This window comes from Lissotriton vulgaris, chromosome 12 (assembly GCF_964263255.1).
Source record: "Lissotriton vulgaris chromosome 12, aLisVul1.2, whole genome shotgun sequence".
NCBI classification, from domain to species: domain Eukaryota; kingdom Metazoa; phylum Chordata; class Amphibia; order Caudata; family Salamandridae; genus Lissotriton; species Lissotriton vulgaris.
The window spans coordinates 541,334,739-541,406,827 of NC_141700.1; positions in this window are offsets into that span (position 1 = coordinate 541,334,739).

The window sequence follows — 72,089 nt, forward strand, 5'->3', positions numbered from 1 at the left end:
TGATGAACCTCTTCACACCCTAATATAACCTTCGATACACCCACTCTAAAATACAGACTACCATTTCAAAACCATAGACACACCAATGCCAGTTACTATATACGCACTCACTGATTCCTATGTCTACACACACACATCCACTCATTCACCTATACAGTCACTCATACATGCAGTTACTCATCAATACAACACTATCATTTGCACTCATACATCTGTACAAACACTCACACACCGCCCTTACCTGTTTGCTGCTGTCCGTGGTCATCACCCACCAGCCCTAATCACCTGTTGCCGCCCCTGAGCGCGGAGCGCAGGACTGCCCGGGACTTCCCTTCCCAGGAGGCAGTGCGCTCTCACAGGAGCTGCAGCGTCAACGTACTCGGCTGGACTTTAAAACCTTGTCGGGGCTCCCGCGGCGCTGGACGCCCTTACCTGCTTGCTGCTGTCTCTTTCTGCCACGCCACGCTGCCCTGGGCCTGAGCCAAGCCCGTGGTCATCACCTGCCAGCCCTAATCACCTGTTACCGCCCCTGAGCATGGAGCGCAGGACTGCCCCGGACTTCACTTCCCAGGAGGCAGTACGCTCTTGTGGGAGCTGCAGCATCAATGCACTCGGTTGGACTTTAAAACCTCGTAGGGGCACCCGCGGCGCGGGACGCGCGCGGGCTCGCCCGGGCTGGCGGGCCCGTCTTTGCCCATCTGTGCCTGGATGAAGCTGGGATGGGCCCAGTCTCTTAGCCCTTACATGGACCAAGTGGACACAGATTGTCAGTAAGGAACTGAACTCTTTGATTAAGTGATTATATCTACTATTAATCTAGATTCTTTTTGTATCCTGCTTGTGTTGTGCTGAGCAGGGTCTTGTACTTATACTATTGTTATACCACTTGAGTTGGCTGTGGGTTCTGTTATTAGCTTGCAGGGAAAAAGAAGTAGAACGTGGAGCACCTTAAGATTGTATATATTGCACCCAGTGAAGAGTAGCCAGGTCTGGCCTAAATTGTTTCATTCTATAACTAGCAATGGGTAAAAGAAAAATGCCAAGCCCCAAGCCCTGCACAGTAAAATGAGCTCCCAGTGACACAAAGCAAACTTTATTGAGCTACCTCAAAGGGGCAATGGGGGCTTTGGACAAACAGATATCCTCCGTAGAAGAGTGGCTAGAGGCAGGAACATCTCGCAGTATTTCTGAACAAGACTAATCTGATACATTGGACTCTTCGAGGTTCGGTTTAAAGTCCAACGTACTTCCAAATGGTTGCATCCAGCACATTTCTGAGGAGATTCTATTGAGTGATTCCGATTTCTCCTTACAACCTCCCCAGAAAAAAACAAAAGAATCCAGCTCCTGGAGACAAATCAAGCGTTGAACTAGTTGTGGGCGACGGTTGTAAAAAAACATCGAAGGCCACTGTTCCCACTGTGATAAAACAGGGCAACCGAGGGAAAAAAGAGCAGGGTCCAGAAAAGGTCCTTGTAAAGGTAAAGATGAGGCCAGTAGAAGGTCTGACTCGTGCAACAACGATCTAAAGAGCCTAACAACTTTGGTCGAAAGGTTAGACCTCTATGTGAGAGTCACATTAGATAAAATGGGTGCTAGACTGACCCTCATCAAAGCTTTTATGACTAGTGATACTAACCAAGGCATCCACATGAAATTGACATTTGTCGAACCAGGAAAGGAGAATAGGGCTAAAAATGTGCAAAGTAGGCAACCAAGTGCGCTAGAATTTGTAAAAATTTTTAATTATTTATTATACCTAGAGGATGACATTTTAATCATTGTTAGTGTATTTTTTAAAAATTTTACTTTTATGGTTTTTGTATTTTCATGAAAACCGAATAAAGGAATTGAATTGAATTGAATGTATGATGTTACAACGCATACATTTACAATGCATGCCTTACCTAGGAATTTTAATTGTTGACGAGTGTACATGGAGACAAGCAATAGAGGTCAGATAACTGCTGTTCATGAGGGCTAACACTGCGTTAGTTAATTTTGCGCAGAGACTAGGTAAAAGGCCACCGGTGGAGATGCTCCAAATAAACCAAGCCAAATGTATCAGCACAGCGATTTATGGAGCTGGAGTTTGGTGTTATTGAAGAGTAGATGCCCTCCAAAAAGTTGAAAATAGCTTTCTGAGGTTTCTATTGGCAGTTCCGCGAGGCACTTCGACCTTCAACTGTCACGTAGAATTAGGTCTGCCATATATCATTGATATAGTGAAATTACAATCGATTCTGCTATGGCATCGTATATAGTCATCCCCCAAAACACTTCTCAACCAGGAGCTCCTGAATGACTGTCTTGGCCTTGAAAGTGTACACAAGTTTTGTTGGCTTTCATATGTGAAAAACCTTTTGTACGATTTGAGATTGGTAAGGTATTATTACAATCCATCACAGATATCAGAGATCCCCAGAAAAAGTCTCAAAAATTGTGCTTGACTCATTTGGAAGGCCTTAGATTAGCTATGGAGGCAACACAAGCTCAGTTCCAACATATCCTAACAATTTAGACCACTTTAACTATACAGCCTTACCTGACGTTCAACTTGAGTGGTTTCGATAGGTTTGTTTTGGTACGATTTAGGATGAGCATATTCCACCATTTGATAACCTTTCCCAAAACGAATGATTGGTCAAAAACGTTACCAACCTGCCCCTGTGATGAAGTATCAATGCAATCATCAATGCATGTGGTTTTGTTTTGTAAATTTTATAAGGAACTGAGGAAACAATGGGTAACACCTATATTAAAAATGTTGGGCTTGCGACAATGTTGCCCAGCTTACCTTGCAATGCAATTTCTGGAAGCAGAGTGCTTTGCCAAAAATATAGCCCAATTTTCGAAGCTCTGTGTTAGACACAGGATTAATTTAGAATAGGATTGGTGCTGCATATTCTGTGTAAGAATACAGTTGTTTTCCTCTTTGTACTTTTATGATGTATTTGAGGTCCTCTAATATTGAGCTGGTATTCTGGCACTTTATATTGTTGGTATGTATTGTCATTGATTGAATTTGTAAAGTTTTTTAATTCTTTATTTTACCTAGAGGATATTTTAATCATTTTTAGAGTATTTTTTTTTAATTTTACTTTTATGGTTTTTGTATTTTCATGAAAACCGAATAAAGGAATTGAATAGAATTGAATGTATGACGTTACAACGCATACATTTACAATGCATGCCTTACCTAGGAATTTTAATCGATGACAAGTGTACATGGCGACAAGCAATAGAGGTCAGATAACTGCTGTACAAGAGGGCTACCACTGCGTTAGTTAATTTTGCGCAGAGGCTAGGTAAAAGACCACTGGTGGAGATGCTCCAAATATACCAAGCCAAATGTATCAGCACGGCGATTTATGGAGCTGGGGTGTTTGGTTATGGAAGAGGAGATGCCCTCCAAAAAGTTGAGAATAGCTTTCTGAGGTTTCTACTGGCAGTTCCGCGAGGTACTTCGACCTTCAACTGTCACGTAGAATTAGGTCTGCCATATATCATTGACATAGTGAAATTACAACCGATTCTGCTATGGCATCATATATGGTCGTCCCCCAAAACACTTCTCAACCAGGAGCTCCTGAATGACAGTCTTGGTCTTGAAAACGTACACAAGATTGGTTGGCTTTCATATGTGAAAAACATTTGTACGTTTTGGGATTGGTAAGGTATTATTACATTCCCTCACAGATATCAGAGATCCCATAAAAAGGCTCAAACAATTGTGCTTGACTCATTTGGAAGGCCTTAGATTCGCTATGGAGGCAAACAAAAGCTCAGTCCAACATATCCTAACAATTCAGACCACTTTAACTATACAGCCTTACCTAACGTTCAACTTGAGTGGTTTCGATAGGCTTGTTTTGGTACGATTTAGGATGAACATATTCCACCATCTGATAACCTTTCCCAAAACGAATGATTAGTCAAAAACTTTACCAACCTGTCCCTGTGATGAAGTATCAATGCAATCATCAATTCATGTGGTTTTGTTTTGTAAATTTTATAAGAAACTGAGGAAACAATGGGTAACAACTATATTAAAAATTTTGGGCTTGAGACAGTGTCGCCCAGCTTCCATTGCGATGCAATTTCGGGAAGCAGAGTGCTTTGCAAATAATATAGCCCAATTTTTGAATCTCTTTGTTAGACACAGGATACATTTAGAATAGGATCGGTGCTGAATAATCTGTGTAAGAATACAGTTGTTTTCCTCTTTGTACTTTAATGATGTATTTGAGGTCCTCTAATATTGAGCTAGTATTCTGGCACTTTATATTGTTGGTATCTATTGTCATTGATTGAATTTGTAAAGTTTTTTTATTATTTATTATAACTAGAGGATAACATTTTAATCATTTTTAGTGTATTTTTTTAAAATTGTACTTTTATGGTTTTTGTATTTTAATGAAAACCAAATAAAGGAATTGAATTGAATTGAATTAAATGTATGACGTTACAACACATACATTTACAATGCATGCCTTTACAACGCACTGTTTACATGGCAACATCCTTTACAACGCATTCTTTTACATAGCATGCCATTACATCGCATGTTCAGAAACTACCTTTACAACGTCTTCCATTACATCCCATTATACTTTTACAACACATACCATTACATTGCATTTAAGGTAAGTGTTGGATAGTATAGGGGTAATAATTACTATTCTAACTCCAGTGAGTGCAACAGTAGGGTAAGTGTTGGATAGTCTAGGTGTAAACATTACTTTTCTAACGCCAGTGAGTGCAAAAGTAGGCTAAGTGTCGGATAGTGTAAGGGTACTATGAATTGTAATGGTATGTGTTGTAATGACTTGCGATGTAATGGCTGCATTGTAATGACATGCGATGTAAAGTATGTTGCGATGTAATGACTGCATTGTAAAGGTTGTTTCCCCTCAAATTACATCACTGATGACATCATCCATGTGAAAATCTGATGTACCTCCTCACACCCTAATATAACCTTTGATACACCCACTCTAAAATACAGACTACCATTTTGGAAACCATAGACACGCCAATGCCTGGTACTATATACGCACTCACTGATTCCTAGGTCTACACACACACATCCACTCATTCACACATACAGTCACTCATACATGCAGTTACTCATCAATACAACACTATCATTTGCACTCATACACCTGTACAGACACTCACACACCGCCACTCATCCAGAGTTACTCACACACCTAGTCACTCATGCAAAGAATCAATCACACTTCCATTTACTCACCTATACAGTTATACACACACCCCCTCACTTATTCATACAGATACTAATGCATACTTACTCTCATATACATTCACTGATACAAGTACACACTCATCCATACAGCCAATCTCACAATCACTGACTCTACCGTATATTCATTTAGATACTCTACCTCTCACATACTCTGCCTTTTACACATGTAGTAACTTGGACATGTACCACTGACACATCCATTCACTCACTGACACACCCATACACACAGTCACCAACCCATACAGCTGTTTCCACATGCACTCTTGAACCCATACACCCAGTGAATTAACCACTCACACATCTATGCACAGAATCACACACCTCCCACCCACACACCCACACACTCAGGCACCCACACAAATACTCAGGCAACCAATCAATAACCCATATAGACACTCATGTAGCTACTCTCCAACCCATGCAGCAGCTTACACAACAACAGACAGACTGATACAGACATTCACACAGTTTAGTTACTAACCCATGCATTCAGTAAGACACATTTAATCACTACTTATACAGTCAGTCACGCACCTACTAAATCCTCCAACCAGACACTTACACACCCACTAATTCTTCAATACAGCTTGGCATATATATAAAACATATTTAAACTTTATAGAAACACACAGTCACTAGATGATGTCATCAGTGATGTGATTTGAGATGTCATCAGTGATGTCACTGACCATTTCATGAATGATGTAATATGTGATGTCATCAGCAGTGCATTGTGGGGGTGCAAGGTATAGTTAGCTGAACTAACTATAGCGGCTAAATTTCTCTGGTTTTGTACGAGTAAAATGTCCAACAAACTATAACGCCCCTGAAACCAATTTTTTTGTCAGTGAATATGTAGATATATATATATATATAAAAACACATACAAATACAAATATATATTCATCCAGCTTATCGCGCCGAGTGCTGCTGGCATGAATTCTGGTGCCTCTATTGGGGTGGATGGACCCTCCGGTCTCCAATACTTTGGAAACGTCTGGATTAGATATTTAGTGAATCCACATTGCATCCTTGATTATATGTAAAGCAACATATATTCAACCAAGTTGCTATATAGGATGTGTCGGCTATGATGCGTTAATATAACTTACCACCTTGAATTCAAGACGGAATAGTGAACAAGCAGGATCATTTCTGACCTCATCTTTCGCTTCTTGCCCTGAAGAAGTCTAGTGGTCTGGACGAAACGTGTTGGCTGTTATCTGTTGGATTTTTGGATTTACCTTTTATACATGAACTTTGCAAAAATATAAGAAATAAAAATGAAAAAGATGATCTGTACACACTTTTAAATGACATTGGACTTTCTGCTTGTCTGTTATGAACATGATAAAATTGTTGTATGGTGCACCTTTGGCTTTATTTCAGTATATATATATATATATATATATATATATATATATATATATATATATATATATATATATATATATATATATATATATATATATATATATATATATATATATATATATATATATATATATATATATATATTCACAGAAAAAACCATAGGTTATAGTCGATATATAGTTAGGAATTTGCATTTACAAAACCTTGAAAATTCAATGAAAAAACCATTGGTTTTAGGCCATATATAGTTAGGGATTTGCATTTAGAAAACCTTATTTTACTCGCATAAAACCATTGAAATTCCATATATAGTTAGATGCGCTAACTATATATCGCGCACCCGCAATCCACTGCTGATGATGTCACATATTACATCATTCATGACATGGTTAGTGACATCACTGATGACATCACTGATGACATCTCAAATGACATCACTGATGACATCACTGATTACAACATCCAGTGACTGTATGTTTCTGTAAAGTTAAAATATGTTTTACATATTGAAGAATGAGTGGATATATAAGTGTCTGGATGAAGGATTTACTAGGTGCATGACTGACTGATTGAGTGAGTGATTAAATGTGTCTCACTGAGTGCATGGGTTAGTGACTAAACTGTTTTAATTTGTGCATCATTATATCTGTTGTTCTACAAACTGCTGCATATGTTGATCAGTAGCTATATGAGTAACTGTATGGGTTATTGATTGGTTGTCCAAGTATTTGTATGGGAAACTGAGTGTGTGTGTATGGGTGGCTGGGAGGTGTGTGACTCTGTACATAGATGTGTGAGTAGTTGATTCACTATATGTATGGATTCAAAAGTGCATGTGGAAACAGCTGTATGGGCGGTTGACTGTGCATGAGTGTATTAGTGAGTGAATGGATATCTCAGTGCTACATGTCAAAGTAAGTACATATGTAAAACACAGTACATGTGAGAGTTGACATCTATAAATAACTGTGCATAAGAGCCAGTGAATGTGTGAGTGGCTGTATGGATCATTGTGAACATGTATCAGAGATTGTATAAGAGAGTAAAGTAAATATGTGTTAGTATATGTTTGAATAAGTAAGGTGTGTATAACTGTATAGTTGAGAAAATGGAGGTGTGATTGATTTTTGGCATAACTGACTAGGTGTGTGAGTAACTCCATGGATGAGTGACAGTCTGTGACTGTTTACACTGATTGTATCTAAGGTTATATTAGAGTCTGAAGAGGTTCATGGTATTATCACATGAATGATATCATCAGTGATGTGATCAGTCATGTCAAATGAGATGTTATCAGTGATTTTATCAGTGATGTCATTTGAGATGTCATCAGTGATGTCATCAGTGATGTCACTAACCATGTCATGAATGATGTAATATGTGACATCATCAGCAGTGGATTGCGGGTGCGCGATATATAGTTAGCGCATTTAACTATATATGGAATTTCAATGGTTTTATGCGAGTAAAATAAGGTTTTCTACATGCAAATCCCTAACTATATATGGCCTAAAACCAATGTTTTTTTCATTGAATTTTCAAGGTTTTGTAAATGCAAATTCCTAACTATATATCGACTATAACCTATGTTTTTTTCTGTGAATTTCAATGGTTTTTTAATAGCAAATATCAAAAGCTGTCAAATGTCAAGTACGTGATAGGTAAAAACGTTTTCGTGTTTATGCACGCTGATGTGCTTTGAACGCTGCCCCCCCACTCCCCTCTTTTCTCTTAGTAGTACTCTCTCTTTGCAGATAGTGAACAGTAGTTAACGCAGACCTTTACCCCTGTTGTAATCTGTCGTACCTGCTTGTCTCTCCATTTGATTGATTATTATCCAAGCATTTACTGTTTTAGAATTGGTTCTCTTTGGATCCTTCTCTATTTACAAACAAGCACAAAGTCGCAATACTCTGTTTAGTCTTTGCAGATAGTGAAAAATCGTGTAAAAAAATAAAAGTAATCGAGCAAAATCAGTAGACCACTAATTCGATCTCTTTTTGACCTCGGTAAAATACAAACATTAGGAACAACCCTTCATGAGAAATACGAAAATAGTGAAATGAACTGAGCTCCACACCATGAGGGCTGCAAGACAGCTCGACTCCGCCACCCACCCCGCCCAAAATAACGACAAACCCTATGCAAATATTATAAATATAGACAACACACCAGCAAAGAAACAGGGTAAAACATTTTATTAAATAACTATTTACATAACTATTTTATACTTTTTATTGCCCGATCCGGCTAGCTCAATCGATCGAGCATGAAACTCATGCACTGATAGCAAGCGTTGAGAGTTTGTAGAACGATGGCTTCAGATTTTCCACATACGGTGTAGTGGCGCGAACTGGGAGGGGGCGTTTGGATTCTACCCCTTCCCCAAATAAGATTTTCATACGTGAATGTTCGTTCATGCTTTTTGTCCCTGAGTTGCTTCCATGTCACTGCCTTACACAAATGGCATAAGTCCTGGTTGTTGAGTGCCATACTTCAGAGTTCTAAGCAGCTCTTGTAACACTGTTTAAACCTTATTTGCACCTGCTGCAGCTTCACTATTCAAAGTAAGTGGGGTCCATTTGTGGACCTGACTGCATTGGAAAACAATGTGATACAGTGCCTCCCTAAACCGCTTGACGGAGGCCCCCGAGGGGCGGTGAGATGGCGCGGACTGAGAGGGGGCGCTTGGCTCCTGCCCCCTCCCCAAGTCGTGTTGCCCTGGTGTGGCCTGAGATCGCCCCCGGCATAGGCGGCCGGCTCCCGGGGTCCGGCGGAATTTTTTCCCTTTTGATGACTCTTCCATTCTGGACCTTGTCCCACAATCCGTTTGACCTGAAGACACGCTGTCGTGGGGCGCCCCTTTACCATTTTAGTTGCCATTCCGCCCGCTTTTGGTACTCTGTGCCTCTTCCGCCATTCAGCTGTTTACCGCCCGCTCTTGCGACTACAACGTCTCGCTCACCATGTAGTTGAGTTGCTCCCGCTCTTAAGATTTAACCGAACTTTTTGGACTGCTGAAAGCGGTTGTATTCCGACCGCTGGTTGGTGGAGACATTTTGACTATATTCTGGACCTGCATTGTCGCGTAATGCGTCAAGGCGCAGCTTCCCGGAAACGATCCAGAGCGCGCCGCGCAGCGCGTAACGTAAGCATAACAGGTCATGTGACTTGTTAATAAAACTTTTCATTGGTTCATTTTACTTTTGTTTTCCTAATGATGTAAGACTAGGTCATGTGACCTAAAAATAACACTTTTCATTGGATTAAAACATTTTTTTTCACAAACGATGAAAGCCCCACCTTGTTTCTGGATGTTTCAGACTGAAGCTGGCGTCACCATGAGAGCACCACCATCTCGTAGCTCCGTCGTGGCCATTCCGCAAGCAATCATGGCAGCCGCTCCCCACCGGAAGCCTGCGGGAGTCGACGGCCCCCAAGACTTTTGTACAATCTTCAAGGCTGAGGGGACGCTTTCGAGAATGGAACCCAAGCCCTGGCAGACAAGCGTCCGAGTTCCAAGGTGTCCCAGGGCCATTTTACTGGACCAGGCCCAAATCCGAAGAGCCGGCCGCCATTTTAAGAGTCCTGTGGAAGCCGCCTATCGCTGCACTGCAAGAGTGGGAGCAACTCAACTACATGGTGAGCGAGACGCTGTAGCCGTAAGAGCGGGCGCTAAACAGCTGAATGGCGGAAAAGGCACAGTGTAGCAAAAGCGGGCGGAATGGCGACTGAAACGATAAAGGGGCGCCCCACTACAGCAGACAAGCCTCCGCCATGTGCTTCAAAACTGCATATGTATCTCGTGATATCAAGGTTGGGCAACCAGTACACAACAAGCAGTTACGAGTCCCATTTACACCGGCACCATTTTGGGCGCGGCCGGGCAGGTCCAGGATCTAGTCAAACATAACATATGAGGCTGACGTCTCTGAAGCAGTTGACGAACAGCAGGACATAGCAAATAAACATGAAGTCTCTAAAGCTGTTAACTCACTGCAGGACAAAACAAGTAAACCTGAAACCTCTGGAATAATTGTCGCTCAAAAGAACAACACACAAAACTCTGTAGAGCCTGAAGAAAAAAAAACAGAAGGGCACTGTAGTTTCAGACACACTTAACACTAATTACTAAACAAAGATATCGTCTGTTTATGAAGCAGTTATCATCTTCACAGAATTGACAAAGAAGTGTGCAGACACCAATGCTATTAAGAAACACAAGGAAATCCTAACGCATCAGCATTCTCGGAAGAGGTTGACACAGATAACATCTTAAGGAACAAAGAAAGACCTGTTCACTCTTGACACCCCAGGTGCTGTGTATGTTGCACTATAGTGCTGCATCGAGAAAACGGACAACCCTATTGATGTGGATTTTTCATTATTGATTATTGTAAAGAAATGGCGACTCCCCCCTTTAGCAGATTAGCTAAATGTTTGCGTAATTTAGGCATAAAAGTTATATTATTGTTGTTGTTGTTGTTATCGTTATAGTTCTGGTTAATTTCAAAAATGGTTAAATATATTTACAGTTTTTGTTGCGTTCGTTATATTTAAAAGTTAATAAAGTTTTAAAATCTAACTTTGTTGGAGTGCTATATATGTTTAAAAAATCGGGTGAATGGGGCCTTGAATCGGGTTATTGTCATGTGTGGGCTTTGCAAGTGTACTGCTACAAGATCGGACATTTCAAACTCAAATGCACGTTCTTTTTCTTACCTTTCCGAAGCATGGAGCGCAATAGCAGGCAGAGAAAGGGTGATGCACGTGTTGAACACTGCCTGGCCTGGCAAGTTGCTGGCAGTGCCCCCCGCCCGCTCCTGAAAGAGGGCACACACACACCGCCGCCCCGAGTACTTCACAAATCTTTAAAAGACCATGCGCTTGTTCATGAGGCTTAAATGGTTTATCACCCCTTCTAGAACCCCTGCATCGACCCTCTGACGTTTCCTGGAAGAATTAGCACGTAACACAATACCAAGCCCTGTCAGCTGAAACCCCCGAGAAATCATGGGGCATATTATCAAGGGGGTTTATTTCCGCTTTTTTGGCTTTAAAAGCCCAAAAAAAAGAGATAAAATTATCTCCCTATTACCAAGCTGTCGCTAACACCAGTTAGTGACAGCTAAAAGGAGATAGCGACCATCTTGGGCCCCGCTTTGCATATCAGTGATATTTATCACTAATGACATGCAAAGTGGGCGTGCCAAGATTTTAGCGACTGGAAACAGTCCCTAACCATCGCTATCTCCTATTACCAACTTTTGGAGATATTCGCGCTAAGCGCGAATATCTCCAAAACCTAACACCTGCCCTGAGCAGTTTTTAGCCATGTTATCCAATGGGAAGTGGATAACATGGCTAAGAGCATTTGCTGGATAATGCATGAATATCGCTGACTTTTCAACGATATTCATGCATTGCGGCCGTTTTTTATCGCATTTGCGATAAACCTTGCTAATAGCAAGGTTTATGTGCGATAAAATTCGCCGATGTGCGGCGATAATTTTTGTCTCTAAACAAGTTAGAGACAAAAATTATCGCTAGTTGTTGGCAATATGCCCCCGGATTTTTCCTTGCAGGAATCGGGAGGCGAAAGACTAGCACTGAAATCAGTAGTCTCACGCCTGAATCGGGAGGGTTGGCATGTCTGGATACTCTACAGCTGGGGCCATAAACTACATCCGCAGGGCTAGGTGATAGCCTAGGTCCGGCCTGGACAATCGGACACAGAGGAAGAGGAGTTTAAGAGGGTGCGTTAGTGAATAGGGTGAAAGGGAGGTGTCGGGCGGGCACAGGGTGTGATTCTCAGAGAAGAGCAGCGCAGATGGGGGGAAGTATATGGCCCATGCATGAGAGAGAGAGCGGGGGTGACCAGTGCGTGGGGGAGATGCTTGCGAGGGTGGGGAGCCATGCTGAGGATCGGCGGCGTGCAGAGAGTGGGCCTGGTCAAGGCATCTAAAATGGCTGCCGTGCACGACAAAATTGTGGCATTGGACAAAAACGCAAGATGGCGCAGACAATGTTTATCAATAAGGATTCATTTATAACAAAATATTTACTCGCAGTGACAAAATGGTGGTCAACACTTCCTGATTTCCATCGAATCGAACGTTAACAAACGTCACGCAGCAAAAAAAAAAAAAAAAGCTCACGCACAGAGCAGTTTTTAGCCATGTTATCCAATGGAAGGTGGATAACATGGCTAAGAGCATTTGCTGGATAATGCATGAATATCGCTGACTTTTCAGCGATATTCATGCATTGCGGCCGTTTTTTATCGCATTTGCGATAAACCTTGCTAATAGCAAGGTTTATGTGCGATAAAATTCGCCGATGTGCGGCGATAATTTTTGTCTCTAAACAAGTTAGAGACAAACATTATCGCTAGTTGTTGGTAATATGCCCCCGGATTTTTCCTTGCAGGAATCGGGAGGCGAAAGACTAGCACTGAAATCAGTAGTCTCACGCCTGAATCGGGAGGGTTGGCATGTCTAGATACTCTACAGCTGGGGCCATAAACTACATCCGCAGGGCTAGGTGATAGCCTGGGTCCGGCCTGGACAATCGGACACAGAGGAAGAGGAGTGTCAGAGGGTGCGGTAGTGAATAGGGTGAAAGGGAGGTGTCGGGCGGGCACAGGGTGTGATTCTCAGGGAAGAGCAGCGGAGATTGGGGGAAGTATATGGCCGATGCACGAGAGAGAGAGCGGGGGTGACCAGTGCGTGGGGGAGATGCTTGCGAGGGTGGGGAGCCGTGCTGAGAATCGACGGCGTGCAGAGAGTGGGCCTGGTCAAGGCACCTAAAATGGCTGCCGTGCACGACAAAATTGTGGCATTGTAAAAAAGGCAAGATGGCGCAGACAATGTTTATCAATAAGGATTCATTTATAACAAAATATTTTATCGCAGTGACAAATTGGCGGTCAACACTTCCTGATTTCCATCGAATCGAACATTAACAGACGTCACGCAGCAAAAAAAAAAAAAAAAGCTCACGCACAGCCGCTGGAAGAGATGTATCAACATATATGAGCCTCCTCAGCCACCCTCAGGAAACATAGGGGATTAGGATACGTCTCCCGCACCCCCTTATACCTAGTAATTTAATTAAAACGAAGCACAAAATGGCGAATTCCCGTTTCGCTACCAGTTTGCGGCCCAGTTCGCGGCCCGTGAAGCGCTTCTACCGTGAAAAATCATTTTTTTTTATTTTCCCCACGGGACCCTTTAATAACCCCAACAACATTCCTAGGGGGTCAAGAGGGGTATACCTTGCCCCCTTTCAATAAATTCCCCCTTCGTTTTTCACCTCTTCTTCTCTCTCGATCCTACCGAGAGATAAGATGGCGGCCGCTCCGGACTGTTTAGAATGTTGACAGACACCGGAGAGCCAATCAGCTTTCTGCGCGCAAAGTTCCGTTTCGCGAAAAGTAAGCGAACCGGACCGCAGCCCGGAGCGCTGTTACAGATATATATCTTGTTTTGAACGTTAATTTCTCAAAAACTACTGGAGCACATATCTTGAGACCTAGCAAAGGCACATCGGGCTAACAGTCCCTACAATTTTGCCAAGTTTCGTGCAAATCCATTCAGCCGTTCGAGCTAAAAGTGAGTCCAACCGCCCTATGGAAATTAACATGGGAAAAACGCGTTTTGGGACCCCCCTTTTTTCTCGGCCCCCCCTCAACAAAACCCCCCCAAATTTTCAAGGGCTGCTCAGAAACAAAATGTGCCATTTTCCTGTAAATTTCAGCCGATTCCGTCCACAAACGCCAAAGTTATTAGACATAGAATTTTCAAAAATCCCATAGGGAATAAATCCTAACTATATATACCTACTGGCGAGACGCCAGTAGGTAATATATATATATTCACTGAAAAACCATAGGTTTCACAATCGTTATAGTTAGGAATTAGCATTTAAAAAACCTTTGAAATTCACTAAAAAAACATAGGTTTCACACCAGTTATAGGTAGCTAAAAATTTTACTCATACAAAACCATTGAAATTCCCACGTTATAGTTAGTTCGACTCACTATAACTCGCGCGCCCGCAATCCACTGCTGATGATGTCACATATTACATCATTCATGACATGGTCAGTGACATCACTGATGACATCTCAAATGACATCACTGATGACATCCCTGATGGCTTCTCAATTGACACCTTTAATTTCAATACATATATATACATGTCAATTGACATCACTGATCTCATCACTGATGACATAATTTATGTGATAATACAATGCACCTCCTCACACTCTAATATAACCTTTGATACACCCAGTGTTAAATACAGACTACCATTCTTGAACCCATTGACACACCAACACCAGTTACTACATATGCACTCACTGATTCCTAGGTCTACACACACATCCACTCATTCACCCATACAATCACTCATACATACAGTCACTCATCAATACAACACTATCATATGCACTCATACACCTATCCTGAGACGCACACACTGCCACTCATCCATGGAGTTACTCACACACCTAGTCAGTCATGCAAACAATCAATAACACTCCCATTTCCTCATCTATACAGTTATACAAACAACACCTTACTTATTCAAACATATACTAAGACATACTCTCTTATACAATCACTGATACAAGTACACATTGATCCATACAGCCACTCGCACAATCACTGGCTCTTATGTATAGTCATTTATATATGCCAACTCTCACATGCACTGTGTTTTACATATGTACTTACTTGGACATGTAGCACTGAGATATCCATTCACTCACCAACACACCCATGCACACAGTAAACTGCCCATACAGCTGTTTCCACATGCACTCTTAAACCCATACACCTAGTGAATCAACTGCTCACACATCTATGCACAGAGTCACACACCTCCCAGCCACCCACACATACACTCAGTCTCCCATACAAATACTTGGTCAACCAATAAATAACCTATATTGCCACTTATATAGCTACTGATCAACACATGCAGCAGCTTACACAATAACAGACATACTTATGCACACATTCAGACAGTTTAGTCACTAACCCATGCATTCAGTAAGACACATTTAATCACTCACTCATACAATCAGTCACGTACCTACTAAATCCTTCATCCAGATACTTATACATCCACTCATTATTCAATATGTAAAACAAATTTAAACTTTCAGAAACACACAGTCACTGGATGATGTCATCAGTGATAAGATCAGTGAAGTCATTTGAGATGTCATCAGTGATGTCATCAGTGATGTCACTGACCATGTCATGAATGATGTAATAAGTGACATCAGCAGTGGATTGCGGGCGTGCGAGTTATAGTGAGTCCAACTAACTATAACGTGGAATTTCAATGGTTTTGTATGAGTAACATTTTTAGGTAACTATAACTGGTGTGTAACCTATGTTTTTTTTAGTGAATTTCAAAGTTTTTAAATGCTAATTCCTAACTATAACGATTGTGAAACCTATGGTTTTTTCAGTGAATTTCAAAGGTTTTTTAAAAGCTAATTCCTTTGTATATTAAGTTTGTAACCTACGATTTTGAAACTGAATTTTTTTTTATTACCTGTTTTTTTATAACTATTCATTTTTTTTCACAAAAATAATTTTTTCAATGTATTTTTCATGTAGTTTTTTTATCATATTGTCTTGGGGCGCTCAGGGTGCGCGCACCGGTAAGCTTACCCCAGAGCGCAGCGAGAGCGCTATTGCCGCGTGCGGAAAAAAAAGTATGTATTTAACTAAATAATAATGCAAGACATTCAGTAGCATACTTATAAAAGTAGTATTTTTGATTGTAAATACCCGTATTATAACTTTAAACGTATTTCCGTAATGCTAGCAAAACGTCATTTAGACGCGCCGCGTAAGCGCCCGCGTAAGCGCCACCGGAAGCGCCTACGTACGTGTCGCGTAAGCGCCCCTGGAAGCGCCTATGTTCGTTCCGCGTAAGCGCCCCCGGAAGCGCTTCGGTGCGTGCAGCGTAAGCGTGTCAAGTCATGTGACCTTAAAATAACTCTTTTCATTGGTTGTTAACAGTTTTTTTACAACTAATGAAAACCCCACCCATTTCCTTCACTTCTTCTTTCACTTTGGAGACAGCAAGACCTGTTCTTTTCTGTTCTTCCTTTTTGTGAAAAGAATGGCTGCTAGACCACCCAGCAGCAGTGAGGACTCAGATGGCTTCATTGAGGAGGAGTCTTCTCAGCCCAAGGTGAAGGAGCACTTTATTTGGAAATTTTTCACCATACCACCAAGTGAAAAAAAGGTGAATGCTCCAAAAGTGGAGTGCAAAATTTGCAAAACTGTGCTTTCTTGGGGTGATCCTACAAGGAAGTACAGTTTTGGAAACTCGACAATGATTCGGCATGTTCAGAGGAGGCACCCCCAGAACTATGTATAACACAAAAAACAGGGGGGGTCTACCAGCTTAGTTATGTGGCTGCACTGTCAATCCGAGTTAACAGAATCTCGGGGTGGATAAGTCACATCAAGACAGCTTATTTCAAAACAAGGTGAACACTATATGTATAGGAAAGACCAACACGGTACAGATCATTCATACATGGTTGACAAATCCAAAACAATTAGCAAAGGGTTACCATCAAATTGACTCAATGATCAGTCCTATCATATGGCCAAACCCCGGTGCAAATCAGGCTAAAGTGAGAAACCGTGCAACAGAAAAAATAGTGACCAATGACATTAACCCTCCATGTCAGATAGGAAATACGAATTCCTTCATGGTAGGGAAATGGACCTCACCTCACCTGGACCTTGCTCAGGTTCTACAAGGCCCCGCACTATCCGTCGGTACCTCAAAGCTCACATCTGAGTCTTGGGGGAGGCCTCCCCCAAGACTCAGATGTGAGCTTTGAGGTATTTCCTATCTAACATGAAGGGTTAATGTCATTGGTTGGTACAGGTTGTATCGTACTCAACCCTTTTACATCCTACTTTTTCACTTTGGTGGTGGTGGTGTTTCTTTTGTTTCATCACTACTTAGTGCAACTATTGTAAGAACAGAGGCCCTGACGAATGCCATGGGATAAAATACCCGCTAGGCAGAAACATGTTGGCCCGTTATTAGACAGATATTTGTTGACTGTCCTTTTTTTGCACTGTTCTATGTTTTTAATTAGGAGGTGTGGTTCGTCCGTAGAATAAAGTTAGAAATAGGAGGACACTCCATCCTATTTTAAAGTCAAGTCACTATTTTTTCTGTTGCACGGTTTCTCACTTTACCACCAAAGATCAGCCATCATTGTTGGTCTGTTTGTATGGGTGGACCAAATCCTTGACCAGCAACTAATGGTGCGGCACTTGAAGTCCCAATGATCAGGGGACTAGCCTGATTTGCACCGGGGTTTGGCCATATGATAGGACTGATCATTGAGTCAATTTGATGGTAACCCTTTGCTAATTGTTTTGGATTTGTCACCCATGTATGAATGATCTGTACCGTGTTGGTCTTTCCTATACATATAGTGTTCACCTTGTTTTGAAATAAGCTGTCTTGATGTGACTTATCCACCCCGAGATTCTGTTAACTCGGATTGACAGTGCAGCCACATAACTAAGCTGGTAGACCCCCCTGTTTTTTGTGTTATACATATGTAAGTAGCTGGGGATAATAATCAGGTAGGGGTCTTTAAATTAAATATCCCTTGGACCCTCTCTAAACGGTTTGGTTGTTGACCCCCAGAACTATGCCCGGGAGAGTGTCAGGGCCCTGGCACGAAATCCCCCAAGGGGTGGTGCTTCAACATCTACTGGAGGACCAACTACATCAAACGTGAGAGGGAGACCTGAGCAGCTGATTCCTAACATTCAGCCTGTTTTTCATGGCATCACCATAAAATGTAAGGACTGTGATGAAATGCTTTGTTACGGAGAACAAAGTATCATGAACATTGTAGGTACAAGGGAAAACCACCGCTGGTGTCCCCAGCCCTAATTTTTACTTTCTTTGCTCCTGTTGAGCAGTTTGACATTCCCTGTTTTTGTTTTTGTTTACAAAGAAAAGCTAAAAAGAAGAAAAAAAACAGTTCTTTTTAGAACTACCTCCAATTCTCCAAAAAGAGCTGTATTCTTAACAAATACAAAAGGAGTGAGTGAAGTATAGTGCAGTGAGAGAGGAAAGGAAAATGAGTGAGGGAGCAAAAAAAGGGACGAGAGGGGAAGGGAAGTGAAGTAGGGGGATTGAAAGAAGGTGAGTGTGGTAGTATAGCTGAGTTATAGGGTGTGAGCGTAACAGAAGAGGAGTGAGAGACTAAGGGGACGGAAAGAATGAGGCTAACAGAGAGAGAATGAAGGAAGGGGAGTGTAGAACTAAGAGGACAGAGGGAGTAAGACAAGGAGTTAGTGAAGTGGAGTAAGGATAGTAAGGGAAGGGAAAAGAGTGAAGGAGCGAAGGAAGGGAAGAGAGAGGAAGGAAAGTAAAGGAGAAGGTCTGAAAGAAGGTGAGTGTGGGAGTGTGGCTGAGTTATAGGGAGTGAGCGTGACAGAAGAGGAGTGAGAGACTAAGAGGACAGAGAGAATGAGGCTAACAGAGAGAGAATGAGGGAAGGGGAGTGTAGAACTAAGAAGACAGAGGGAGTAAGAGAAGGAGTTAGTGAAGTGGAGTAAGGAAAGTAAGGGAAGGAAAAGAGTGAAGGAGCGAAAGAAGGGAAGAGAGAGGAAGGAAAGTAAAGGAGAAGGTCTGAAAGAAGGTGAGTGTGGGAGTATAGCTGAGTTATAGGGAGTGAGCGTGACAGAAGAGGAGTGAGAGACTAAGGGGATGAAGAGAATTAGACTAACAGAGAGAGAATGAGGGAAGGGGAGTGTAGAACTAAGAGAACACAGGGAGTAAGAGAAGGAGTTCGTAAAGTGGAGTAAGGAGAGTAAGGGAAGGGAAAAGAGTGAAGGAGTGAAAGAAGGGAAGAGAGAGAAAGGAGAGTAAAGGAGAAGGTCTGAAAGAAGATGAGTGTAAGAGAAGAGTAATTTATGAGGTAAAAGCGAAGTGATTGTAGTATAATGTAATACTTATAGTATAGAGTGCAAAATTTTTATGTTACATAGTAAGTTTACTCATATTTTCTGCCCTTCTCCCACTGTATTTTTACCAATGTATATTTGACATCTCTTCTTCATCTCCTGCCTCCTTTCTCTCACTGTCTGTCTCTGATGCACCCTATCGCCACCATTTTGTGTAGTTTCAGAAGAGAGTGAAATGTAATGCTTCAAAACTTGAAAAGAGAGCAGGGTAGAGTGCCCCTCGCCCCCTAGACCTTCTCAGGAGGTCCCAAAAGGATCTGTTTCTGCTTTCCTGAGAAACTATGGTATGAGTTGAATATACCACAATACCTTGCATTACAACATGCAAGATATCTACAGAGGAGACGATGTACATTTCTCAGATGAGGAGAACAGAGTTTTGCTATTGAATTTTAGACTCTACATCAGTACCTACTTGCAGGTACTTAAATCAACCACATAACACAACAGCTCTTTTTAGAGCTATGAGGTTCCGTGACAATTGTAAGTGGTGTTTTCGACTCACACGAATATGGTCGAGTCTAGTATCTATGAACCGCAAATGACGAGTTTAGCAAGTGTGCGCAGTTTCGCTGTGCTAACTTAAACCGTTCGTTTGTTATGTGGGTTTGTCATCTGTACCCACGGGTTCCATCTTAGATACGGCATCCATTTTGTCTCTTGCCCTCAAGTAGCCAGCGAACGGACGCTGTCCGCTTCGCGACCCTGGGACTCCCAAGATATTTGCGGAAGACACATGTTCTTTGAAAGTGTCTTTATGACGAGGGGGATGATACTGTAAGGCAGATGGCGCCGCTCGAGGCTCATCTTGCCGCACGGGCTTATTGTCTCAGTTGTGCATCTCATTAGGCACGTCCCTTTGATGTCTGTATCTCGTGCTTCTCGACACTCCCCTTTTACACCCTTTCCGATCTCCCCACTGTTTCCGTCTTCCTCTGCACCTGTCTTCGTTCCTGTTTCGATCTACTTTACTGCTGATTGGAATTTGCTAATGGTGGGAAGATGGGTTTTTACAGTTGGGAACCGCCAAATGTTTCCGCACTTATGTTCCGGATCTTGTGTGTTTCAAAGTGATCTAAGCGACCCCTCTGAGAGCGACTTGTGGGAACCAGGTTGTAAACTATTGTGTATCATGTTATCCTATGGGTAGAAACTGTATAAAAGGAGCGATCCACAAATACAATTTGAAGCAGTCTCCCCGAACTACACTCGATGTACTTCCTGTGACTTCTGTGTTCCCTGCAGTAAATAAACCTTGACTCTTTGACGCCGAAGGAAGTGTCCCGTGTCTCTGTGATTTGTACGCCGGAGCAGGTTACCCACGAAGGTTTCAGGTGTTGTGCCCTGGCACCGCTGGGTCCAAAGAACCCAGTCCTTCAGTTGGCGCCCAACGTGGGGCTGCATCAGTGGTACCGGTCCAAGCCTGACGATCGTGAGGAACTTCGTGTGAAATCTCCGAGGGAAGGTGCACCCCGCTTCATCGATCCTGTTGTCGAAATAAGTGGCCCGAAGACTTTTCCCGCGAAGATTCCCGCCTCCTAACGGCTGCGACGGACTGCTACCCTGACTGTAGACCTGTTTTGGCGCCTGGCGTAGACCTTGGTATAGCGAGACGATTGACGGGCCTTCCTGAGGACGCCATTGATCTTTGAGTTAAGTATTTGTGGGTCGCTCCCAGAGTTCTTTGTTGTAAACACTTTAGCGAGTGTTTTTGTTGTAGACACTTTAGCGGGTGTCTTTGTTGTACACGCTGTGTGAGTGTTTTTGTCGGTGACACTTTGCTAGCGTACTTTGTTGTTGTTGTATTTGTTTGACGACTGCAGCCGCCAAAAACCGAGGGTTTAGTTCTTGCTGGGACTTGGTAAATCCCGTAACCCTTGAAGTTTGTGAAACTCGGCTAGTGTGCAAGATGCCTGGTCGCAGTACTTTGTTCAGTTGCTTTAGACCTTGTGGTGCGGATTCCCTGCTGGAGGACTCGTGTCCGATACCTCCGGTTGGAACTCCTACATATGACTTATATAGCAAACATGGGCTAGGCCCGATTGCTTTTAACGATTATTGGATCAAATATACAAAGAAAGACGGCGATCTTCGTTGGCCACCTCACGGTAGCTTCGAAGCGTCGATCTTAGATAATTTGGAAATAAAGTTGTTTGAACGTAAATCAAGGCCGGCCATGTTTGATGCCTTTCGGTTCTGGCGCAAAGAAGCCCGACAGAAAGAGATCAGACAAAATAAACGTAGTCAGCGAGATACTGTTGCTACTATAGTGAAGAAAGCTGAGCAGTTTCAGCGTGATAAGGAGGATAAGGATAAGGAAGTGTTTGAGAGATTACAGCGTATGTCCATAGACAAATGCTATCCTGTTTTGTCTACGGAGTCGGATAAGAAGGAAGAGGCAGTTGAGGATTCTTTAATGTCCTATCTTATGAAGTCGCCACCTCCGTACGTACAGGGTACCGCAGCTCCTGTGGTCCCTGCCGTACCTGTTCCACCAGTTCCTCAACCTGCACTTGCTCTTCCGACTGTTCCTGCTCCTTTGCCTCTTTCTATTCCTACTGCTCCTCCGCTTCCACATACTCCTGTTCCCGCTACTGCTCACGCTACTGCTCCTGTGTTGTTAACCCCTGTTGCTGCTAACGTCTCTACTCCTTCTCTTGTTAGTCCTGTGTCTTACTCTTCTCCCTCTACTCGTAATCGTGATTCTCCCCTTGCGACAAACTTCTTTCAGTCGCTCGGACCTGTTTTTGGGTCTGCTGGTTCTGATGGTCCACAGAGACGTAGCCAGCTTCCTGGTAATAGAGAACGTGTTGCGCTATACAATATGGCGATGGGTTGGATGATAAACCCTGTTAGAAATCCACCTCGTGTTGTCCTCGAAACGTTTGATCAATTCAACATACCTACTCAGAGATATGTGTTTGATGAAATGTGCAAGTTCTTACATGATCAGATAGCGGCTGTTGCGCCTGACGAGGTGCTGACCGCCCTGTCTAATCTTCGGCTTCAGTTCGCAACTGGACTGATAGTCGATACTAATGTCCGACGTGCTATTGAACGGTTGCTATCTCTTCGTCCTGCTCCTATTCCTCATGCATTGTTCGTTGAGGACATTGAACAACGAGATGGGTCTGGCCAATATCCTATGCGAGAAGTTCCGCCAGTTTGGGTACCCGCTGATAATACTAATGCTAATGCTCCAATACCAGCACATTTCCAGAGAGTGTGGATACACCTCCCTTGGAAACGATCGGAAGTGCTTCAGGTGAAACAAACTTTGCCTGATCCTCGCAAAAATCCTGCGGGGTATTACAAAGAATTATCGCAGCTCGTAGACGCTACGATAATGAATCTGGCCGATATCGACATGTTGTTTGGCAATGTCGTACCGCAACCGGTATGGGCCAAGATTCGTCACCAAGATCACGTGAATGAATTAGGTGGTGATTGGGCTGCCATTACAGCGGCAGACGCTGGACAAGTGGCTGCTACTAAACCCGATCAGTTGATTGAACTTCTTCCCCAGCGAATCATTACGTTAATGAAAACGCTTATGCCAGCTATGAGGGTAAATTGGGACAAGTTGTCAGCCTGTAAGCAGAAGAAAGATGAGAGTGTTTCAGACTTCTTTACGAGGTTCGAGGAAACATTCGTCGATCATAGTGGGCAGGATATGGGTACTGAGGGTGGACAAAGGCTGTTTGTGGATAAATTTGTATCGAACTTATTGCCCGATTTGTGCAATAAATTGAAAAATTCAGAAAGTTCATGGGCCGTTTCTACCTCAGCTCAGATATTGGCTACGGCACAATATTACGAAAATAGAGAAAAAGAGGAAAATGACCGTGCCGATAAAAAGACGAAAGAGCTGAAAACTAAAGTGTTGTTACAACAAGCATATCCGCCGCGTTCTAATCAGAATGCGCCTCAGCAGAATAGATCGCAGTCGCAATCGAATCGATCGCAGCCGCGTAATGATTCATCTTTTCAGAGATCTTCATTGGGGTACAACCAATGTGCTTATTGTAGACAGGAGGGACACATTAAATTTAATTGTCCTGCTTTAAATGACCGTAGTGGTGGTAATTCGTCTAGAGGAGGTCGTGGTGGTTCACAGAACGCATCACGTGGTAGAGGTCGTGGTGCTCAGAACGACTGTTCTGATAACTCGTCAAATTCTAATAATTGTTTCGACCAACGTGGATCATCGCAAGGACGATCTGCGCAGTACAATGTAGACGATTATTACGTCGATCAGGGAACTGACGATAGTAATTACTAGGACAGCCAAAGACAAGGAGAGGGAGTGGTATCAGTTCCGGTTGATCAGAGAGGGCCTTACGTCGCAGTTGCTACATCGGGCGTCGTTGAGCCTTTTCTGTTGGACACTGGTGCAGCGAAAAGTTCTATCATGCATTCGAAACTCCCCGGCGCACCTTTGTCTGGCTTAACAAATGTATCTGTTGGATTCTCTGGCGCCCCCGTTAGCAATCCAGTTTCGCGCCCTTTGCCCCTTAAAATTGGGCCTCGTAAGCTCGAAGCTCCGTTGATTTTAACCACTGGTTGTGGCGAAAATCTTTTGGGTCTGGATTTGCTTAAACGCTTGTATGCGACTTTGTATTGTTCTCCTGCGGGTGTAAAGCTTACGTTCGGAGAGAAAGTAGTCTCTCCCATGTATTTGTCCCTCGATAAGCTTCCACCGGAATTGAGTTCTCTTCCTGCATCTTTGTGGGCGACGGGTCCAAACGACGTGGGCCTACTTGATATCTCCCCTTATGTTGTTCAGTTGAAATCGAATGTGCGATTGCCACGTATTCCCCAATATCGTATCTCCCTGGATGGTGAACGAGCTTTGTTAGCGATCATCTATGATTTGATCGAGAAAGATGTCATTGAAGAAACTCGGGGAAACGTGTGCAATAGTCCTGTACTGCCCATTCTTAAACGTACTGATCCTACCAAACCGCCTGTTTATCGTTTTGTTATTGATTTACGGGAGGTGAATAAAATTGTGGTTCCTCAATTCCCTGTTGTGCCTGACATTACGGCGCTACTGACTCTGATTCCAGCTACAGCTTCATGGTTTTCGGTGATTGATTTGAAAAATGCGTTTTTCAGCATCCCGATTGCCGAAGAGAGCAGGGACCTTTTCGGTTTCTCTCTTGGTGGACGTAGCTTCCGGTTCAAACGCGCTCCTCAGGGCTACTGTGAAAGTCCATCGATTTACAGTCAAGCTTTGAAGGGTCAACTAGATGCGTTTAGGTTGCCGGTTGGTGCGGCTTTAATCCAATACGTCGACGACTTATTGGTGGCTGCTGATACTCAGGACATTTGCAAAATAGCTACAGTGTCGTTGCTGCAACATCTCTGTGAGTTAAATCACAAGGTGTCACCTTCTAAACTCCAATATTGTTGTCAAGAAGTAACCTATCTAGGTCACTTATTGTCAAAGGAGGGAAGGAGATTGACCCCAGAGAGAATTGCAGCGATTGCGCGCATGGCTGTGCCACAAACCCAAAGAGATGTGCGTGCCTTTCTAGGTATCACATCGTACTGCAGGCAGTGGATTCCTAATTTTTCATTGCTAGCGAAACCATTGGTGGCTCTTACGTGCAAGGATGTTTCGACTCCTTTACCATGGACGGAAGAATGTCAGAAAAGTTTTTCTGAATTACGTGATTCATTGTGTTCGGCCCCTGTGTTAGGTACCCCTGATTACAGTAAACCGTTCACGTTATATGTTCACGAGAGGGAAGGTTGTGCTTTAAGCGTCTTAACGCAACCTTTTGGTGGTAAGCAACGTCCATGTGCATATTTTTCCTCGACCTTAGACCCAGTAGCTAGAGCATTGCCGAGTTGTTTGAGAGCAACTGCGGCAGCTGCGGTCTCCATCCGACAATCAGCAGGATTGGTCATGGATAATATGCTTACGGTGATGGTTCCGCATGCAGTCGATACTCTTTTGAACCGTACGAAAACTCAGCACTTGACGAGTGCGAGGTTATCTGGGTACGAATTGACGCTCTTGGCAAGCCACATTCAGATAAAACGTTGTAATGTCCTAAATCCGGCAACTTTGTTACCAATTAGTGCAGAGTCAGATGCAGTAACAGAACATGACTGTTACTTGCGTACAGAGGAGGAAACAAAAGGTCGTGTGGACCTTAAAAACACCCCATTGGAAGACCCGGATGGCATCCTGTATGTGGATGGGTCATGTTTTAAATTGCCGAATGGTGATGTGACTACTGCTTATGCTGTGGTGACATTGAATACTGTTGTTGAGACTGCGAGATTGAATCAGAATTCTGCCCAAGCTGCAGAGCTGATCGCTCTTACTAGAGCATGTGTATTAGCAAAAGGTAAATGTGTGAATGTGTACACCGATAGTCAGTATGCTTTCGGTGTAGCGCATAGTTTCGGACGATTGTGGCGAGAACGTGGTTTCTTGACGTCACATGGCACGAAAATACAGCATGGCCAGCTTGTGAACGATCTTTTGGATGCATTGACTTTGCCTGCTCAAGTTGCAATTGTTAAATGTAGTGCGCATCGTAAGGTGACGGATGATGTTGGTCGTGGTAATGCGTTTGCAGATGAGATTGCTAAGGAGACTGCCCGGAACCTTAGCACTCGAATGTATGTGACGAATTCGGTTAGGTGGCCTACAGAATCAAGTATGTGTGAGAATACTATAGAGAGTGTGAAAGCAATTCAGAATGAGGCCACCGACACTGAAAAGATGAAGTGGAAAGAAAGTACGGGAAGGTTGGATGTGAATGGTTGCTGGATTGATTTGTCAGATCAGAAAAGATGGATGTTGCCTGATGCGTATGTACTGGCCGTTGTGCAAATGGCACATGGGTTAGCACATATTAGCGCGAAAGGTATTTGCAAGTTGTTGGCTGATGTGTGGAAAAATGATGGAATTACTAAGTGTGCTGAACGTTTGGTGAAGAATTGTATGGTGTGTATAATGTACAATCCTGGCAAAGGAACCCCAACTCCCCCTGGCAGTTTTGCTCCTCCTTCGTATCCCTTTGAGGTGATCCAATTGGACTTCATCCATATGGAGCGATGCAATAACCTGAAATACGTTTTGGTTGTGGTTTGCGCATTCTCCCGATGGATCGAGGCCTATCCCCTCAAAGATAATACTGCTTTGTCTACTGCGAAAATCCTACTGAAGGAATATTTTCCTCGGTATGGAATGCCTAGAGTCGTGTGGTCAGATAACGGAAGTGAGTTTGTTGGAAGTGTGATGAAGAGTGTGTGTAAGGGCCTTGGAATTAATCAGAAATTCCATAGCGCCAATCATCCCCAGTCAGCTGGATTGGTTGAAGGGTACAATGGCACCCTTAAATTAAAATTAGCGAAGATCCAGGCTACGACTGGACTTTCGTGGCCTGACGCTTTGCCTCTAGCATTACTGTCAACTAGGGCGACTGTACACTCCCGAATAGGGCTTAGTCCCTATGAAATAGTGTTCGGCCGTCCTGCGAATGTGTGGGGGGTTCCTAGGCCAGGTATGTTTGTTGATCTTGAGTACCCGATGTTGATTGACTACTTACATGACTTGACTGCTAAACTGAGGTTAATTCATCAACAGGTTTACGACGCCTTGCCGACGCAGACGGAGGGTCCAGGCCACCAGCTCCAGCCTGGTGATTGGGTTGTCACCCGAAATTTTTCGCGCAAGAAGAATCTGGACCCCCGCTTTGTTGGACCTCACCAGGTGCTTTTGGCCACGAGGACTGCCGTTCGTCTTGAGGGACGGAAGAACTGGGTACATGCTACCCATTGTAAGCGAGTCCCTATTCCTTTGTCGGCAGACCCGTGGGTGAGGAAAGGCATTGCGTCAACAGAAGCAGCGACATTGCCGGCGTTTGTACCTTTCAGTGACGCACAACTTGTTGGTGAACACTCAGCGCAGCAGAAAGCCATTGTTGGAACATTGTCAGCAAGAGACTCAAGACCAGACCAACGAACTGATCAGCAGGACGCTGTCTCTTCGACAGATCCTTTGTTTGACGAGCAGACACGTCCTGGGAAACATCGATATTCTTTGCGTTCTCATACTAAGGACAAATAAATTTTTTCTTGCTTTGCTGAAACTGATAACTGCAATATCTTCGTTTCCCCTGATCAACTGTGAACAATTCGTATCACTGAAAATTGTTTTGTACATATATCAAGATTTTTTTCTTGTATCTTTTTCCTTCCACAGCTGAATTATTGTGCTAAATAAAATACATATTGTGTATTGAGGGCCGTAGGGCCGCGCGCGTACTTCCTTCTGGACAGTAGGTCTTGACGCTAGGTTAAAGGCCGTCGGTTCCTAGGAACTCCTGGGAATTGACTATTGCTGCACAGAACGAAGTGCGTCAAGAAACGTTGCGGACGGTCATAGGGAAATGGCATTTTCAAAGCTGAACGATTTGGAAGGAACGCAGGCGTATAGAGTCAAACTGCAGAAACTTAGTCGTACGAAATGTTTTGTATTCCAATTGTTTGTACTGTTTTTAACTGCTTCCGCATTTTTGGCGGGTGGGGTGTATTACACTATGTCTTACTTCTTACTTCCTACCCCTACTCCTACTCCTTACCCTAACATTACTTCTACTGCTTCTCCTCATTCCTTTCATATGTTACCAGAACACGAACAGGCTAGACGTGTAGAATTCCGCAACAATTCCTTTATCCAGCTCCTCCATCAGCATCAGTTAGTGGTTAACACTACTAATTGTTGGGTGTGTGGGTTGATGCCACATACTACGGGTAAGGGAATTCCATATCTGGTGTTACCGTATAGTTCCCAAGGGTCAGCTCGAGCATACCAAACAATGCTTCGAAGCGCACTAGGTTTCCACCCCTCTCCAGAACGTTCCCCCAAACCGGGTCCTACCTCATGGCAGTGGGTGGTATCGATGATAATACAGGATTTGGAAGATGAGATCCATGATGCTTATCTCATCCCTAAGGCAGAGGTACAAGCCTATAGGGCACCGAATAAAGGGGAATATAGTACGTTCACTAATGAAAAGCAGCTTAAAAGCTCGTCTCCAATATGGGTCGTACCCCACACTGGTAATCTTTGTCTTGTGGGTCGTGGCTCGCAAGCCTCACTTGGAGTAAGTGCTTGCACTGAAAGTTACGTTCTGTCAATGTCCCCGATCCCTGTGCTTCTGGCTGCCAAGGGTACGTACTTCATCTGTCATGATCGTGCATACACATGGTTGCCCGCAGACTTCATGGGCTCATGTTTTGTTGCAAATCTGTTGCCTCCGACGTTTACTGTAGATGCCGATTACCACAAGACTAGAGTTGTACGAGGCGTAATTAGTGAAGAGGATACTGCCGGTCAAGAGGCAGGAGACTTTTTCAAGGGTTTCCTCCCGTTTTGGGGACCTATGGTTAATAGTAGGAACCTGAGACATTTGACTCGAGTGGTAGAATCGACAGCTAACATTACTGCCAGTGCCCTTGGTAATATCACCACAGAACTTCAGGCGGAGAGACTTATGACATTACAAAACCGTATGGTTTTAGATGTTGTCTTAGCAGATCGCGGTGGGGTATGTAAAGTGATCCATTCGAGCTGTTGCATTTTCATTCCAGATAATGCTCCTACTGTCTATCAAGCCATCTCGAAGTTGCACAAGATCTCCGAATCCATACACGTGGATGTAGGGGATTGGACGCTACTTGGTTGGTTTTGGGGCCTGGTGTCGACTTGGGGTTGGAAGATTCTGACGATCATCGGGGTTGTGGTAGTGTTCCTGTTCACGTGTTGCCTTTGTGTGCAGTGTGGTCCTGCCTTATGTGGCCTCTGTGCTACAACGTGTATGAGACAACCATCTGTTACCAAGGGGACTCGGTTGGACAGAGCTATGCTACAACGACATCTTGATGGTCTGATGAATATCGAGTATGATTCCGACTAGTGCTTGCCTACATGAGGGCAAAAGGAGCGTCTGAGGTTCCGTGACAATTGTAAGTGGTGTTTTCGACTCACACGAATATGGTCGAGTCTAGTATCTATGAACCGCAAATGACGAGTTTAGCAAGTGTGCGCAGTTTCGCTGTGCTAACTTAAACCGTTCGTTTGTTATGTGGGTTTGTCATCTGTACCCACGGGTTCCATCTTAGATACGGCATCCATTTTGTCTCTTGCCCTCAAGTAGCCAGCGAACGGACGCTGTCCGCTTCGCGACCCTGGGACTCCCAAGATATTTGCGGAAGACACATGTTCTTTGAAAGTGTCTTTATGACGAGGGGGATGATACTGTAAGGCAGATGGCGCCGCTCGAGGCTCATCTTGCCGCACGGGCTTATTGTCTCAGTTGTGCATCTCATTAGGCACGTCCCTTTGATGTCTGTATCTCGTGCTTCTCGACACTCCCCTTTTACACCCTTTCCGATCTCCCCACTGTTTCCGTCTTCCTCTGCACCTGTCTTCGTTCCTGTTTCGATCTACTTTACTGCTGATTGGAATTTGCTAATGGTGGGAAGATGGGTTTTTACAGTTGGGAACCGCCAAATGTTTCCGCACTTATGTTCCGGATCTTGTGTGTTTCAAAGTGATCTAAGCGACCCCTCTGAGAGCGACTTGTGGGAACCAGGTTGTAAACTATTGTGTATCATGTTATCCTATGGGTAGAAACTGTATAAAAGGAGCGATCCACAAATACAATTTGAAGCAGTCTCCCCGAACTACACTCGATGTACTTCCTGTGACTTCTGTGTTCCCTGCAGTAAATAAACCTTGACTCTTTGACGCCGAAGGAAGTGTCCCGTGTCTCTGTGATTTGTACGCCGGAGCAGGTTACCCACGAAGGTTTCAGGTGTTGTGCCCTGGCACCGCTGGGTCCAAAGAACCCAGTCCTTCAGCTACCCTACCTCTAAGCAATCCAAATTCTTATTTAAAACTATTTTCTTTCACTGTTTTACCCTGTGGTGCGCTCAGGGTGCGCGTACCGGAGAGCGTACATGGGAACGCACCCAGCGCTTACCCCGCGAAAATTAAAAAAAAATAATAATAGTTTTTTTGCCCTTCAGGGTCCTCTAGGCCCCCCTCAGAAAACCTAGGGGGTCAGGGGGTGTCTACCCTGCCCCCTTTTAATCATTTCCTCCTTTTTATTTTCACCTCAGGTGTCTCGATTTTACTGAGACACAAGATGGCGGACTCTCCGGACTGTTTAGAATGTTGACAGACATCCGACAGCCAATCACCTTTCCGCTCGCGCACTCCCGTAGCGCGCCGGGTGCGCTCCCCGGTACGCGTACCAGTGAGCGCTCGGAGCGCGCCTATAGATATATATGTGTTTTAGAAGTTAATTTTCATAAAAACCACTGGAGCAATTTACACCAAACATAGCAAAGGCACATCTACGTACCAGTCCCTACAATTTTGCCAAGTTTGGTGTAATTCCGCTCAGCGGTTCGGGCTGTAGACTTGTCAGACCGTCCTATGAAAATTAACATGGGGAAAACACGTTATGGGACCCCCCCTATTTTTCTCAGCCCCCACTTCATGAATCCACCTGAAACTTTCAGGGAAGGAGAGGAGCGGAGCTGGCCAAAATTTGGGAAAATTACACGCAAATTCCTCAACCGGCGCCAAAGTTATTCCCAATAGAATGTTGCGGATTTCCTATGGTAGCTAGGTCCTTACTATAACTACCTACTGGCAACCGCCGCCAGTAGGTAATATATATATATATATATATATATATATATATATATATATATATACAGAGTTTGAGGTTAGAAACACCCTGTTACCTACACCTGTAAAGTGCACTCCATCATTTCTATCAATTCCCTGCATGCCAAAAAACGCAGATTGTTGTTATAGATACAGCCCATGGTATGGTCCCTGAGGAAAACAGAAACTGTTTATTAACATGTTTCCTGGCTTTGTCAATCTGTGGACAGAATTGATTTGACCACTTCCATTTCTTTCATTGGCAAATATTAGAGTACACCAAGACAGTGTGAGGGTAAAGCGACATCAGTTCTGCAAAGGTTTCTTCCATTAGGAGTTCCAGACCTACCCTAGTCAATGTGCCTTGGTCATTCCCACCACAGTGCACAATCATGAGGTGAGGAGCAGGGAATCCACAATGGATTTATGCAAAGCCAGCAACTGATGAAACCTTAACTCTATCTGGCCAAACCAAGTAATCTACACATTTGGCAAACCCAAGTCCCTGTCAATACCTCTCTTTTTTGCAGCCTCTTTAGCCCATTAGACATAGATGTGGCCCATAATCCACACTCTAAGAATTTTGAAGTGAAGGAGCAATAGCAGTCAGAAGAAGGCTGGAGCTCAATGAGGTCGTTTTCAAATAAAAAGCAGTTAAAATGGAGGTGTTTTTTTTTAACAAATCATTAGATATATTTAATTGGATGCTGTCAGCATGAACATGAATACAATTAGGTAGTAAACCACACCTGCTGTATCTTATTTGGAAGGTTTGTGTTCCTTCTAGAATGTGCTATGGACTTGTGACCCCCTGGTTCCACTGGGTTTCTAGGTACACTGAGCTGAGAGTGTAGTGGGGTAAGGATGTTAAAGACACAAACATTTATTTTAAACTTTGAGAAGTTATGACACAATTTAAGTAATGCAGGCTTTGAAAAATCCTAAAAATGTTACTAGACCTGCAGGTCTAGTGACTTGAATAATCTACTGGACCTAATTATAATGCTCTTGACCCATAAACTGGTTTCAACTCATGTGATCTTGGGCAAGTATTTTAATTCACTGAGATGCCGTTTTCTCATATCACATATGAGAGCACCTTCAAATACACAAGTTCAGCACGTCTGCTGTACAGAAAACTATTTTGTTTTACTTAATAAACTAAACATTAACTCCATACAGAATACAAATATAGCCACATATAGGATACACATGACCGCTGACTTGCCTACTAGTTCATTAACTGCATTGTCATCAGGGTGGGGTCAGGAATGTTTCTCAAATCATGTTTAAAAACTATGGGGCAGATCTACACGACAGCGCGATGCAGCAAGTCATTTTGCTGCACTGCATTAGTTTCAAAGCACAGGGATGCAACATATTTACAACAATATGTTGCATCTCTGTGCTTCCCCCTGCGCTGGTGCACTAACTGCTGCCATGCACCATGGCAGGCACCCTTGCACCACAGTGCAAGGATGCCTGCGTCATAGGGAGTTTGTTTTTGTGCAGGAAGGAGCAAATAGAAACATTTTGCACCACCCCTAGGGTGGCGTAGCATTCTGACGCATTTCCAGATTTACGATTTCTCATAAATCTGGAAGCGCATCAGTGGACATGGGTGTTGTGTGGGAACACCCACAGCAACACCCATTTCCCTCCTTTAACACACAAAGTGTTGCGTGAACAGGGGTGATATTCACAAGCACAGGTTAAGTCACACAGGGTGACTTTACCTATGCTTGTAAATATCACTCGGAAGGCTGCGGCACCAGTGCGTCACACAACATGATGCACCGGCGGCGCATGGGGCTTGTAAATCTGCCACTAACACTTTTAATAAATACATAACTAAACATAAGGTAGTAGCACACTGTCATTTGCAATCAGCAGATTTTACATTGAAATGGCCACAGAATGTGTCACTGACATGAGCATTTAAAACTATATAGTGTACATGTTTGGAAATAAAGTTTCTGCAAATATTTGTCATTTGCACATTACCAAGTAAATTGTTCTGATTTGTTTTGCTCCTATTTAAATCTTTGTTTGCATCACACTTCTGAATTATAAAAAAAGTTATTTTATAATTCCTGATATATTTTGAACTACTTGTACTATTCATTTACAAGCTGTTTAAATGTTGTGTTAGAGAAAAAAAACTGACATTTTACATCCTTCTGTTTCCCAATTCTTGTCAGCTCACTTGACAAAAAGCATTAACTGTAATAAGAGAAAAAAAAGTAAAAACCATTTTCCAGGAACAGACAAGCAACCAAATTAGTAAAAAGACAAACTGACATTTGACCTCTGTCCTTAAGCAGTGGCAAATGTGTCAAGATAAAAACAAGATTTAAAGCACTCTTAATTGCTCATTCATTTTCTGAATGAATAGAACACCTGTTTTTTCCAGCTGAAGTTCACTTGCCAGCACAGACAAGTAAGTGCTGAAAATAGCTGGACCTAGTGGGTGAGTGGATTTTTTGGAGGCCTGTAATGGCATACTTTAATTTCCAACTTAGGCCTATGTAATAAACTGTTGTTCGGTATTTAAATGCAAAAAAACTGGAGCTAAATATCGGTTTGGACTCCAGTTTATTTTCGCGATTATTTTGAGGAGATTGGGAAAACATCGCAAATACGCGGAGAGGAACCTCGTTTTGAAACAAAGGGGAAGGGTTAACAGATGCTAACCATTCACAAGTTGAGATGCATGCAGTAGTCTAAAATGCAATACATGATTTAATTTGCTGCCTTTGTCATGATCATAAAGTTGAAGAGGTTGCCATTTTATAGTTGCTTACTATGAGAGTGGTGTACCATTCTTGTGCTTAGTTTTTACAAATCTTAACAGTGACAAATCTATCCAGAAAGAGCTAAAACAACAATACAACCTACACACTCAATTCATTAGAATGTATATAACTTTTTAATTACTTAAAAAATGTAGATTAGAAATGAAGATGCATATGGGTGTTTGATTCAAAAGAGTATCACAGTGATTTGTAAAAAAAATATCAGATTAACTGTATCTGGCAGCGGGTATGTGTTTAAGTACCATGAGCAATACCTTTAAAAAAGACAATGTTTTAAATATCTAAGCATTATGTGCATAATAGATGCATCTATATTATTTGCATTCTGGGAGTTGTGATAGTTTTAATCACATTATTAAACAGGAGTAGTGTAGTCAGAAATAATTGATAAGAAAATGTGCTGTGTCTGTGTATGGATTTTAAAGGAGTAATACTTGGTAGGTATGTATTAGGAAGTGTTTGTCAATGTGTTTTTTAACTTATATGACCAGTTTGCCTATACTTAGATGGTAAGATAGGCGGAACTATGTGCATGATTATTGGACCTTGGTGTCTAGGGTCTGATTCTTCCTACCACCTTAGTACCCATGAGCCCAGGACCGACTAGCTATCGTGTCTCACTTGCTCAGTGGCGTAGCAAGGTCAGGTGGTACCCTGTGCAAAAAAATTGTCACCCCCGGCTTGACAAAATGGCAAAAATGTGTTTAAAACATATTTTTGCCATTTTGTCACCCCCTCAGTGATGACACCCGGTGTGGCCCGCACCCCCTTCCTACGCCCCTGCACTTGCTCTCCTACTCACTCACAGAGAAACAAATGATTAGGCACCCCAGAACACAACACTCCCAGATCTCTCAGAAATTGTGGTAACAAGACACACCCTTTTGCTCGTTAGCCTGCACTTGTCTACAATAACATCTGATAGAGACACAAAACAGTTTAAAATATTTATTTTAACTAGCGTGCCCTAACATGCAGTATACATGCCACAACAAGTTGGACACTGCATAGTACAAATACAGTCATTATAGGAGCTAGTCCATATATCATGAAGGGAGATGTCATCATAAAAAGACAATGGAGAAAAGACTATAGTGCCTAACCTCCCTCCCCGTGCTAAGAAGAAGTATTAGCATATAATAGAAGATCTCTGGGCTTTGTCAGCAGACCCCATACCTTGGCCTATAGAGAGTAGATCTACATCATAGGCGCTGTCTCGCTCTTCTCCCTGTAAAGGTCCCTCTCCAAGTGTGTGTTACGTATTTGTGTATCCCACTAAAAAACAAAGTACGTTGTCCAAATAACAGCTGCATCTGTATGTTTTGTCTAAAAGGCTAAGGCCTGGCCAGACCAACATAACAAAGGGCATTGTTGTTCGACCTGGCTCATAATGTTCAGGCAAAATCTCAGGAACATGTAGACAGTAAACACAGCAATGAGTTCTAAACTGAAAGCAGCCATGGAAAATATTGCAAAAATAAAGACTTGAAGTAAGGTGCGCAAAGCAGCAGGCAAGCTGCAATGTACTCATGCTAACTTAGTGAAACAACAATGTCGCTATGGGCCACGTGACATTATATTTAGACACACTCAGGGTCTATTATGTATACCCTGAGCAATTCAGTCCTGAAGAAGGCCTCAGTTTTTCACTAATACAAGAGACTGAAATGTCGATGTATATTCCACAATTAGGGAAAACTCAAAAAACATCCATAGCTGACATGATTTTATCAATTTACCATTGATACTCCTTCATAAGAGCAGACCAGCACACACCTTCCCAAATTATATAGATTCACTTATTTTCTTCTCATCTGACATGTATGATGGGTGCTAGAAAGTGCACCTCTCATTTACCTGTTTGTGTTCTTTGATTTAATCATAGAATTTGCAAATTAAATGTTTCATATGTACCCCTACTGTTCAATATTCATAACATATTATTGGTTGATTTATTCCTCATTCATAGCCTATTACCATGTGTTTTATATCATCTATTGATTTTATGGAAGCATCAAGTAACGCATGAAAATTTCACTAAATGATCCACTTGTTTGTTTTTCTTAGTGTATACTTATGTCCTACAGACATTTTTGCTGGAGTTGACAGAGGATGTTCTTTTACACTGGGTGGATTTTGTCTCCAGGTTTGCACAGGGATGGCAATTGTAAGTGGTGTGATTTTTATTGCTTCCCCCAATTACTAGGTGCAATAAAGTTTTGATCCTTCATATCAGGAGGTCAAACCTTCCGGAATTCAAAGGAGTTAAAAGGCTGGGTATATATCAGGACATGAGGAATTTGAGGCACTAGGCAATCTATTTTCAAATAATGGGGAACGGCATTAGTGTCATAGGAGCATTGTTATTTTGGATCATTAGCGTTCATTCTGTAGCCACACTGCATAGCTTTGAGAAAATTCGACCACATTCTGCTAGTCAAACTGAATAAGAAGGAAAACTGTGGATTAGACACAGGAACAGCTTCATAATCATGTATAAACATCAAATTAAGAGTGCTCGGTATGACAAACCTATACCTCTATTACTTGGCAACCCGCCTCCTCACCATCCACGACTGGTTCAACGGGGGCTGGTCAGATCCAACATACAGAGTGGAACTACACGTCCTGGGCCTACCTGGAATCCAAGGGATGTTATACAGTGCTCCTGTCCCCAGATCTATGCCAATGGTGACCCGAGGGGTCCTTCTGGCTTGGCAGGCCTCCTTGCGCCACACCCACTGGTCAAATAAACGTACTCAATATACCCCGCTCTGGCAAGGCACCTAGCTTCAGGAAGTTACCACCCTGACGGAATTCAGAGCCTGGGACCTCATTGGCATCTTGCAGCTCGGGACATCTGGGGGGGAGACCACATGCATACCTTCCAGGACCGACACTCCCTGCACCCCTTGGAGCTCTTCCGGTACCTGCAGCTGCGCCACGCCCTTCATGTCCAGATCTCGAGTGGTATCTCACTGCCCGAATACAGCCCGCCAGAGGCCCAAATCTTGACCCGAGATCTAGGGAAGGGAGGAATTTCCTGAATCTGCCGCTCCTTAATGAACAATACCCCAAACACACTGCACCGATTCATGGGGGCCCCGTGGGAGGGATGGATTGAGACCCTGGATGACGAGGACTGGAGGGACGCATTGATGACACTCAAGCCAATCACTACCTCAGCCAGACTCCGGCTGGTCCAAATATATTACCTCCACCCTGCATACCTTACGCTGAGGCACCTACACAGCGAAGGATTGTGGCCTGATGCATCGTGCCCCAACTGTAACCAACAATAGGCGGATTTCTTCCACATGGTATGGCTGTGCCCTGCAATCACACGATTCTGGAACTCCATAGAGCGGGAACTCACCAAGGTCATGGCTGGGAAGTCCCACACAACCCACTGCATGCACTCCTAGGGGTTACTAACGGCCTAGATGGATCCAGAGCAGACAAATCTTTCCTAAACACTGCTATGATGGTAGCCAAAAGGGACATTGCCTCTAGCTGGTTGAGCCCGGTCGCCCCCACCTTGGCAAGATGGCGCAGAGGGGTGGACTGGTGCGCAGCGCAGGAAAAGCCCTTGTACAAAGCCAGGGGATGCCCAACGAAGTACCGCAAATTATGGTGCAAATGGTGGTTGTCGTATAAGAATAATGCTCCACTTCTGGGTCTGTAACCTGAATGCAGGGTCTCAAAGTCACCAGTCTTTGTGCCTGCGGTCCTCTGGGGAAGTGAGGGGGTGGTCATGAGATGCTGGCATGATTCTGTAATGAATAGTGGTCTATGCTGATAGCTGGTCATATGTTTTCTTTTTCACTGTCTTACAAAAACCAATAAAAATTTACTGTCTTACAAAAACCAATAAAAATGTTATAAAAAAAAATCAGATTAAAGAATTAATTTGACAAGAGCAGCTGTACTTCCAGAAAACCAATGTGCCAGTCATTCAATTGAACTAGGATTTCTAAAACGTGATGGCAAATCTTTTACTTCATGCTTTTGTAGAATTTGAAAAGTCCTTCAACATAGTAAGTAGGCCATATGATGATAGTCCTTGGTGGCTGTGGCCTTGCGTATAGACAGATCATATCTATTAGTAATTGAAGGAGTGTATATGGACAATAATGGTAGAAAAAAATGAAGAGCTTATGAGCTTTGATATGGTGAGGAGTCACAATATTTACATTTGAATTATTACCTGCGTTTATTTGGACATCAGAATATCAGCTACCCCTACCTCATCAAGGGAAGTACATGCAGAGTTAGAATAGCACATATGAACTATTCTATCTAGTCTTACCTTCACAAATAATGGTTGTCAGTATTGTAGAGTTGCTTTACTTGCAGGTACATATTGTTGACCTTGATACCTTAAAATTATGCTGGAAACTGAGAGCGGCGGAAGTGGGAACATTGAACAATCTATGCTGGATAGAAATAAAACTACAATATGATCAAAGAAACCCAAATACTTGGGGTGACCATCTGCATATTGCCCTGGAGGAACTAGAGATCGAAGAAGCATGGAATAGCAAGCTGGAAAGGTCCTCATTCAATAAAGTCTGTAACAACAGGGCAAAGGCATTGTCCTTTGTGGAAGATAAAAGGAGATTGGCCAAACGCCGCCACGCATGGGTCGTAATAAATTCATATATAAGCTTAAAACCACAACCCTACCTAGCAGCCCACTTCCGACTATCATTAAAAAGGAGGTTCATGGCATTTAGATTTGGCGATCACCGCTCGAAGGACTTGGTTCCCACCTGGAAAAATGAACAGCAAACAAAGACATGTTGTTTATGTGGGTACCATATAGAAACTTTAAGCCACCTACTGTGCGTCTGTGAATCAGTAAAAGTAGAAAGAAGGAACTTGTTGAAAACAGTCTTAATTTATTTATATGTTCGCACTTGTAGACACGCGGTAACAAGTTGGATGGGCGCCTCATCAAATATTTTAATATGTCGGGGGTAAAATTCATGACATTAGTAGAAAATGTACTCACGAAAGCTGGAAAAGACTAAACGCTTGGGGCCAGAAAAGGACCTTTTTACAGAAATTGTAAATATTTTAACAGAGTGAAAATACGCTTTGCTTTTAATTTTTTTTATGTAATAGATTGTACTTTTATATGCTTTATGGTTATGAAAATCCAAATGAAGGTATTTTTTGACTGACTGATACCTTAATGTACAACTCTCCATTATGGTTAAGAAATTGGTACTTAAGAGTGCTTGCTGACCCCATCTTCTTTAACTTTCACTTCAATTATGTAGATGATCAAACAGGATCATGCAAGTAATGGGCTACAAACACTACCTCAAACAGAACGGGCAACCTGGATCTTGGAATTATACACTGGTGCGCCAATGGGGAGGAATGACAGAGAAAAACTCCTAGAGGTGCCACAGCATTCTTCGATATTGTATCGAATGTGGCTTGAAAAATAAAAATAAATGAAAAACACTTTCATACAACTGATCTTTGATTATCACATAATCTGCATGGCTTTCGAGACATGCCTTTGAATGTATCTCCTCTCACTTTTACTGGAGCTCTGTTCTCTGGGGTTAATTTTAGGAAAGACCTAAATTTCTGATAGTGAGGTAAAAACGAAAATTACTTTGATCCACACATTTTGTTTATTAATCCTATTTATTGTATTATTGTCTGTTCTATTTATTGGATTCGATTGACCACAGGTGCTGAGATGTAAACTGACATCTCAATTAAAAAAACTGAATAAATGATGGACCCTGCCTGGAGTAAGCACCTGACTAACTTTCCCCCGTGAGGTATCTTAACCCTTAAGTTTAATCAAGGGGGTTGTGTGCACACTGAATGGCACCCATCATCACCGTGCCTATTCCCTAGGGAATTTTAATTCAGAACAAACAGCAGCAAAGGTGCACCACAAAACATAAAACAGTAAGTGCAAACGACGTTTAAGCAAAATAAGGAGATATTCCTCAAAGATGTTGGAGTTCTTCTTCACCTTCCCGGTTAATGTAATCCTGTTCTATAGTTGTTCTTTTAGAGGTTGATTATATCAGAGGTTGATTATACAAGAAGAGGTCTTGACTGGGATATGAAAAAGAAGAGGGATATCTATTTAACAATACCGTACTATGTTATTGTGTTAATAGACAACAGGTTGGCAAAGTTTAATGACCCTAATAACGTCAGCCCGGAGGGGAAATTAAGCTCCCTATCACCAGCTTAATTTCCCCTCCGGGCTGAAGTTTAATATGTTTTGGTACTGTTAATGTTTTTTAATTGTAAGTCGATTCTTGTACATAAAGATTGATTGTATGTATATATGTTTTTTTACCGACAGCCCTGAAGAAGTCCCAGTTTGGGACGAAACGCGTCGGCTGTATGTGTTTTATTGCCTTTTGAAAATAAAGATTCACAGAAGAACTCCAACATCTTTGAGGAATATCTCCTTATTTTGCTTAAACGTCGTTTGCACTTACTGTTTTATGTTTTGTGGTGCACCTTTGCTGCTGTTTGTTCTGACATCTCAATTACTAGCATTACTGGCACATAGGTTTGGGGGCAGCCTCGGTCCCCAAGAACCTGTGACAGAACTAGGGTGTCATGGGCCTGAATTTAAGAAGAAGATAGTAACCCACACCTAATTGTGTAGTAAAAGTCAGCTTGAGGATTTTGGGGGCCCCTGTTTAAAAGTCAGCTAGAGAGAAATATGTCTTTGCCAGGGGCACTTTGGAATGTGGGGTCCTGGGCAACAGACCAGTTTACCCATGCCTTAGAGCATCTCCAGCCATAATAGAAGTGCAGAGAGCCCCTTAGTTCCAGGGCCCCTGTGCGAATGAACCTACTGCATGAATAATAGTTACATGCCTATGCAGCCCTCCCATTGGTTGTGACTTAGCCAATGGCAGAGTGTTGAGTTGGCGGTTCCTTCAAACAACACTGCTTTTGACAGGTCCATTTTATGTGCTATTTGGAGGTTGTGGAGCTCAGCCAACAGTGATGTTCTTCTGATGTAACTGAGGCTCTGATGCTAATGCATTATTGTTGCTCTCTGCATTAATAGCACCACCTGTGGAGAACAGTAGTCCTCAGTGTGATGATAAATTCTCTGTGACGTATGGTATCATGTGTGTGAGGGTAAGTGTGTTATGTGGTGGGTAACTGCAGTCTTTTAAAGTGTTGTATAATAGATTTTCTTTAATTATTGACATAGAAATATGTACTGTAGTCATCTGGGCAAAATATGACCATGTGCAGATAGGCATGTGTGTATATATGTATATGTTGATACTAGTACAGAGAAAGCCTTGCTAAAGATCAATGAAGTATCAGGCCAAAGCCCAAGGTGCTGTTTATGATTGCTCAAGAGAAGGCGAAATCAAGGGTAGATTTTCTGTCTGAAGTGCAGGGAATAGTAATTACTTACTACATTGAAGTCAATAGCTGTAATCTGTTTTCCTGGAAACGCAATGAAGTGAGTGGGGATGTTGTGAGTTGAGAGAGAATATCCTTAATGAAGAGATATGATTATAATCAAGTAACTTTTCATTCTTCATTGTGGGGTTTTCTCTGATAATCCTTAGAGGTAGCATTGAGTAGCTAGCTAGTTCATATATGCACGTATGGGACCAAGGGAAAAAACCTTTATGCATACAATTTGTACAGTGAAGTATGACCCACCAGAGTATCTGTGTTCAAACAAAATGATTAGGAAAAGTATGGACTAATCTCCAAGTGGTCGCATTGCAAACATCTCAAATTGAAACATTCTTCATCATTGCATGTGTGAGTGATTTTCCCTTTGTGGACTTGGCCTTTGGCCTACCTCTTAAAGGTCTATTAGCTGTTAGGTAGCAAGTTACAAAATGAGAGACTATACATCTAACAATAATTGACGTGGCCAAACATCAGTCTATACACAGAACTCCAAAATTTGCAAAAAGCTATACTATCCTTCTGAATAACCTTAGTCTTCTTTATGCAATAACAACATGATTTCCTCACACCCTACCATCCCCATTTAAACCATTAAATTGACTATACATTACTTCCTCATAACATCAAACCCTTCACTCAACCCAAATCCTTATCCCAAGTGTGCCCCCAATCCTAAACCTAAACATTTCCCTAGACCTAAACGTAAACCTAACTATAAACAGCACGATGATCCTATACCCTACTGTAGGATACTAGTTCAATAAATTCTGATGGAGAGAGGCCACAATCTTGAAATGAGATGTGGCTGAGCTCTCACAAGGTCAAAATAATAACTCCTGATAGATAAACAGGTTTCTGTGCGAAGCCCAAACTTACGTTTGTTAGCTTTGAACAACCAGTAAGTCCTTCCCCAGAGACAATTGAATGTTGTATGTAATCAGCAACACCAAAACAACATTACAGTTAAATAAATATCTCAAATGTTCAAACTTTAATTTAGTTGAAAGGAAATTAATTCAATGAACAAAATGGCACACAAATGATGAAACTCTGACCTGGGAGTCAGAGTTTTTTTGGACGTATTATTAAACAGCCCAATGAGTTTACATTGATTCTCTAAATTGTACAGCAAGGTGCAGGAGTGCATTAATTGTTGGCCTAAGAACAACGCAGTGCACTGAAGGGATTATATTTTAAGATAAAATAGTTTTTAGAAGTGGCTGGATATTGACAAATCTATATACACACATTTAAGTTAAGGCAGAAGTGAATAGACTACATACCAGTGCAACCCCAGTTAAAAAGATATTGTATTAAGAAGTTCACTCTAAGACAATGTTCTACTTTTTTAATTCACATTGAGGATCTGAGGATGATAAAGTGGTGTGTGTGTGTGTGTTTCATCTTTCCTCCTCTTGTTATTTGTGAGCACCCATCAGAGCTGGGTCAGGGTCCCTATAGCACTCAGGCATTACTAGGATTCAATCAAGGTGATAAAGTCATTTTACCTATAGCTTCCTGGGGCTGATGTACTGGTGGTTCTGACAACCGAACAATGAGTACACTTCAGTGTCATTCTTAGAGTGAGGCTTAGGTCCCAGGGTTGCATGGAAGGAGTAAGGCATACCTTGAATGACTTGGTAAAGGACACTGATTTAACTACAAGATTGATGACCCCTCAATCATTGGGGGTGACTGTTATACATTGTTCAAAAATGTATATTGTTTGTGCCATAGAGCACACTGTTTATGTTCAGTCGTCAATAAAGACATATTTTTACTTCGAAATTCATACACTCTAAAAAAAAAAGCTGAAGATTATAAACTGTATTGCTGTGTTCAACCACAAGCACCGGGGTGAGGCTGGTGACTACAAAATGTGTTTTAATGTATGCCCTGCAATGAACGAGTCTTATTTCAGGCCCTGTGGAGTGATTGAGAAGACATAACTGCGGGTGATATCAGTTTGCTGTGTCTCACCACCACTACCTTTCACCCTGACTAAGGGCCTTGGTGCAGTGTAATTTTGATCCAATCCTGAGATTCTGTAGGAGTGCATCATAATCATGCGTAGTCAGCACTCAAATATATTCTGTGTGATTTATGTTACTAAGAAAAGATGGAGTATTGTATATTTAAAGTAGTCCTCGTGAAAATTAACGTGACTTATAAATAATTATGTGCATTTAATGTGACTTATAAAGGTACATGTAATATTTCCACATTAATGCGTAAGGATAAGTTAATGTTTGAGATGTGTGTCACTGTGAAGTTGATAAACAGAATATGTATGTGTAGACTAATGTTTAAACATTTATACATGTAACAAGAATTATTTCATGCTGGTGCATTTAGAATATTATCTTCGTAATTCTTTGCAATTTATTCATGCATTTAGAAGCTGCATTTATTATGTGTGTAGAAATGTGCACATATTTTGTAACCCTGAGCACTGCTATATTGACATGAGTGGGCCTAAAAGAAACTTTTCAGTACAAACTCAAGTTTAAAGTCTAACATGTAAATCCTTTAAAGTCTAACATGTAATTCATTTTTAAATTTTAACATAGAATGTATTTAATTGTATTTTTTTTCCACTGCAGGTGTAGACAAGGCCTCATTAGTTAACATAAAAGGGTTTTGTTTTTATTAAACAGCAAGATATGAGACAACAAAGTTTGGCAAGGAGAAACAAGCTAATGAGCAAAGAGGCGAGTTCTCATGCAGGAGGAGAAGAATTACCAAGAATGAATGAAGTTGTAACTTATCGATGTGGGAAAGGTGCTGCAGGTATCCAATTTGTGCCAGAATCATGCAAAAGAGGGTTTCGCAAATGTGGACTCAATACAAAAAATTGAGAACTCTTTTTTGAGATATCTGCTGGCGGTACCAAAAAGTTGTTCTACTTTTGCCTGCCACACAGAGCTCGGCATTGACTACATCACTGACATTATAAAATTGCAGCCAATAATGCTGTGGCGTAGAATACGGGTCACTGAGCAGTGTCAATTGACTAGGGCGATCATCCAAGACATCCTAAAACTGGATCAATGTAAGAAAATCAAATGGCTGTCCTATGTCAAAGCGCTACTAACAGATTTAGGTTACAGGAAGTATTTTGATCATCCACTATTGATAAAAGAAATCCCAAAAAAGAACTTAAAAAGGGAATGTCTTCTTTATCTGGGTCAGGTACGATTACTATCGGAGATCCACAAACCATCTGTTCAACACTCATTACTAGCGCAGACTGTGTTTACTGCAGAACCCTATTTGAACTTCAAATTAACACAGTATGAAAAAATGCTGCTCACCCGTTTCAGATTTGATCTCTTTCATTTACTGGTTGCATTTCCAAAGCAAAATGTCTGGTCATCTACATTTTCTATGTGCCCCTGTGATCTGCAGTCCCCACAAATAACTATTCACACACTGTTATTTTGTAAGTTTTTTACTGAACCCCGTAAACGTTGGATATTGCCCATCCTGAAATTCTGGGGCCTACGACAGTGTCGTCCTGCATACCTGGCACTTCAGTACCTTGAAAACGAAAATTATGCCAAAGCGATTGCACTTTTTCTCAAATTTTGTATACGTCATCGTACAAATCTTTGAGCATAAACTATACCGCTGCTTTGCACAACTGAAAGAAAGCTAGCTAACAGGAAAACAGTAGGCCAATTTAAAGCTGAAAAACTCACATAAATTGAGATGTTGCTGCTTGTTTTAATTACTTTTTAACAAACGCATTTTTTAATGATTTTACATTTTGTAATTCTTGTACTTTGCTCATTGTGAACTTTTATGGTGTTTTTCTTAAAACTACTGAATAAAGTTATTATTGAATTGAATTGACTAGAGAAAGTCATGTGGGATTGTCTGCCTTGAATGCAACTAATATCTTATGATAAAAATGTTTAAAATTTTAATTTTTTATTAAAAATACATGTCAGTAGGTTCAACTCAATACGATACATAGAATGTATACTGCGGGCTTTCAATTAGAGATAAACAATAATATATACAAAGAAGAGAAAAAAATACTGTGTTAACAGAGCATACAATAACCAGGACACAGAAAAAGAAATACCAGTATAATAAATCATAGATTAGGGTGAAATACTGTAACCCTAAGGAGCCGGGGTCCAGGGGCCCGGCTAGCCCCGAGTTTCACATTTCAAAATCCATATATTGCGACACTGTGCCCCAGATTTGCCAATCCAACTTCTTTTTACGATGGCCTTTGAGGGCATATAAACTATGCTCTATATCAGGGGTACTCATAGTACGGCCCGCGGGCCAGTGGCGGCCCGGCAAGCCTTCCCTGGCGGCCCGCGGACCCCCGAGACATCATACCTGTGTTTCCCGAGTTTTTTTTTTAAAGTGTCTGCAGCAGCGTGAGAGACTCTTGCTGCTTTGTGGGGGCTGCCGGCGGGCGATCCTAGGAATGGCAGAGTAAAGCTGCAGGGGCCTAAGGAGAGGTGAAATACAAAGGCATCATTAACATGCAAATGGTCTTTTAATGACCTGTGAAGTGCTCGGGTGCGGCTGTGAGTGTGTGTGTGCCCCGGCTGGCGCTCAGGCAGGGTGAGGTGACAGAGGGAGTGGGAGGGAAAGGGAGGGGGAGGGGGACGGAGAGGGAGAGAGAGAGTGAGAGGGAGTGAGTGAGAGGGAGGGAGGGAGGGAAGGAGTGAGAGGGAGGGAGGGAGTGAGAGGGAGTGAGAGGGAGGGAGGGAGTGAGAGAGAGGGAGTGAGAGTGAGAGGGAGTGAGGGAGAGGGAGTGAGGGAGAGGGAGTGAGGGAGAGGGAGTGAGTGACTGAGGGAGTGAGTGACTGAGAGGGAGTGAGTGACAGAGGGAGTGAGAAAGAATGAGTAAATGAGTAGGAGTGAGTGAGTGGGAGTGAGTGAGTGAGAGGGAGGGAGTGAGTGAGAGGGAGGGAGTGAGAGGGATGGAGTGAGTGAGAGGGATGGAGTGAGTGAGAGGGATGGAGTGAGTGAGAGGGATGGAGTGAGTGGGAGGGAAGGAGTGAGTGAGAGTGAGTGGGAGTGAGTGAGTGAGTGAGAGGGAGGGAGTGAGTGAGAGTGAGCGAGAGTGAGAGGGAGGGAGTGAATGGGAGGGAGTGAGAGGGAGGGAGTGAGAGAGAGGGAGAGAGTGAGAGTGAATGAGTGGGAGAGGGAGTGAATGAGAGGGAGTGAGTGAGTGAGAGGGAGTGAGAGGGAGGGAGTGAGTGAGTGAGTGGGAGGGAGGGAGGGAGAGGGAGGGAGGGAGACAGAGAGAGGGAGTGAGTGAGAGGGAGAGAGTGAATGAGAGGGAGTGAGTGAGTGAGAGGGAGTGAGAGGGAGGGAGGGAGTGAAAGGGAGGGAAAGGGAAGGAGACGGAGAGGGAGGGAAAGGGGGTGAGACAGAGAGTGAGTGAGAGGGAGGGAAAGGGAGGGGGACGGAGAGGGAGTGAGAGGGAGGGAGTGAGCGAGTGAGAGAGAGGGAGAGAGTGAGAGTAAATGAGTGGGAGAGGGAGAGGGAGGGAGAGGGAGTGAGTGAGACGGAGAGGGAGTGAGACGGACAGGGAGGGAGAGGGAGTGAGATGGAGACAGAGAGGGAGGGAAAGGGAGGGAGTGAGAGGGAGGGAAAGGGAAGGAGACAGAGAGGGAGGGAAAGGGAGGGAAAGGGAGGGAAAGGGGGTGAGACAGAGAGTGAGTGAGGGGGAGGAAAAGGGAGGGGGACGGAGAGGGAGTGAGAGAGAGGGAGTGAGAGAGAGGGAGTGAGAGAGAGGGAGTGAGAGAGAGGGAGTGAGACAGTCGGAGTGAGACAGAGGAAGACAGGAGAGAGGGAGGGTGAGAGGGAGAGAGAGCTAGAGAGAGGGAGGGAGACCGAGAGAGATGTGTGTATGCCGGGACGGCTCAGTGGACGAAGGCGTCCGCTGCAGGGACCTATGATCAACCTCATGGTCAGTTTTATGTTGTTGCTCTAGCCCCCCCCCCTCCCCCACTGACCCTGCCCCCCCACCGATGCGGCCCTCGGACACAAACCAAACTGTAAATTTGGCCCCCGAGAGAAAGTTTGTGAGTACCCATGCTCTATATTATATATAGAAAAGAACCGTGCCCTCCAGGCTTCAAATGTAGGTGGTTCTTGTTGGAGCCAGAAAGAGGCTATACTCAGTCTATATACAGCTGTAGCTAAGAATATTAGATAAGCCAGTTGCTTTGATATTCCTGCTGCTAGAGATCCCATCTCGACCCCTAAAAGAATCTGAGGAGGAGATAACAACGTAGGGACATCGAGGATGTGTGTTAAAAATTTCTCCAGCTGCGACAGTTGGCTACCTTGGGATGGACAAGCATAGAAAATATGGACTTCATCTGCAGATGGAGGTCCACAGCGAAAGCATTTCCCTATTTGATCCCCCGTCCATTTTGAAACCTTATCTGGGGTATAATAGAGATTAAAGAGTGATTTAAACTGTTGGGAAGACAGTTTTGCAGATAGGAATAATTGACTAGCCAGATCAATAGAAACCTCTATTTGTATATCCTGTCTCCCCAATTTAATACCCCATTTACGATTTTGTTCTTCGAAATCATTAGTCGTAGTGCTTAGCATATAACCATATAGAGTGCCGATCTTGCTGCTTTCAAGTTACCTTCTATCAAAAGATTGCCTTGGATAGTACCACGGCTATTCTCTAAGTAGTGCCGAATTTGTAGGTACTTAAAAAAATTCTCCCTAGGCAACTGATATTGTTCCCTAAGTTGTTCAAATGATTTAAGACCCCTTTCTGTGTACAAGTCCCCCACCAACCTTATTCCTTTTACTCTCCAATTTTGAGCCACACGATCCCACAGATCCGAAGGCTTAAATATTGTGGATACCAATGGTGTATACCAAGAGATTTTCTCGAATCCATACATGCTCCTTATTACTTTCCACACTTTATACGCTGCCGCCAAGACCTTAAATCTAGTGCGCTTATAGTAGCACCAATCTAAGTGTAAGAATAAACAGTTTTTAGCTTTTACTCCCATTAACATCTGGTATATAGAGGGGCACTCCGCAATATCCGCAGGGCCAGCCCCTGTTAATAAAATATTCATACCTTGAATCATACAGGCATAATAGTACAGAGTAAAATCAGGTACCGACCAACCCCCTGAGAGCCTCGGTAATACCCTATGACGCACAGCCCGCCGGGTCTTGCCCCATGACCACATAAATCGCATACAGATAGATTGGAGCTGTACCAAGCTCGCCTTTGGAATTTCAAATGGCACACATCTAAAAAAGTACAGCATTTTAGGCAATATCATCATTTTTAATAGGTTACAGCGCCCTACAAGGGAAAGATGGAGGCATTCAGCCTGATATAACTGTCTCTTTACACCCAAGAGAAGAGCCTCCCAGTTTGATTTAACCAAGGCTTTTGCGGAGACCCTAAGCTTAACACCCAAGTACGTAACCTCGTGGCAGACCCTTGGGTCAGCATACCTCGGTATATTGGCACATAACAACTGAGTTTTGGCCGCATTCAGCTTATAGCCGGATACTGCCCCAAACTATGTAGCTAAATGTTCAATCTCCAGCATTGCTGTGGTTGGTCTAGGCGTAACTACGGCAACGTTGTCCGCATAAGCGAGGACCTTAAACTGATAGCACTGTATAGCTATTGGCTGAATCCTAATACTAAATTCCAACATTTAAAAAAAAGGCTCAATATATAATGAAAAAAGAAGTGGGGAGCACGGGCACCCTTGCCTAGTGCACCTTTGTATGTGAACAGCCTCCGACTCGAGTCCCATGGTGCAAATCCGAGCAACGGGTTGGCGATACAATGTCTGTAACGATGTAATAAACTCTAACCCAAAACCCCGACGCCTCATTACATCCCAAAGAAAGCACCATGAGACTCGGTCGAAAGCCTTCTCGGCATCCAATAAAATTAAACACAGTTCCTCCCGATTTATATTAGCATAGTCAAAAAGAGTTATCACCCGGCTTACATGATTTGGCGTTCCTCTGTGCGGAATAAAACCGTGCTGCGTAATAGAGACTAAAGGGGTGATGATTGAAGCTAGCCTATTGGCCAATATTTTTGATTAAATCTTTCCATCCGCGTTTAGAAGCGAGATGGGGCGGTAAGAGACGGGTACATTTGTAGGTTTATCTTTTTTATGGAACACGACTATGCGTGCTTCATCCCAGGACTTAGGGGCAGCCCCTTTCTGCGCCATTCTAACTGTTACTAACAGATCTAGCTTCAGTACAGAAAAGAAAGTTTTATAAATTTCCAGAGGTAGCTTGTCTGGGCCTGACGCCTTACCCGTGGCCACACCGTTCACCGCCACCTCTAGTTCTTCTAACGTAATTGGAGCGTCCAACCTTTCTGCCTTCTCCAAAGATAATCTGCCGCACAGTACTGCCGGATGAGAGTGTCCGCTCTATCCTCATCATACTCATCTCTACAATACAGTGACTCATAAAACTGTCTAAACACCTCGAGGATACCACTTTCAATCTCAACGGCCTGACCATTCAAATCCAGAATATTATCTATTCGTTGGGCTGCCTCTCTCACTCTGACTTTTTGGGCGAGGCACCTGCCACTTGCCTCCCCATACTCATAGTGCAATTGCTGTTTAATAAGAAAAGTTTTTGCAGTTTCCTGAGACCAGTTGAGATTGACCCTGGCTTTAAGCCACGCAACCTCCATTGTCAAAGTGGTTATATCATGGCCAGCTTGAATACCCAGCATAAGCGCCTCCTCAGCCTTTATCAACTCCTGATACCACTCTTGGAATTTTGCCGCCATTTGTTTTTGGTTATACAGTCCCATACTAAGGGCTTCACCTCTAAAAGAGGCCTTGAAGGCGTCCCACACACATCATACATTAGTGCTCCCACGGTTTATATTAAAAAAGGTGGTGATCCATTGTTTCATATGTTCTACAAACTACTGATCTAATAATAATTTACGATCGAACGAGAACCCCCTTGGCCTGATTTCGGTTGCAATACCAGTTATCGACAAGACTACTGGCCTATGATCTGATGTGATTCTTTGATATACCTGAATACGTGCCTGATTCAATAGCAATTGCGGGACAAAAAAATAATCTAATCTCACTAACTTTTGATGGGGAAAAGAAAAAAAAGTATATCCGGCCTCCGCACCCCTAAGAGAGGCCCAACCATCCACCAACCCATGTGCATCAATTACTGACTGCAAGGCTTTGAAAACACGCGGCTTCCTACCGCTTTAAATCACTTTCTCATTACATAGGATATTAGGTGCCAGATTTATATTTAAATCACTGCACAGGATCAGAGGTGTAGGCCACATCGCGAGCTCGACATTTAAAAAGTCTAGAGTAGTGGCTTCATCTATATTAGCCCCATAGACTGCGCAGATCGTAAATATAGTGGCTCCTATAACACATTCCGCAATTGCCCACCTACCTAAACCATCATTTAAGATTCTGCCCGTATTACCTATATGTTTTTGGTCAGGATTGCAACACCTCTAGACGTACCAGAGTATTTAGTGCTAGCTAATAAATTAAATCCCAGCTCTTCCAGGAGTTGCCTTTTTGACCATATTATATGGGTGTCCTGGAGACACATTATGTCACAGAGGAGGAGCCGTAACTCCTGTGCCACCCGCCGTCTTTTACCAACAGAATTCAGTCCCCTAACATTCAACGTGCCTACCCTGATGCCCCTAGTCGCCATCGAATTGTGCAGGGGTTCCCATTAATAGCCAGACACACTGGCTACAGCAAACAAAAAGCGCGCAAAAAAAGCTCATTGCCATACTGTACTTATGTATTATTTTCTTTTTTACCCCCCCAAATCGCCCCCCATCGACCCCCAGACCCCAGCCCTCCCATCCCCACACCCACCCGCCACCCCCGTGAAGGCTTAAGGACCATGTCCTCAGCGATGTAGAAGTGTTATGCACAGTGCCCCCCCCCTTTGACTCCCCTGACCCCCGAAATATCACACTCATACTCATATATCGACCTAGATGAATTCCAGTGTTGTTAATTTCACCTCTCTGAATTTCCATTCCATACTAATACCTATATTAACAATCACACAGGTAACTCCAAAACACATGAACTGCGAATCAGATTTTGCCAACATACCCCCACTAAGCAAAATTAATTACTAAACAACAGGCAAAGACAAAAGAAATAGAGACTATTCCTGAGAGAGAGAGAGAATGTACAAAGGAAAAAGAAAAAAATTCAATATACAACACTGGCCTAAAAAAGAAAACGTACACAGTCTACAGTATATGATCATTTGTTGAGAAAACGCTATAACCTTCAGCTTTTCACCCCCTTGTCCATATCCTGTAGATAAACCTGTGCAGCGGTACATGCTGTAAAATATCTAGTTTGACCCTTAAAGATCATTTTTAATTTAGACGGATTAAGCAAGAAGGCCTGGGCACCTTTTGCCTTGAAGGGTACAATTAGCTTATGAAGTTGCCAACGTTCATGAATCGTTGCTGGACAAAAATCGGGACGCACGAAAAACTCACACCCCATACTAACCAGTTTTTTCTCTGGGCGTGCAAGATCGTACAGCGCCTCTCTCAACAGATAGTTATTAAGACAAATTAAGATCACCCTAGGGTATGAGTTCTGGTCAGCTTGTCGCTCATTCCTGCGGTGCCGCATGACAAATGGAAACCTGTGCGCCCTGATCACCTCAGTCTCCCAGTTCCAATCATTGAGTTCAGGGAAGGCTTTCTTGAAAAGCTGAACTACAAATTTCCGTGGGTCTGCCCCTTCCTTTGCTTCAGCTATGCCCAAAACGCGCAGGTTGTTGCGTCGCGCACGATTCTCTAAATCCGTGAGCTTCCAGTCCACATCTGTTTTGGACTTTTGCAGCATCTCGATGGCAGATTGCTGTTTGGCCAGGCAGTCCTCAGCAGAGGAGACTCGTTCTTCTACCTCTACCACACGAGTGGAGACCTCTGCACAGGATTTTACCAGCCGCCGCACTGTATTTTGGAGTTTCCTCACAGCCCGTTGTGTGCGCAAACCCTCTGCTTTAGTTTCTATACGATGAGCCATAATGCTCTTATAGATTAAACCCAGAGTAATCGAGTCCTCCTCAAAATCCTCATCCAAATTCGGCTGAGCCAGTGGTAAACTCTGGTCGTACGATGGACCTTCTCCGGTCTCCACCGCCTTCCTGAGTGTCTCACGGGGCAGGGAGCGATCAAAATCATCACCTTCTTCATCCTCTGGAACATCCCCCCAGTCTCCTAAGTTACTGAAACTGTCCACATCATTCTCCTTATCAGAAGCAGTTGTTAAATCTGACATGGAATAAAAATTGCCCTCGGAGCCGGCATATTCCAAGTAGCTGCCCTTCTCCATTGCTGACAGTGTAGGATCCGGAATAGGATCCGAGTTTGGCCCTGCCTGTAGACCACTATCCCCTGTAATGACGGCAACAGTAGCTGCAGGGTCATCCATTGCTATGTTATTTGCATTGTTAAATGGGATAGTTGGAGCTGTGCCCTCCACAACACCTCAGCTGGTAGGAACCATTTCATCCTGAGTCAAATCCTTTGGGGCCACGAGACAATCCTGATCAGTATCTGCCGCCTCTGTACCGATGTTAGCCTTTGCTCCCTGCTTGTTATTAAAAATTGCTGGGACAGTCCGCTGCTTCACTGAAGGGTCCTGTTTCTGCTGTGTAACCGGTATCGCAGCAGCTTTACTATTGCTATTGCAGCCAACTTTAGTGCCTTTACTTGCCCCAGTTCCGTTGCTCCTAGATGTGGCTGAGTGACCTGCATTCTCCGTGTCTCCATTGTGACCCAGGGCCATAGCGCCACCCCCCAGTACTGTGCCTGCCGGCGTATTAACAGCAGTTCCCCCGCGATTCCTTACACCACCTCTGCCCTGAGGCGCCATTAAAGTTAATGTGGTACTCACCACGCCGAGTCTGCCACCAGTAACGATGTATTATGTTTGACCACAGTGGAAGTAGCTCACACGCTTTCTCCCCCTGCCGTGAACCTACTAGGAGGCTGACAGGGAAAATACAGTGCTGCCGTTTTTCAGAATTCCGAGCCGTTTCCAAAGATCACGAACCGCTACTGCTGAGTCAGCCGCTCTCCTACGGCTACAATTCAGAACGCTCTGCAATGCCCCAGCGCGGTCAGTGCTGGCGTCCGTGGTGTTCGTGACCGGCCTCAGCTGGAGACTTCAGCTGGTGTGGGGGCATGGAGAATGACCGTCGAGAATACTGGCAGGCTGCAAGAAACCGCGTTCACCGCCGGGACCAAGTCGAAGCACTACCACGTTACTGCCGCTGCAGAGCCCCGTTTTCTCAGAGCAAAATCACGGTGCGTTCCGGAGGGTAAGGGGGAATCATGGGGAGCTGTGTGCACACCACCTCACACGGCCACTGCAACGGCCGCCATCTTGCCTGATCTTATGATATAACTTAGTGAGGGAGAAACCCCATGGATGTGGGGATGCTATAATAACAACTTAGTGAGGGACAGGAGAGACATTTTAGGACTTCACAGGGAGCAGATCCATGCTTCTGCTGCTTTATGCGGATCACTGACATAATATCGAGGGACAAAATATAGACTCCTACAAATATCGATGCCAAAATATCGATAGACAAAATATCGACTTCCTATCTACAAACAGGTAAGTACAAAAATATTGACTCCAAAATATCGTTTAAAAATATATACCTTGTAAAAATATTGAATTTCTTAAAAATAATGTAAAATTAAAAACATATTAAAAATAAATAACTAAAATATACTTAATAATAATTAAACAACCTTAACATTATTAAATAATTAATTTAAGTTATGAAAAAAACAATTTTATTTGTTAAAACATATATATATATTAACATAATATTATTAAAAAATATACAATATTATTACCGTAGGATAGTGGGAGTGTAAAAATTACTATTCCCACTCCAGTGAGTGCAACAGTAGGTAAAGCGTTGGATAGCTTAGGGGTAAAAATTACTATTCCCACTCCAGTGAGTGCAACAGTAGGTAAAGCGTTGGATAGCTTAGGGGTAAAAATTACTATTCCCACTCCAGTGAGTGCAACAGTAGGGAAAGCGTTGGATAGCGTAGGGGTACAAATTACTATTCCCACTCCAGAGAGTGCAACAGTAGGGAAAGCGTTAGATAGCATAGGGGTAAAAATTACTATTCCCACTCCAGTGAGTGCAACAGTAGGGAAAGAGTTGGATAGCGTAGGGGTAAAAATTACTATTCCCACTCCAGAGAGTGCAACAGTAGGGAAAGCGTTGGATTGCGTAGGGGTAAAAATTACTATTCCCACTCCAGTGAGTGCAACAGTAGGGAAAGCGTTGGATAGAGTAGGGGTAAAAATTACTATTCCCACTCCAGTGAGTGCAACAGTAGGGAAAGCGTTGGATAGCGTAGGGGTAAAAATTACTATTCCCACTCCAGTGAGTGCAACAGTAGGGAAAGCGTTGGATAGCGTAGGGGTAAAAATTACTATTCCCACTCCAGTGAGTGCAACAGTAGGGAAAGCGTTGGATAGCGTAGGGGTAAAAATTACTATTCCCACTCCAGTGAGTGCAACAGTAGGCAAAGCGTTGGATAGCGTAGGGGTAACAATTACTATTCGCGCTCTAGAGAGTGCAACAGTAGGGAAAGCGTTGGATAGCTAGGGGTAAAAATTACTATTCCCACTCCAGTGAGTGTAACAGTAGGGAAAGTAAATACTTCATATATTATTTAAAAATATATATATTAATATCTATAAAAAAATGTCTTAAAAGTAATTACCAATTTAATATAATATAATAATTAATCAATTAAAAATGCAAATTAAAATAAATGATTACAATTAGTTACCTATTAATACAAATTAATTACAAATTAACAATGAATTAATTAGCAATTAAAACTTAATTAACAATTAATTTTAAAAAATACCAATAAATTAAATTATTTAATTAATTATAATGAAATTACTTCCCACCCTATTCCCCTATAAACCCACAACCCACTACAGACAATAAATTATTAAAATTAACATAATTATCAATTATTCAATTAAATAAAATAATTGGCAATTAAAATTCAATTAATTACCAAATAAAAATGAATTAACAATTAATTCAAAATAAATACCATTAAATAAATTTACATATTTAATTAATTATAATTAAATTACTTCCCCCCCTATTCCCCTTTAAACCCACAACCTGCTACAGAATTAAACTACGCAAAAATTAAATAACATAAAATTCATTAATTAAAATAAATTATAACATAAATACACACTTTTCACACATATAATAACATAAAAAACACTATAAAAAATTTGATATTATTAAAAATTTGATAATTTTAATAACCTATATTATATACTTCGATATTTTGACTTTCTATATTTTTAAAATTCGATATTACATTACTTACCTTAAAAACGATATTTTTGATGACTATATTCTGTCCATTCGATATTTTGTCCATTCTATATTTTGAAGTCGATATTTTGTCTGTTTACCGCTTTATGCTTCGTGACCCATGGTTGGAGTGCATTCTACTGAAGACTAGCACCTTTATTTAAGGCTAGCACCTTTATTTAAGGCTTCTGGGTTTAGGGTTGTCCCTTTAAGGCAGGGCAGGGAGAGATAGCATGCTCATGCTTACCTTAATACTTTTTCCTGATTATTTGCATTGTCATTATAGAATTAGTTATCTGATTTGTGTTATATAGGGTGAATCTCTTATGGAGATTTGGACTCATTTTGTTTGTTCTGTATTTCTATATGATAATGTTAAGGCTGATCTATATCAATTTGTTTCTAAATTTATGATTACATTTTACCAATCTCAGATTTAGTTGTTGAGTGTATTATTGTTTGACCAAACTGGTTACACTGTATTGAGATTCAATTGAAATTGTTTTCTCCATCTCACCTCTCAAGCTGCTGCAAAGACCATCTGGTTGAAGATAAATGTTCACGCGGGCCCAAGCTCTCTCAGCCTCCAGCTGCGGTTCACTAACTGGGATGAGGGGCAAATATCCAGTGATAGTGCCCAGTCTGAACATCAATGAAGCCCCATGATTACTCAATCGAAAAGACTCCTTGGCAATAAAGGCCTGCTTTCCGCAACTTTCAAGGTTGTGTTGTAATAATGTTCCATCACCAATTCAGGACGTCACCTTTACGCCTTTCTCTGCTAATACTGCTTCGCCCTTGGGGGGGTGGGATTTTCGATCTCTTATCTGATCACTCTTGATCTAAATCCCTGCTCAGGTCGACTGAATCTTTGTTGCCTGTCATTGAGTAAAATAGGTAATCCACTACTAGGTTAATCAAACCAATAATTGTACGACTCTGAAGAACCACTTACCACAGATCAGTTTTAAAGTTTTATTGTAAAGCCAAAGTTAGCTGAAGGTATAAACATCTCAATATCAGGTTCAAAAGGTACACTGGCATCAACAGGAACATGAATTCTCTGAATGATCTTAAACAACAGCAAAACACCACCAATGCTAATTCAAGAATTAAAAGATTTGCCAATATAGACACAAGCTGAAGCTTGCGAGACATTTACAGAATGAAGAAAATATCAGGTTAGACTGTCCCTACACTAGACTAGGTGACATCCCTACTCAGCAGAATCTTAACCTAAAAAGGTGTCAGCCGTGGTGACTTCCAAAGAAGTTCACGCACTTCCCTGCAAGCGGCCTGTACTTCATGAACCCTTATTTCTAAAATTAAAACAATTCTCGTTAATACACTCTGATTATATAAAACACTTCTATAAAACACGATTATATAAACACTTCTATAAAACATGATTTAGGCATCAAATTATTGAATAACGGTAAATCCATGTCATGTCAAAGTAAGTACACGTTGTCGATCTTCATACACTGCCGTGAGGCCTGCACATTTCTACGTTTTGCAGCATTACATATACTTCAGTAGCAGCTACATAACATGGATTTCGATTACACTTCTAATCAATTTAATAATTACACACATTTCTACATTAGTCTCACACTCTATATATGATTCTCTATATTAACTAAACAAACATTCAGATACATATGTGATTATATGATTTTACTTTAAATGCTTTAGCTAAGTTCGTGCAGCAGGGTTGTGAATATGGTGCACTTATACGTTTTCTCAGATTTGCGCTCTCTCAGTTCCCCCCTTTGATGACCTCTAGGGGTCATCACCATTAATACATCGGTTTTGGCTTATCAAACAGTACTTATTGCGAGGTTCCCTCTCTTTATCATTTCCAGAGCCCTCAGACTCCTGTATTGATTATCTTGCATAGCAGCTAATCTCTGTTCCTGTTCTCTCATGGATCTTTGCAACCTGTTTGCTCTGTACCATTGATACAGCCTCACTAATCCCCACAATGTGAGTATACAAATTATTATTATGAGGATGGGCTTCAGTATGTACCAAACAAAACTCCTCCCTATGCTCAAATGCTGACAAGTGATGCATCGTTGGCACACTGCTTCTGCGGCCACTCTAAACTTAGGGTTATACCAGGTTTGTCTGAATATCCGCAACATAGCTTCTCTACCTAGATGTGCTGGACTGTGTATTCTCCTTGCCATTGGACTAACTACTTCATTTGGCAGTACTGCTCTCCCATCTGCGGAAACCCAAAAACCCATTTCACTTTTCACACAACCTGCAGTTTCCCATGTCTGTTTCTCAATGTCTGGTGCATTTTCTTGCATGCTTTTTAACTCATCCCAAGTGTCTACAGTTTCTAGTACCATAGTTAATTCTGTCCTTTCCTGTATCCCACTCACTTCCACCTCTGTGAAGGAATATTCTTGCTCTGCACAGTAGCGTGCAACTTCGTCGGCATACCTATTACCTTGTGACACAAAATCCGTATTTTTGGTATGAGCTGTACATTTAACGACGGCAATTGCTGCCGGACCTTGTAATGCTTCCAACAATAAACGTACAAATTCCCCATTTCGGATTGGTGAGCCTGAAGAAGTCATGTAACCTCTTTGAGACCACAATTGCCCGTAGTCGTGAACTACCCCGAAACCATATTGGCTATCGGTGTAAATGGTGACTCGAATTTTGCTACCTGCTAAACAGGCACGTGTCAATGCAATGATTTCAGCTACCTGAGCGGAGTGTACTTCTTCCAGGCAAGCGGCTTCCACAACTCCAGTAATGGTGCAAACAGCATAAGCTGCTCTCAACTGACCAACATCGTCCCTTACACATGAGCCATCAACAAAGAAAATTTCATCGGGGTCAGTCAATGGCTCATCCACGATATCTGGTCTTGGTTTGGTGCATAGTTCAGTCACATCAAGGCAATCGTGATCTTCACATCCATCATCTTCTATATCATTTGGAAGTGGCATCAAAGTGGCAGGATTCAAAACAGAGCATCTCTTAAGGGTCACGTTCTCTGCAGCCAGAATGACTTGCTCATAGCGCGTGAGCCTACTATTCGTCAGATGCTGTGTCTTGGTCCTGGTCATTAACAGTTCAACAGAATGCGGTACATACACCACTAACTGGTGCCCCATAACGATATTTTCACACCTCTCAATGCTGACACCCGTTGCAGCAACGGATTTGAGACATCCCGGCAACGCTGAGGCTACTGGGTCTAATGTAGCCGAGAAGTATGCAACTGGTCTACGGGCATTTCCATGGATTTGGACCAAAACTGACAAAGCACAACCTTCTCTTTCACAGCAGTACAGTAAGAATGGCTTTTCGTAATCCGGCATTCCTAGAGCAGGGGCACGACATAAGTCCTCCCTCAACTGCAAGAATGCCATCAAACAATCTTTGTCCCATGGTACCGGATCACTCACCTCCTTGTGCGTCAGTTTTTGTAACGGTTTTGCTTTCAGTCAAAAGTTAGCTATCCACTGTCGGCAATAACCAACCATTCCTAAAAACATCCTGACTTCTCTCTGTGTCGTGGGCGGATTCATTTTCATGATCGCCTCTATCCTGTCTGGTGACACCTTCCGCTTCCCTTTTTCAATTCGGTGACCCAAGTACTGCACTTCTGTCAGACAGTACTGTAACTTGCTCGGGGACACCTTGTGCCCGTTCTCAGCTAGGTGATTCAGTAAGGTGATGGTGTCTATTTTGCAATCTTCCTCAGTTTCTGACGCAACAAGTAGGTTGTCTATGTACTGGACTAGGACCGAGTTCCGTGGCAGTACTAGACTTTCGAGATTTTTCTTCAGCAGCTGGTTAAAAATCGATGGGCTTTCTGTATACCCCTGTGGGACACGACACCATGTTAATACGCGATTTTCTATTTTAAAAGCGAAAAGAAATTGGCTCTCCTCATCTAATGGGATCGAGAAGAAGGCCTGGCAAAGGTCTATCACTGTGAACCACTCGGCTTGGAATGGTATCTGAAACAATATCACTGATGGATTCGGTACCACTGGACAACATGAAACAACTATGTTATTAATCTTTCGAAGGTCCTGCACTATTCTGAATTTCCCACTAGGTTTCTGCAAACCCATAAACGGGGAGTTACATGGACTACCCACGATTTCTTTCAGTATTCCCTGCTTAATCATGGATTCGATCACAGGTTTTATCCCTGCAATCGTCTCCGGGGTCAATTTGTATTGTGGCGTTCTTGGATATTCGACATTCGGTTTTACCATGATTTTCACTGGCTCTACTCCTTTGATCAGTCCTATCTCTTCCCCAGTGAAATCCCACACTTCAGATGACACCGCACCTCTCAAGTCCCATGGAAGCTCCTCCACCGTCAAGGTAGGATACAGCTCCACGCATACTTGTGAGTTTGCAACCTTAAAATCGGCATCATCATCGTTAGTCTGCACTTCCACTCCTTGAGGTGTGCAATATATAGTACAATTTAGTTTGCATAACAAGTCTCTTCCCAACAGACACACAGGGCTGGAGTCACAGACCACAAACTGATGCTCATCTCTGTATTTCCCTATTTTCACTGATACTGGCTCAGTCAAAGAACTGGTAATTCTTCTGTTTGCGACTCCTACCACTTGAATGGTTTCCCCTGACATGGGCAAATCCGGGACTACTGCTGATCTTATAGTGGATCGAGTGGCTCCTGTGTCTACCAGGAAGGTTGTAGGACACCCTGCAACTTCAGCCTCTACATACGGTCCTCTTTGGTCCACCTCCAGAACTGCCCCAAGGGTACAGTCCTCCATGTTACTCACACGCTGTCCAGTCAATGGATCAACGTAATAGCATTCCTCTCCTCCTACAAAAAGTGGCATTTGTCTATAGGTTTTTCCTCCTGTCGCTATTCTGGGTGGTTGAGGGAACTGGGCTCGAGGAGCTGGGGTCCCCCCTTTGACCACCTTTCCATTTTGCATCGCTGTCCCCTTTACCAGACTGCTCTGATCCTCTTCCTCCGGTCCTAGTTCTCCAATCTCAATATTATAGGGACACTCGCGTTTCCAATGCCCCACCTCGTTACACTGGTGACATCTAGTCGTCTTTTTCAATGTCGCAATGTCTAACCTAGGTCTCGAATTTGAATTTTCCTCGCTGCCTTTATTCTGGTTATTTTGTCTCCGACCCATGGTCCCTGTTCCCTGTTGCTGCTGTCCACCCTTTCCGGCTGTCTGCATCTGTACCAACATCAGCTTCTCCTTAAGCTTCTTTGCTTTGGAATCTATCTCATCACTGCAATACCTTGCATATCTCAAAATTTCATCTAATGGTTTGTTTTGCCAACAAATCAAATGTTGCTGAATCATCAAGCAAATGTCAGGTCTCAATCCCAAGACAAATTTAGATACGAACTGTCCTATGACTTTTGGATCCATTACATCTAATCCGCTGTACTGTTTGAACGCTTTCAGCAATCTCTCATAATATTCATGAACTGTCTCTTTAGGTTTCTGTCTGGTCCGATCTATTTTGACCCAATCTATATCCTGCAATGGCACCTTCTCTTTCAGCCATGTCATTACCCTTTCGTACTTTTCCATAACCTTTGGTGATGGCCCGTTTGTATGTGTATCCCTCTCCGGTTCAGACGTGGGCCATTCGACACTAACCTTACATGCTGTCCACAAGTCCCCTGGTACTACGATGTCAAACAGGGTGTTCAGGTCAACCCACAGTACCTTAGAGATCTTTACGAACCTTTCTACCTGCTTGTACCACTCCACTGGATTCTCCCTCAGCTTAGGAAAAGAATTGGTAAATGCAGCTAAATCTCCCCTACTCCAGGGTACGTGCACATAGCTCCCATTCGCGATTTCTCACAAAGGGTATGCTTCCATCCTCTGTAGCCCTCCCTCTGGGGACATCCCAATGGTGCTCCGCCTGACGGTCCCTTTCTTGGACCATCTTTCTTCCCACTTATCCAGATCTCTCCATGTCCTTATCCCTGTTATCAGTTCTCTGATGTGTGTTTTTAATCCTATTGTTCTCCTCTCTTCAAAGTCCTGATCTGAATAATGCAACCTATGGTTCCCCTGTAATGCCTTTGTTCTCGACAAGTCTACCATGTACTTGTCTGCTAATTCAGATAACTTCTCATGTACTGCTCTCGCCTTTCGTGTAATATCCTTTGCTATAAACAGTACCTCATCTTGCTCGTACATGTCAATCCTCTCTAATGGCAAAGTACCATCTATTATTTCATCTAAATCCGATTTTAGACTGGTCACATCAAGTCTCCTAGCCTTTATGTCAGCTCTCAATACATCATTCCTACAGGGTCCATTGACCTCTCTCCCGTCCCAGCTCCGAGTCCTACGCCTAGGCTCAGGTGAGTTATGGGGAGTCTTCCCATGTTCCCATCTTTCTAGGTCCCATGCCTTTCCGTCTTCTCTTGGCGTGTGGTGAAACAATGCTCTATTTCCCACCGTCTCGTACTGTCTATTCTGCTTGACTTCCCTAGACACATGGTAGGGCCCTTCACCATTTCCCATGATTTCCCGGTTCCCTTGCTGTCTGGTGTCGCTCAGCACATGATAAGATCCTTCACAGCTCCCCATGTTCCCGCGATCCCGTTCCTGTCCGTGATCGCTGGACACATGGCGAGACACCTCGCGGCTCTCCAAACTCCCGCAACTCCAGTATGGCCTACTGTCGCCAGGTGCATGGTGAGTGCAATTAAAGCTATCCCTGTACTCCTGCGTTCTTCGATCTCCCTCGCTGTGAATGGGGCGCGGCACCCCTCCACATCCTGTACTCCTATCTTCCTGCACTCGTCTGCTTCCACCACTGGTATGGCGGGTATCTCCTTTACCTTCCTGACTCTTCCCGTCCCACTCTGGACCGCTTTCGCCAGCCCCGCAGTGAGGCAAGGTTCTGCTGTCTTGGCTTCCCCATTCGGCTTCCACTCCCATCCTGTTATTCTGAATCTCTACGGCAGCATCCCATTCCTTCAAATACTCCCTTAACTCTTTAAAGGATTTCGGTCGTGGTCCCCTTAGATCCGTCAGCCCTCTCTGACCTTCTTGGTCTATTATGGGATCCCCTGCTTGGTTTAACGGATTGCTCCAATCCCTTGGACCTGACAACTGCCTTTGGGAATTAATCGTATTGTTCCTATTCTCTATTTCTGCTCTCTCCCTGTCTAATCGCACCTGTTCCTCCTCTCGTGCTCTTTCTGGGTTGTAAATCGATACTACGGGACCTATAGTAACAGGTACTTGGAGAGCGTCCGGCAGTTGGTAGGACTTAGCACGCTCTGCTTCTGGCACCTTTTGTACCACAAACCTTCCGACCACTGTCTGTACTGGACTAGGCTGAGGTATTTCCTCACTGTTGGCGCATCCTTTTTCTATTATAGGAGGTGGTCTATTTTCCCCTGTACCAGTCCCGCCCCCCTTTTGGAGCTCGGGACCTTCCATCTCTCTATTGTACGGAGGAGGTCTATCCAGCAATAACCTATTTATCAGGCTGTCCTCTGTGTCACTCTCCTCGTCCTCCACTAGTGGTTTCTTTTCTCCTGTGACTTCTATTACTGGGTACAGTTTATCTACTTCAATTCTCTGTATTCTCCACCTTTTTGCTTCTTCATCCCATTTAGCATCCTGCACTGCTCTTACCGATCGTTTTACTCTTTCCTGGCGCCTGTTCAAGCTCCGGTCGTACGCCGCCCTAAACCATGCATTAAGGGCTTCAAACTGTGTTGGTCTGGGAAGAGGTCTCGTCGCGAGCATTACTGCTTTCAACTGGTTCAATGCTTCTAACTTAAACGTTCCGTATTTCGGGAACGCCAATTCCTCGTTCCCTTCTGTCCTTTTACTCCACTCAGAGATCCACAGTATAGTATGCAACCCAACATTCGTAGCCATGTAATGAGCTGGTGTACCCTCCGGCGGGGCCTCTTCCCCGTCCACCGCTTCTCTATCGTCTCTCTTAAAGGCCGCTCTCAAGCGCCTAAAGCATTTCATGTTTCCTACTTCGTTACGTTTGTTTACTTCCTGATGACAATCCACCAATCCTAGCGCGGTTCTTACTAGCTGACCTATCACAGCGCGGCTCTTGACAACCAGCCTATTCCAGCGCGGTCTTACACCAACCGGCCTATCACAGCTCGGCTCTTTCTGACGTCACTCGTCTCCCTTTCGCAGCAGTTCCCCTCCTTTCTCAGCTCGTATCCCGGTCATGCATGCGTCCCATTCATACTCCGAAAAATGATTACTTCCGACCAAGCGATCACTTTCCTTGACTGTACGCCCACAGTCTAACTGTAATTGTCACCTCAACTGACGAAACGTCTTCCGTAAAACGTTCAGACGATCGCCTTTAACTGATAGGTTACTTACACACAGTAAACGTCCGTCCAGCGTCCGTTACTCATACACTCACTCTTACGTTCCCCCTATCACGGCCCTGCGGGCGATCAATGGTACCTCATGACCCCCTTCACAACGGTTGACAATTACTCTGGATGTCCGATACACCCGAACCACTTAAGCTCTTCTCTGAACTTAAGATTTTCACCAGTTTGCGCGCGCTCACAACCGTCTCACAATCACACTACAGGCATTCAACTCCGCTTGACATTACAACACAGGTACAACACAAAACACCGCAATCTGACAACGCATGACCCTTTATACTCACTCTCGACCGTCTCTGCTGCTTTTCTCTCTCACACCGTCAGCACCTTCTTCGGCAGGCGATTCTTCTGCTGGCTGCTGGTCATCTCTCGATCTCTAGGGGCCTCGGGGTAATCTTAACCTAGTCTAGATCACCTTCCTCAAGAAGGCAACCATCCTCTATAGCTACCAACTGGGGGGGGGTGGGATTTTCGATCTCTTATCTGATCACTCTTGATCTAAATCCCTGCTCAGGTCGACTGAATCTTTGTTGCCTGTCATTGAGTAAAATAGGTAATCCACTACTAGGTTAATCAAACCAATAATTGTACGACTCTGAAGAACCACTTACCACAGATCAGTTTTAAAGTTTTATTGTAAAGCCAAAGTTAGCTGAAGGTATAAACATCTCAATATCAGGTTCAAAAGGTACACTGGCATCAACAGGAACATGAATTCTCTGAATGATCTTAAACGACAGAAAAACACCACCAATGCTAATTCAAGAATTAAAAGATTTGCCAATATAGACACAAGCTGAAGCTTGCGAGACATTTACAGAATGAAGAAAATATCAGGTTAGACTGTCCCTACACTAGACTAGGTGACATCCCTACTCAGCAGAATCTTAACCTAAAAAGGTGTCAGCCGTGGTGACTTCCAAAGAAGTTCACGCACTTCCCTTAATCTTAGATGAAAACCTATGCATAGCAGTCATGTCCTCTCTGCCTACCCATCCGCTCTCTTAGGGTCCTCAGGCCATCTGCTCTCTCTCCACCCCAGGGTGCTGTCCCTAATACAAAATCACAATCGAAATTTGGAACGCCCCTCTGAGACGCCCCTCACGTGGTTTCAGTTTCTGGTTTCTTCCATGATGGCACTCCTCTGGGCCTCTCGTTAGCGTTGGCCTTGCTTCCCAGGCTCTTTCTCCAGCTCGCCGGTACCCCCCAGAACATTCCAATGCCCTCCTCCAGGCCTGTGCCTGGCTCTTCGGACAGGGCTCCATTCATCACCCTCTTGATTGGGACCCCCTCGCACCTGCAAACAGACACCCATGAATAGGGCCCCAAATTCCACTCTTCGGTTATCTATCTCCGGCCATAAACTTTACAAAGGAATGACAATTTATGCTCTAACGAGACTCGATTCTAACTAACACGTGCAGATCAAAGAAGCCACTTTATTTTTCCAGGCCTACTAAATTATCCTGCAAGCGGCCTGTACTTCATGAACCCTTATTTCTAAAATTAAAACAATTCTCGTTAATACACTCTGATTATATAAAGCACTTCTATAAAACACGATTATATAAACACTTCTATAAAACATGATTTAGGCATCAAATTATTGAATAACGGTAAATCCATGTCATGTCAAAGTAAGTACACGTTGTCGATCTTCATACACTGCCGTGAGGCCTGCACATTTCTACGTTTTGCAGCTTTACATATACTTCAGTAGCAGCTACATAACATGGATTTCGATTACACTTCTAATCAATTTAATAATTACACACATTTCTACATTAGTCTCACACTCTATATATGATTCTCTATATTAACTAAACAAACATTCAGATACATATGTGATTATATGATTTTACTTTAAATGCTTTAGCTAAGTTCGTGCAGCAGGGTTGTGAATATGGTGCACTTATACGTTTTCTCAGATTTGCGCTCTCTCACCCTCTTTAAGGAACTCATGATGAAATCACAAAACAATACCTAGCAAGTCCATTAAGCAAATAGCACACAGTTCATGTAAGCTTTGTTTTTTAACTGAATCTTCTGGAGTTTTCCAACCCTTGTTCGTCCCGACAAGAATGCCCTAATCGCGTCAATGGACAGTCTGGAGGCATTTTCACTGAGATAATTGCCCATCACCCTGGTTCTAAGCTCTCTCCTTTCCTCCACATCCATGGCTTGGGTGGACACCATCATGAGATGTTAATTGGCATTCATCGGCGCTGCACAGTAAAGCACATGTGAAAGTCGGTATATTCCTTCCAGGAAGGTTACCTTCCTTGCAAACAGTGGCCACTTTTCGGAGCAGCTTCCATCGATAAAGGGTTAATGCTGTTGCCTGAAAGCTCAACCCCTCTCCTGGGAGCGCAGGGCTGCGGGTTTTCATTTTAAGTAACCCTAACACGGCGTGTGATGAAGCTCCCCTCGAGTGTGACAGGCAGAGAGTGAGAGACAGGCGAAGAGGGAGGGAGGCTGACCAAGCTGCCCGCAGCCGTACTCCTTCTACAGAGGTAAGAGAACACCGCCGATGCTACTTTACGACACGGGATGAGAGAGAGATGTTTTGTAAAAATGTTAAGAATTTAGAGGGGGGAGGGGGGGTGTTGCTTCAATGAGATACTATGCCCCAAAAATATATTTTCTGTTGTAGCCAACAGTGCAGGAGCAAGCTGCACGCGTGTAACTTGGGTGGCATAAACATTATTCCTAGTAAAGTCATATCTGGGGATGCACGTGAGAAGGGCACATAAATGCGCAGTTTAATCATATATTTTTTTTATAGCGTAAATGCTTTGATGTGTGGTTAAAATGTTGGAAATTACATATGTGGTGCATAATACTGGAGATTTGCTTTGTTTCTAAGCGCTACCAATTTTGGGAGATACAGCAAGTAAGTCACAGGGAACTAATGTCATCTGCCCAGGATTACACAATTTGGTTAAGTGTGGAAGATGGTATTAAGACGCGCGCTCTGGTTACGTAGGGGTGATGTCATGCAGATCTCTGCCTCGGGGGATTAAATCCCACCAAGGCCAGCTCAGCGATTCGTCGTTGTCTGGAGTCATCCTAAGCACACATTCCATTGTGTAATAGTTTTGTTAAAAAACCTGGCAAAACGCCCAGTCAACCAGGGATGATTTTAGAACACTATTAACGCACGTTTATTGACGTAGCCCAAGAAGTGAACTTTTTATAGTTTTATGGGCTGCTAAACGAGATAGCAGTTGGTTATCAGGTGCCAATACAAGACTAATTTATTGTTCCTATAGTCGACACAGCAAACTGAATTGTTCCCCGACACTTTCATAATAGGTGTTATTACTCAGAGTGGTACTCATTTTGTCAACCTCGGAAGCATGAACGGTCAAGCTGATTCTGCCTGAATTCCAGCTCCCAGTTTGCTGGGGAAGGGCTGCTGCACAGCACACTGAGTTACCGTGGAGTTATTTTACTAAAATATGGCACTAGCTGCAACATTTTGACATTAAAGGAAATGTGGAGTGTATCCAGTGTGCTGCTGTGCAAGAATGGTGGTAAAGTGGTATAATGCAACCACCCCAGAAACCCGTGTTGCATCTTAAGGTCACAGGTTCGAATCCTTCCTCTCACGGTAAAATGACTGCCATTCAAATGAGCACACGTGTGATTTTACATTTTCTGTAGTTTGGTATTAAATGTTTATGTTAATTTCATAGCAATAGCACAACTCTCTTTTACTGTCAGCGTTCCCATGCTTTCCTAAGGAATGAAGGCTTATATACAAACCCCTCGGGGCAATGAATAGGTTTTAACAAAAATAAATACATTACTCCTGGCCTCTTGCCAAGAGTCCTACGAGTCTAACCCACCCTAATGTGTATCCCCTGTTACCCCAACCATCGTCAATCAGTTTCATACAGATTCTCATAAACTTTAGGCTGTCAGTGCTTTTGTTAAAACATAAGGGCATGGATTTAAAGTTTTTCCTAGCAGACCGCTACCAGCGTTGCTGAAAGGCTGCCTCCATTTGATTCCACCTCATGCCCTTTTTCATCCATCACCCTACACTTTCTGTATTCCATTGTCATTCTCTGTCCCATCTTTCTCTTCTGTGTTCTTGCTTTCTTTTCCACCTTTCTCTCCCTTACTCGGCGATTGATGATGAAAAATTAGCCCTGTATTTGTAAAGCGCGAACTAAGCACCTGTGAGGGTCTCAAGGCGCTGGGGGCCGTCGGGGAGATTAAGTGAACTATTGCCCAGAGTCACACGATGCTGAGCTGATCTGACTCTGGCGCTCAATCCGTGAGCTCCACTCTCCAGAGTCAACTGCCCTGGCCGCTGCGCCACACCTCTCCCACAATATAAGATCAGGACCCCAAAAGGGAGTGCTGGTACTCAGCACCTGTGCAAATTAAGCTCGGTAGTAAGAGCTTGACTGGCCCTACAGGATAGAGGGTAACCAACAGTGAGTGGGAAGGGTTGGTTGAGGTGGATGGAAGAAAACCAATTGCCTAAAGTGCTGCATGGGGTGAGGGATCCTCCCTTATCCAGCCGAAAGCAGCCATCAGAGACCATCAAGTTTCTTGTAGCTACAGTTAATGTATAATATCTGCTGCTGAGAAACAATGATTCTGTGTGTTGTAGCAGACACCAGCATATTCGAATATTTATGAGTTCTTCTTCTGAAATGCATGTCTTGTTTATCGCTCTGATAACAAATATAGTTGTAAAATTCTACTGTAACTTTTATATGATTTTTAAAAAACATTTTCTGGTATGATGTTAGGTTTGTATACATTTCTATTAACCATTTGGTACCTAGTTCAAGCATCCATTGGGTATCATAAGTAAGTACAGTTGTCTTTATAATGAACAGCAGGTAGTCCCCGAATAACTCCCCTAAGCCGTCTACTCATCTCCACCCACTCTCCCGGTCATGTTGCGAAGGCGCGTTGCTGTATCTCCCATGCATGAAATCCCCTAAGGTTCATTATCGGCCGCAGCCAGGTTCCACAAAGTTCTATGGCTCTGGTAAATTGTGGTATAATAGCCCTCGAGCTTGGAAGGAGTGGAGAATATCAGTGCTCTGAGACGTTTTAGGCACAACAATTCCCTATAGCCTCCTCTGAAGTAGTCTCGAGAGACCCCCCCATTGTTTGGTCAAGGCTTTTGCCTCCCCCTGTGACAGTCTAGACAGCTTCTCTATTGTGAGAATCCACCACAGTTTTTCAATACATTTCTGTTCAGATGGTCGGGTTTGTTGTCCCCTTAGGCTCAAGATGGTTCGTTAAGCCGCCAACAGGAGGTGGGATATCAATTTACCTAAATAACCATGGAACAGGAAAAATGTCATGAATTGGGTGGCCAACAGGATCACTATGGCACATCTAGCTAGGTCTGACCCCGTGAGACTGGGGTGATGTTAAATAAAAGAGTTAGAAAATGTAAAAGAATTTCTTTTAATCCTACAAAAAAAACTTTTCTTGGGAAACAAGTTGCTCAAATCATCTGGAGGTCATGCCAGCAAGCTTGCTTTTTTGCTCAGTGTTCAGAATCCAGTATTGGAACATTTTTACGTAGGCCACTCAAGATATTTCAGGGGTCCAGTAAGAGTCGTGTTACAACAAGACTAACAAAAGATAATTAGAAATTTGTATAACGACAGATCCTGAGGACCTCATATATTTTCAGTATTTGGTGGAAAATACATCTAATCAGAAAAGAGGTCTGAGAATATTGGCATGTGAGATCCTACAGAAATGTGTCTTTAAACAACACACAGACAGGCTCAGTGCTGCACATGCAATCAATTTATCCTGAAATCCCATAAAATGGAGGTTCGGGTGTATCCCCAAGGTGGAGTCAAAAAGAACTATTCAATCGCAGTCAGCCTCTGCATTATTTTTACCAAATCTAACCCCAAACAAATTGGCAATATGAAAAAAGATGAGAGTGAAAATATTCAGTCCTAATTAATTAGTCACAAAGAGATTCAATTTTAAGGGTAGAGTTTAATAATCCTGGTGCAGTGGTCTTTGTTACATGGTATAATGCCAGACAGATAATTTAGGGAGTCAATGCACACCCTCAATTAATCAATCAGGATTTTATAGAGTGCAGCTTATCACCCGATAGGCGCTTGGATGATGTGCGACTAATCTCTGGTCATAGGTTTGAATCATTAAATAGCTCAGAGGGTTCATTTGTCTGTTCCAGAGAAATGGTTCAGTGGGTTAATGCCTTTGCTGTAGAGATGTCTATTTAGCCTGCAAGTCACAATCTATAGTCGTGTAAAATAGTTCAATGGTTTATGCGCCCACTGCAAACTTCTACATGTAACTTGAAAGGTGAAATTCTCAATACTTAGAGGTTTTAATTCAATATTGGGGAGAGGTGTTGGCCTGACGGCTAGGGAGGCCGACCTCAAATCTGGGAAACCGGGTTCGTATCTCGGAAAGGACGCGCAACATCCTGTGATTCTGGGCAAATCACTTAATCTCCCCATGCCTAACAAAAAATGAATGTGTCCTCATGTAACATAACTGGTGCTCGTGTAAAGCACTCTGATACCTGGTACCCTCAGGTCAAGTTTGTGCTACATAAAAATCTGTAAAAAAAATATATTTTGTTGATTAAAGGTATTTGGTTGGAAACTAATATATACTTATTTTAAAGTATTATTCCAACACACACATTCTTCTCTATACATAGATCTGGAGTTAAGAACGCTTTTAGATATCATGTTTTCCCTTGGAGGCTTGTGAAGTGGCACCCACGTGAACACTGTTACTGAATCAGGAAGAAAGCTTCCAGCTGTGCTGCTCCACTTGAACTCCCACCCAGTGACGTCACACAAACTGATGGACCCCTCTCCAGAATGTGATTAGGGGCCTCAATGTCTCCCATATCTCACAGATATTCACTGGTCGTGTGCTGAATGGAGGACCCCTTCTGTCAAAACAATCAACTCAGACTTATGCAATGCATGGTTGCCCCAGAAGTGCTCACTAAGCCACTGGAGTCAAGCAATCCTGGCTGAAGGCGGCTGATAGCCAGAAACCAGTCCTAGGATGCTTGAATCCGGTCCAGGGAAGACATGGCTTAGCAGTTCGGGCTGGACTGTTCCCATGAGGCACAGGGTCAAGACTGATTTGCATATGGCCATGTCTGAACTGGGGTGGCTTGGTGAGCAAAATAACAATGGATTAAACCCAGATCTGTGACTGGGGGTGAATTTTTTGCCATTGTGCAACATTCCGTCCATCATCTTGTGTGTTTTGCTGCCCCAGAAGTGAGCCATTTAGTACTAGCTGATCCCCACTTTGCCCCCCCAGATTACAGCTTACATCATGAAGAGAAATGGAAGTGGTTGAACATCTCCAATGAGTCCTGGGGTCAGCATATATTGATTTCAGTTTCGGTTTATATCAGAACATATCATAGGGCCTCATTCAGTAACACCGAGTGGGACCGGCCCAGACTCTGGGAGGGCTCAGGCGTAGCTGCCAGAACCAGAATCCAGCTCGAGCTCTGAATAGCATTAAAACAGGATACATTGTATTGATGGGCTCTACAAAACAGGAAACAGCCTTTACTACAAGGTTTTTACCATGT